The 72089-nt window shown below is 38.9% G+C and overlaps 3 protein-coding genes across 4 annotated transcripts; all 3 read left to right on the top strand.

The window, feature by feature from the left end:
* The first annotated feature begins 15873 nt into the window (after positions 1 to 15873).
* On the top strand, positions 15874 to 18324 carry PI3 (peptidase inhibitor 3). The gene is made up of 3 exons (XM_025399280.1): positions 15874 to 16792; positions 17643 to 17918; positions 18150 to 18324. The coding sequence occupies exons 1-2, from the start codon at positions 16714 to 16716 to the stop codon at positions 17915 to 17917; spliced, it is 354 nt and encodes a 117-aa protein (XP_025255065.1). The 5' UTR covers positions 15874 to 16713; the 3' UTR covers position 17918; positions 18150 to 18324.
* Positions 18325 to 43809: 25485 nt separating this feature from the next.
* On the top strand, positions 43810 to 46794 carry SEMG1 (semenogelin 1). Of its 2 annotated transcripts, XM_025398396.1 has the most exons (4): positions 43810 to 43975; positions 44219 to 44988; positions 45166 to 45752; positions 46627 to 46794. In XM_025398396.1, exons 1-3 carry the CDS (start codon positions 43828 to 43830, stop codon positions 45706 to 45708), a joined length of 1461 nt encoding a protein of 486 aa, XP_025254181.1. In that variant the 5' UTR covers positions 43810 to 43827; the 3' UTR covers positions 45709 to 45752; positions 46627 to 46794. The 2 variants fall into 2 exon arrangements, with proteins under 2 accessions (XP_025254181.1, XP_025254180.1); XM_025398395.1 differs by having other exon boundaries at positions 44219 to 45752.
* An 18395-nt stretch (positions 46795 to 65189) lies between these two features.
* Positions 65190 to 68769, top strand: LOC112632618 (semenogelin-2-like). The gene is made up of 4 exons (XM_025398394.1): positions 65190 to 65483; positions 65726 to 66648; positions 66829 to 67814; positions 68678 to 68769. The coding sequence occupies exons 1-3, from the start codon at positions 65336 to 65338 to the stop codon at positions 67768 to 67770; spliced, it is 2013 nt and encodes a 670-aa protein (XP_025254179.1). The 5' UTR covers positions 65190 to 65335; the 3' UTR covers positions 67771 to 67814; positions 68678 to 68769.
* The last annotated feature ends 3320 nt before the right edge of the window (positions 68770 to 72089 follow it).

The raw sequence follows: 72089 nt of genomic DNA, 5'->3' as shown, positions 1-72089 counted from the left end.
GCTCTGAGAGTCAATGAGGCTTTGTATTCCTGAGTTGCCCCAGACTACAGAAAACAAAGAAGTGGTTTTACAACACTTTCATTCCATAAGATATCTGTCTATAGCAGGGGGTGTTATGATCAGAGGGTGCAGCATCAGTGTGAACACAGCATTTCCCATGATCAGAGGGTGCAGCCTGAACATGAGCACAGCGTTTGCCACGGATTATCTCCCTGGCTTACTGCAAAGAGTTTTGGACCAAAATGCCCATGCTCAGCTTCAGCGTGAAGATAGATGAAACTGGAACACACATCAGCACCCCAATTCTTTCAGTTACATCTAGAGAGTTAGGCTTCTACCTTACCAGTCTCTGGGTACTGATAGAAGGAGGAGGCACATCCTAAGCTCTGTGGAGACATCCAAACAGAGCCAGCAGTCTGAACAAACACAAATATTTCAGAAGCATCTTAAAATCTCTGAGCAGGTGGATTGGTGGAATTCTTTTCCTACAAAAGTACAGTTTGACAGGACTGGAAGTTGTAGATGTCTTATCTAATATGCAGAAATCAACACAAAGAGTCAAGAAAGACAAAGAAACATGGGAATATATAAGAATAAAACAAAACAAAACAAACAAACACACAAATAAATAAATAAACCAAACAAAATCAGGAAGCCCACCCAAATGAAATGGGGATATATTATTTACCCAAAAGAGAATTAAAAAATAATGATTATAAAGATGCTCAGTGAGGTCAGAAGAGGAATACAAGAAGAAACTCAGAATTTCAACAAAGAGATAGTATAAAAAAGTAGCAAACAGAAATCATAGGTCTGAAGAATACTATAACTGAACTGAAATATTCAATAGAGATATTCAATAGCAGACTAAATAAAGGAGAAGGAAAAACCAGTGAATTAGAACATAGACCACTGGAAATCATCCAGTCTATGGCAGAAAAAAAAACCAAAAAACAAACAAACAAACAAAACAAGAGTGAAAAAGGGTGAAGGGAGCCTAAGTGACTTCCAGGACACTACCAAGAGGAAAAAGCTATGCACTATTGGCATGTCAGAAGTAGAGCAAGGAGAAAAGGGGACAGAAAACATATTTGAGGAAATGATGGCAAAAACTTCATAAGCCAAAGGAAAAAAAAAAAAAAAAAAAAAAAAGCCTGATCCTAGTAGTAAGCCTAAATGGCACCAATTAAGATGAATCCAAGGAGACTCAAACCAGGAAGCATTACAATCATATTGTCAAAAGTTTAAGACAAAAATGGAATGTTAAAAGCAGCAAAAGAGATACAATCATCATGTATAAGGGAACCCTCATAGACTAACAGCAGATTTCTCAGCAGAAAACTGGCATGCCAAAAAGAAGTCGAATGACATATTCAAGGTACTGAAAGAAAAAGATTGTCAACCAAGAATACAGTACCCAGAAGACCTATCTTACAAAACATGCTAAAGAGATTTTTCAAGCTGAACAAAAAGGATGCTGATAAGTATCATGAAATAAAATGAAAATATAAAACTCATTGGTAAAAGTAAGCACACTGTCAAATTGTAAACACTTTAATACTGTAATGGTGGTGGGCAAATAATTTATATCTCCAGTACAAAGATTAAAAGGAAAATATATTAAAAACAAATATAGATACTGTAATTTGTTGAGGGCTACAAATTATAAAAATATATAAATTGTGACTTCAAAAACATAAACATGGGGAGAGAGGGAGCAAAAACTAGAGGCTGTATATGTTATCAAAATAAAGTTGTTATCAATTTAAAATAGGCTGTAATAAGTATGTTTTATGCAAACATCAGAGCAACCCCAAGACACACCTTATAATAGCTGTAAAATAAATAAAAAGAAAAGATCCAAAGAATACCACTAGAGAAAGTCATCAAACCACAAAGGAAGAAAACAAGAGAGGAAGAAAGGAATGAAGGATCTACAACTGAACCAGAAGACAATTAACAAAATGGCAATAGTAACTCTTTACCTGTCAATAATTATTTTAAGTGTAAATGAATAAAATTATCCAGTTAAAAGCCATAGAGTGTATGAATGGATAAAACAAAGACTCAACTCTATGCTGCCTACAAAAGACTTATTTTACCTTAAGGGAGACTCATAGACTTAAGGTAACATCTTTTTATTATAAAACCTTGCAAGAAATCGGGTCTAGAAGAAATGTTCCTCAATGCAATAAAGGTCATACATGACAAGCCAGAGCTAAAATCAAGATGGTGAAAGGCTTTTCCACCAAGATCAGGAACAAGACAAGAATGCACTCTCCCACCACTTGTCAACATAGTATTGAAAGTCCTAGTCAGAGAAATTAGGGAACAGAAAAAATAAAAGGCATCCAAATAGGAAAGGATGAAGTGAAATAGTCTCTGTTTGCTAATGTCATTATCTTATATATAAAAAAAAATCCAAAAATACTACAAAAATCAGTTGGAACTGATAAATAAATCCAGTAATCTTGCAGGATACAAAATCAACCTACAAAATTCAGTAGTGTGTTAAAACACAGTTCAATGTTTAAAACTGTCTGAAAAAGAAATTTAAAAAACAATCCCTTTTATAAAAGCATGAATACTTAGGAGTAAATTTAACAAAAAATAAAACATCTGTATATTGAAAACTAGAAAACATTGATTAAAAAAACTGAAGATGACACAAGTATATGGAAACACATACCATATTCATTAATCAAAATAATTAAGTGTTAAAATATTCATACTTAAAGTGATCTACAGATGCAATGCTATCCCTATCAAAATTCATGTCATTCTTTACCAAAATAGAAAGTATGATCTTAAAATGTGAATGGAACTAAAGGAGCCCCCCAATAACAAAAAGAATCTTGAACAAGAAGAACAAAGCAGGAGGCATCACACTGCCAGATTTCAAAATATATTGCACAGCAATAGTAACCAAAACATCATAGTATTGGCATTAATAACAGACATTTTGGTTAATGAAATAGGATGAGGAATAACCCCACATATCTACAGTCAATTGATTTCTGACAAAGGTACCAATAACACACAATGAAGAAACGGGAGTCTCTTCAATAAATGGTGTTGGGAAAATGGAATATCTACATACAGAAGAGTGAAAATGGACTCTTATCTCACCCCTTCTACAAGCATCAATTTTAAATATATTACAAACCTAAATGTAAGACCTGAAACTATGAAACTATAAGAAGGGACAACTACTGCAAAAGAAAAACTCCATGACATTGATCTGAATGGAGATGTATTGAATATGATGCCAAAAACGCAGACAATGAAGACAAAGATACACAAAGGGTTTGTTTTTACAGAAAAGCTCTCAGTCTGTCACTCCCTTTCCTATGCTGGAGTGAAGTGGCATGCTTACAGCTCACTACAGTCTTGACCCCTGGGCCTGAGGGATTCTCCTGCCTCAGCCTCCCTAGTAGCTGGGATAATGTCTGGCTGAGTAAAAAAAAAAAAAAAAAAAAAAAATTAGTAGACAGAGAGTCTTGATATGGTGCCCAGGTTGCTCTCTAACTGTGAGTCCCCATCCCCTCACCCAGCCAATGACCAGTGCCTTGGCCTCCCAAAGCGTTGAAATTACAGGTATGAGCCACTGCTCTAAGTCAAGACTTAACTTTTTGATGTGCTGGTGGATTCAGTTTGCTAGTAATTATATTGAGGATTTTTGGGTATATGTTCATCAGGGATACTGGCTGGAAGTTTTCTTTTTCTACGTGTCTCTCCTAGATTTTGGTATCAGGATGGTGCTGGCTTCATAGAAAGAGATAGAGAAGAGTTGTCCTTGATTTTTTGGAATAGTTTCACTAGGATTGGCAGGACCTCTTCTTTGTACTTTTGGTATAATTTGGCTGTGAATCCATCTGGTCTAGGGCTTTCATTGGTAGGTAGAGTTTTTTTTTTTAAAAATTACTGATTCAATTTCAGAACGTCATTGGTCTATTTCAGTTTTCACTTTCTTCCTTATTCAATCTTGGGAGGTCGTTTGTTTCCAGAATTTTATCCATTTTCTCTAGATTCTCTAATTTATGTGCATGTGTTTATAATAGTCTTTGAGGATATTTTCTATTCTCATGGGATCAGTTTTAATATCATCTTTGTCATTTCTGATTGTGTTTCTTTGGATATTCTCTCTTTTTGTCTTTGGTAATCTAGCTAGTGGTCTATCAATGTAGTTTATTCTTTCAAAGAACCAACTTTTGGTTTTGTTGGCTTTTGTGTGAATTTTTACATCTTAATTTTATTCAGTTCTTCTTATTTTAGTTATTTCTTTTCTTCTACTAGCTTTGCATTTGGTTTGCTCTTGTTTTCCAAATTTCTTTCAGTGTAATTTTATATTGTTAATTTGAGGTCTTTCTAACTTTTTGGTGTAGGCCTTCAGTGCTATAAACTTGCCTCTTAACACTGCTTTAGCTGCATCCCAAATTACTTTAATAATGTTGTTTTTGTCTATTTTCATCAATTTCAAAGAATTTTTAAATTTCTCACTTAGTGTTGGGAAAATGGAATATCTACATACAGAAGAGTGAAAATGGGCTCTTATTTCACCCCTTATACAAGCATCAATTTTAAATGTATTACAAACCTAAATGTAAGACTTGAAATTGTAAAACTATAGTTTTATTCATTCAGGAGCAAGTTGTTTAATTTCTGTGTAATTATTGACGTCCTGACTGTGTAAAGTCTTACTATTTAGGAGCATGATATATGTTTATTCAAGCATTTTTAATGTAACTCCGAAAACAGGACATTGACCAGTAGACCTCACATGTTTTTTCTGGATATGATGGCAAAGGCCAGAAAGCGAAGGTGTGGGCTCCAGTGCTGCCTATTGCTCCAGAAGTACCACCTGTCTTGACCCAGGAGACTCCAGAAAGACTATTGCTTGTCCAGCTCAGTCCCATCGGTCACCTATTCACTCATCTCCCATTGCAGCTGCCTCTACTGCCAGTGTCCTAAGGATGAGGACCACCATTGGGACCAAGAAGCTGTTGGCTTTCACATTGTCAGTAAGGTGCTTGACAAAGAGCTGAGACCAAATCTGTCTTTACGCAGTCCCAGTTTGGCCTGGCTCCAGGGGTGGGTCTGGTACTTACAAGGAACAAGACATAGCTTTAGCTCTATCAGGAAATATCCACCCCTTTCTGGAGGGACCTGGAATCTTTACCCAAAAATTATTCATAGGGAGAAGTGACAGGCATTACATTACATCTTATCACCACTGATTGTCCCAAGAGCTTTTCTACTTTCTTGCAGAGAAGAAGTGCTGGCTCACTTCTCAGGCAACATTACAATCAAATTCTTAATGTTTTGAAACACTCTGAGACCCAAGAATAGAAGAGAGTTACCCAAGATCATTCAGCTACTTACTGGCAGATCCAGTCTTGATTGTAAAGCCAGGATGTTTCCTCATTACGCCCTAATCCTACAAACCCCACCCAGATCTACCCTATCATTTTACTCCTTCCAGTATCAAACTGGGCTTTTCTTTCCTTCTTCCCTGGTCTTGAGAAAAACTTTGTAAGGAAGTTTGTTTTAAAAGCTTAATGGCTAATCATTGTGAAACTCTAAGCACAAGAGAAAGAAAAAATGTACTAATGAGATTCAAAATATTTGGGAAGGCAAGACAAAGTATCAGTAAACTTCAAGATATGTCTGTTGAAATGATCCCATCTGCAGAACAAAGGAAAAAGGAAGAAAAAAGAATATGCCTAAGAATACTGTGGGACATCATCAAGCTTACCCACATAGGCATAATGGAAGTCCCAGAAAAAGAAAAAAATAAAGGGGAAGAAAAAATATTTGAAGTAATAATGGCAAAAGTCACATTCTTGATGAAATATGTGACTCTATATTCCCATGAATCTCAAAGAACTCCAAGCAGGATAAACTTAAAGAAACCTACATTTACTCATAGTATATCCAATTGTTGAAACTCAAAGACAAAGGGAGAACCTATAAAGCAGCAAGAGAGAAGTAACTCATTACATACAATAGATTCTTAAGATATTAGCTTCAGATTTCTTACCAGAAACCATGTTTGTCAGAAGGCAATTAGAAACCATTTTCAAAGTGCTGAAAGAAAAAACCTACCAGCCAAGAATTCTACATGTAGCATAATTATCCTTCAAAAATGAAGGAGAAATTAAGACATTCCTAGTATAAAAAAGTGAGAGTTTGTGGTTAGGAGACTTACTCTGTAAGAAATGCTAAAGGGAGTTCTTCAGGCCAAAATGAAAAGAAACTAGACATTATTCAAAGTCATACAAAGAAAGAAAGAACACTGGTAAAAGTAACTACACAGGTAAATATAGAAGCCAACATTATTGAATTACTTGTAACTTCCCACTTTTCTATAGGATTTAAAGGCAAATGCAAGAGAAAATTATTATAAAGCTCATTAATGGGTACATGATGTGACAATAAAAACATATAGAAGGTTATACTAATGTGTGAGTGAGCATGAATCCCACTGCCACTGCCTCAATGAGAATATTGGAATATTATAGCCAGAGGACTGGGAACACCTCAGCAATCCAGAGCAGCATGTTTCTAACTTTGAAGGGCCCAAGAATAAATCCAGGGGCCTGTTACCACCCCTACTCCAGAGTTAGAGCATGCAGTCCAGGGGTCCTGGACTGAGCCTTGGGCCTTAAAATCTTACAGAAATGAACCCAGTTGACTGAACTCAACTTATAGCAAAATCAACCACCCAATGGCATCAAAGAAGATAAAAGCAAACAAGACAAAACTAAACAAACAACTCATCCAAAGGACAGCAACTTTAAATGTTGAAGGAACATTGCCTGCAAAGATGAGAAAGAACCAATGCAAGAACTCTGGCAACTCAAAAGGTGGCAGTGTGTTTTTACCTCCAAATGACCACATTAGTTTTCCAGAAATGGTTCTTAACCAAGTTTAAATGGCTGAAATAGCAGAAATAGAATTCAGAATAGGGATAGGAATGAAGATCACTGAGATTCAGGACAAAGTAAAAACCCATTCCATGAAATCTTAGGAATACAATAAAATGATACAGGAAATAAAGATAAAATGGCAATTTCAAGAAAGAACAAAACTGATCTGATAGAACTGAAAACCTGACATCAAGGTTTCAGAATACAACTGCAAGTATTAACAGCAGAATCGACCAAGATGAGGAATCTCAGAGCTTAAGACCTCAAAGCTATTTTGGTTCTTCAAAATAACTCAATCAGACAAAAATAAAGAAAAAACAATTATGAAGAATGAGGAAAATCTCCAAGAAATATGGTAATATGTAAAGAGACCAAATCTGTGACTCACTGGTGTTCCCAAAAGAGAGGGAGAGAAAGTGAGGAACTTGGAAAACATATTTGAGCATATTACCCATGAAAATTTCCCCAACTTCACTAGAGAGGCCAACATTCAAATTCAGGACATGCAGAGAACCCCTGCAAAATATCATACTAGATGACCAACCCCAAGATGCATAATCATCAGATTCTCCAAGGTCAAAATAAAACAAAAAATGTTAAAGGCAGCTAGAAAGAAGAGGCAGATCACCTACAAACGGAAGCCCATCAGGCTAATAACAAACCTGTCAGCAGAAACCCTACAAGCCAGGAGAAATTGGGGGCCTATATTCAGCATTTTTAAAGAAAGAAATTCCAACTGAGAATTTAATATCCAGCCAAACTAAGCTTCATAAGACAAGGAGAAATACAATATTTTTCAAGGAAGGAAATGCAAAGAGAATTCATTACCACCAAACCTGCCTTACAAAAGGCCCTAAAGGGAGTGCTAAATATGGAAAGGAAAGACCATTACCAGCCACTAGAAAAACACACTTAAGTACATAAACCATTGACACTATAAAGCAACCACACAATCAAATTGTGTATTAACCGGGTAACAATACAATGGCAGGATCAAAACCACACCTATCTATATTAACCTTGAATGTAAAAAGGCTAAATGTCCCAATTAAAAGGCACAGAGTGGCAAGTTGGATAGAGAATCAAGACCCAACTGTGTGCTGTCTTCAAGAGTCCATCTGACATGCAATGACACCTATAGGCTCAAAGTAGAGGGATGCAGAAAAATCTACCAAACAGACACAACACAGAAAAAAGCAGGTGTTCCTATTCTAATTTCAGACAGAACAGACTTTAAACCAATAGAGATTAAAACACACACACACACACACACACACACACACACACAAAGAAGGGCATTCGAGAATGAAAGGCTTAATTCAGCATGAAGACCTAGCTATCCTAAATATGTATGCATCTAGCACAGGAGCACCCAGATTCCTAAGTCAAGCTCCTACAGACCTATGAAGAGACTTAGATAACCACACAATAATAGTGGGAGACTTTAACACTCCACTGACAGAATTAGACAGACCTCTGAGGCAGAAAAGTAACAAAGATATTTGGGACATGAACTCAACACTGAACCAAATGGACCTAACAGATATCTACAGAACTCCCCACCCAAAACCAACCTAATATACACTCTTCTCATTTGCACATGCCACATACTCTAAAATTGACCACACAATTTGACATAAAACAATCCTTAGCAAATTCAAAAACACCACATTCATACCAACCACATTCTTGGACCACAGCACAATAAAAATAGAAATCAATGCACAGAAAATTGCTCAAAACCATGCAATTACATGGAAATTAAACAACCAGTTTCTTAATGACTTCTCAGTAAATAATAAAATTAAGGCAGATATCAAGAAATTCTTTGAAACTAACGAGAAAAAAATATAGCATACTGAATCTGTGGGACTAGCCAAAGCAGTGTTTTTATTTATTTATTTTTACTATTATACTTTAAGTTCTAGGGTACATGTGCACAACATGCAGGTTTATTACATATGTATACATGTGCCATATTGCTGTGCTGCACCCATTAACTCGCCATTTACATTAGGTATATCTCCTAATGCTATCCCTCCCGCCTCCCCCAACCTGATGACAGGCCCCAGTGTGTGATGTTCCCCTTCCTGTAGTTGTTCAATTTCCACCATGAGTGAGAACATGCAGTGTTTGGTTTTGTGTCCTTGCGATAGTTTGCTGAGAATGATGGTTTCCAGCTTCATCCATGTCCCTACAAAGGACATGAACTCATCCTTTTTTATGGCTGCATAGTATTCCATGGTGTATACATGCCACATTTTCTTAATCCAGTCTATCATTGAGGGACGTTTGGGTTGGTTCCAAGTCTTTGCTATTGTGAATAGTGCCACAATAAACATACATGTGCATGTGTCTTTATAGCAGCATGATTTATAATCCTTTGGGTATATACCCAGTAATGGGATGGCTGGGCCAAATGGTATTTCTAGTTCTAGATCCAAAGCAGTGTTAAGAGAAAAGTTTATAACACTAAATGCCCACATTAAAAAGTTAGAAAGATCTCAAATTAACAACTTAAGATTACAACTAGAGGAACTAGAGAAACAAGAGTAAACCAACACTAAATCTAGCAGAAGACCAGAAGTAACCAAGTAAGAGCTGAACTGAAGGAAACTGAGACACAAAAAAATGCAAAAAATCAATGAATCCAGGAGCTGTTTCCTTAAAAGAATAAAGAAGATTGATATATCATTAGCTAGGGGGATAAAGGGAAAAAGAGAGAAGATCCAAGTAAACACAACCAGAAATCACAAAGATGATGTTATCACTAACCCCACAGAAATACAAACAACTCTCAGAAACTACTTGGAACATTCGGCGGACAAATTAGAAAACCTAAAGGAAATGGATAAAATTCTAGAACTGTGCAACCTCAAGATTGAATCAGAAATAAATTGAATCCCTAGACAGACCAATGAAGAGTTCAAAAATTGAATCAGTAATCAAAAGCCTACCAACAAGTAAAAGCTTAGGACCAAACAATTCACAGGGAAATTGTATAACATGTATAAAGAAGAGCTCATATCGCTCCTACTGAAACTATTCCAAAAAACTGGAGAGGAGGGACTCCTCCCCAACTCATTCTATTAGACATTATCCTGATACCGAAACCTGACAGAGACACAACACCAAAAACCTTCAGGCCAATGTCCTTGGCAAACACTGATGCAAAACTCCTTAACAAATTACTAGCAAATCAAATCCAACAACACGTCAAAAAGCGAATCCACCATGATCAAGTAAGCTTTAACTTTGGGATGCAAGGTTGGTTCAACACTTGTGAATTAATAATTGTGATTCACTACATATGCAGAACTAAAACCAAAACGTGATTATCACAACAGATGCAGAAAAGGTTTTGATAACATTCAATGTTCCTTCATGTTAAAAACCCTCAACAAACTAGGCATTGAAGGAACATACTTGAAAATAATGAGTCATTTCTGAAAACGCTACAGCCAAGATAATAGTAAATGGGCAAAAGCTGGAAGCATTTCCCTTGAAAAACAGAACAAGACAAGAATTCCCTCTCTCACCTCTCCTATTCAACATAGCACTGGAAGTCCTAGCTAGAGGAACCAGGAAAGAGAAAGAAATAAGAAGTTTCCAAATAGGAAGAGAGGAAGTTAAACTATCCCTGTTTGCAGGCAATATAATTCCATACCTAGAAAACCCCATAGTTTCTGTCTAAAAGCTCCTTGATCTGATAAACCACTTCAGCAAAGTTTCAGGATACAAAATTAATACACAAAAGTCAGCAGCATTCCTATACACCAACAAATCTAAGCTGAGATAAATCAGGCATGCAATCTCATTAACAATAGCCAAATAAGAAAAAAATTCCTAGGAATATAGCTAACCTAGGAGGTGAAACATCTCTACAACAAGAATTACAAATCATTGCTCAAAGAAATAACAGATGACACAAATAAATGGAAAAACATTCCTATGCTCATGGTTAGGAAGAATCAATACTGTTAAAATGGCCATACTGCCCAAAACAATTTACAGATACAATCCTATTCCTGTGAAACTACCAATGACATTCTTCACAAAAATAGAAAAAACGGCCGGGCGCGGTGGCTCACGCCTGTAATCCCAGCACTTTGGGAGGCCGAGGCGGGCGGATCACAAGGTCAGGAGATCGAGACCACGGTGAAACCTCGTCTCTACTAAAAATACAAAAAAATTAGCCGGGCGCGGTTGTGGGCGCCTGTAGTCCCAGCTACTCGGGAGGCTGAGGCAGGAGAATGGCGGGAACCCGGGAGGCGGAGCTTGCAGTGAGCTGAGATCCGGCCACTGCACTCCAGCCTGGGCGACAGAGCGAGACTCCGTCTCACAAAAAAAAAAAAAAAAAAAAAAAGAAAAAACTATTTTAAAATTTGTATGGAACCAAAAAAGAGCCTGAATAGCCGAGTCAATCCTAAGCTAAAAGAACATAGCAGGAGGCGACACGTTACTTGATTGCAAACTATACTTCAAGGCTACAAAACTGCATGGTACTGGTACAAAAACAGATACTTAGAACAATGGAACATTAGAGAGCCCAGAAATAATGCTGCAAACCTACAACTATCTAATCTTCAAAAAAATCAACAAAAAAGAAACAATGGGGGAAGGGACTTCCTATTCAATAAATGATTCTGGAATAACTGGCTAGCCATATGCAGAAGACTGAAACTGTACCCCTTCCTTAAACCATATACAAAAATCTACTCAAGATGGATTAAAGACTTAAATGTAAAACATAAGACTATAAAACCCTGGAAGATAACTTAGGAAATATCATTCTGATGTAGAACCATTTAAATATTTCATGATGAAGATGCCAAAAGCAATAGCAACAAAAACAAAACTTGACAAATAGAAGCTAGTTAAACTAAAAAGCTTCTGCACAGCAAAAGAAACTATCAGCACAGTAAACTGACAACCTACAGAACAGAAGAAAATATTTGTAAACTATGTGTCCAACAAAGGTCTAATGTCCAGAATCTATAAGGAACTTAAACAAGTTAACAAGCAAAAAACAGACAACACCATTAAAAAGTGGGCAAAGAACATGAACAGAAACTTCTCAAAAGAAAACATACATGTGGCCAACAAACATATGAAAAAATGCTCAACATCACCAATCATTAAAGAAATGAAAACCCAAACAGCAACTGAGATAGCATATCACACCAGTCATTATAACATAACATAAGCTATCAAGGTTGTAGAGAAAAGGGAACATTTATACACTGCTGGTGGGAATGTAAATTAGTTCAGCCACGGTGGAAAGCAGTATGGCAATTTCTCAAAGAACTTAAAACAGAATTATCATTCAACCCAAGATATTATATTAATGGTTGTATACCCAAAGGAATATAAATCATTCTATCATAAAGACACATGCATGCCGTATGTGCATCACAGCACTATTCACAATATCAAGACATAGAATCAACCTAATTGCTCATCAATGATAGACTGGATAAAGAAAATGTGGTACAAAAACACCATAGAATACTATGCAGTCATAAAAAAGAACAAGATCATGTTCTTTGCAGCAACATGGATGGAGCTGGAGGCCATTATCCTAAGTAAACTAACACAAGAACAGAAAAGCAAATACCACATTTTCTCACTTATAAATGAAAGTTGAACATTGAGTACATACGGACACAAACAAGGGAACATTGGCCACTAGGGCCTACTTGAGGGTAGAGAATGGGAGGAGGGTGAGGATCAAAAAACTAATCAGGTACTATGCTGATTACCTGGTGATGAAATACTTCTGCCCACGAACCCCCCATGACATGAAATTTACCTATACAACAAATCTGTACATGTACCCCTAAACCTAAAATAAAAGTTAAAAATAAAACCCCCAAATTAGACACACAGTCTGTTCATGAGGCTAGATGGAAACAGGCAATTTTATCCACTACGGGTGGGATTACAATATGGTACAACCCCTATCAAGGGAAATATGGCAATATTATCAAAATTTCAGATGCATTTCATCTTTGTACTAGCAAATATACTTCTGGGAATCTGGTTCACAAGAAAGAAAGCGAAGAAAGGTCACATGTGGTATAGTTTGTAATAGCAAAATATTGGAAACAACCTGTGAGGGTAGCAATGTGGGTTTATTGAAAGCTAAGGTAGTCTATAAATGATTTGCTCTGCAGCTTTCTCTCTCTCTTTCTCTCTCTCTCTCTCCCCCCCCCCCCGCCCAATCAATCCAAGAACTAGAACATTACTAATAACCAACAACTTAAATCAACCCGTGTCCTTCTCACCCATCCAGAATGTTTTCTTCTCTCATTTCCTGGGTTAGCCACTATCTTGTATGTCATGTTTATAGTTTTCTCATTTTTTGTGTATCCCTTTTTGAGCTTTGCTTCATGTATAAATATGCCTAGGCAATATATTTCCCAGTTTTCCTTCATTTTGAGTTTTATGACAAGTGTGTAATTCTAAATATTGTCACTGTGGACTTGTGTTGTTTATTCAACATTATTTTAATTATAGTCATATTGTGCATGGCTGTAATGCAGTTATTTTCACAGTTGTATACTACCTCCTGGCATTAATATGTCATGACATATTTATCCAGTATCTTAGTACTGGTAATATGGACTGTTTCCAGTATGTTGTTGTTAAAAACAGTACTTTTGTGAACATTATTGTGCATGTTTCTTGGTAAACATGTGGAAATATTTTCCTTAATTAAATCTTTAGGAGTGCAATTGCTGAATTATAGGTTGTGTACACATTCAATTTTACTAGCTGATGTCAAACTGTTTTCAAATAAGTTTCACCAATATAGACTCTCATTAGTAATGCATAAAAGTTTTTTCTCTACTACAAATCAATAAGAAAAGATAAACAACCCATTCAAATCTAAAATAAAAGTTGAAATTAAATAAATAAATAAATAAATAAAAGGTAATATACTTGAATTGGCACTTCACAAAAGAGGATAGCCAAATGGATAATAGAAATATTAAAAATGTACTGGTTGTGGTGGCTCATGCCTGTAATCCTAGCACTTTGGGAGGCCAAGGCAGGTGGATCATCTGAGGTCAGGAGTTTGAGACAAGCCTGACCAACACGGTGAAACTACAAAATACAAAAATTAGCTGGGCATGGTGGCGTGTGCCTGTAATCCCAGCTACTTGGGAGGCTGAGGCAAGAGAATCGCTTGAACTCGGGAGGCGGAGGTTGCAGTGAGCTGAGATTGTGCCATTGAACTCCAGCCTGGGTGACAAGAGCAAAATTCCATCTCAAAAAGAAAAAGAAAAAGAAATATTAAAAAGGGGTCAGCTTCACCAGTTATTAGGAAAGTGTAAATTCAAATCACAGGAAATCCCACAAGATGTGCACCTGAATGGCTAATGAAAAGGCAAATCATATCAAGCATTGGTAAGGTTATGGAGCAAATGGAATGCTCACACATTGCTGATAGCAGTGTAAATTGGTACAATGATATTGGAAAATTGATTGCGGTATTTATGACAGCTGGATGTATCTATACTCTGTGATCTGTACTCTGTGATCCAGCAATTCCATTCCTAACTATATATCCAAAATAAATGCATACCTATGTTCTCCAAAAGATATGTACAAGAATATTCATAGCAACACTATAATAGCTAAAACCTAGAAATATCCAATGTATATTGACAGTAGAATGAATATATAACATTTTTTGTATTTTTCATAGAATACTGTACAGCAGTGAAAATGATGAACTACAGGTGTGGGCTTCAAAACGGATGACTCTCAAAAATATAATGTTGAGCAACATAAGCAGGACATATGAACATTACACCTTAGATTTCATTTACATACAAATTGAAAAGTGTACTAAACTGAATATATATTTCAGAATACAGACAGAAGTGGCATAACTATAAAGGAAAGCAAGGGCTAATTACCACAAAATCTCAGAAAGCGGTTATTTTTGGGGAGGAAGGAGAATGAAGCAACTGAAGAGAGGCATGAAGCATAGATATAGCAAATATTCTCCTCCTTTACCTGGCAGCTCATTTTCATGTCATTCTTTAAATAGTATAGGTATTTTCTCTGCACTTTTTATTTGTTTGTGTGGCTTATTGTACAATGAGCTTTTGTATGAAGTAGTCAAAAGACTTCAACAATCTGACATTTGCTTGTATCTCACTCAATTTCAGGCTTGGTGGGCATGAGGTCAGAGTCGAAAGAGACAAGGGGTGGGGATTTAACTGGCTGGATTACTGTCCAATAATTAGTTTGTTACCTTCCCTGCCTTAACTCCACCTCAACTCAGTGACTTTCTTTCTTTTTTTTTTTCTTTCTTTTTTTTTAATTATTATTATACTTTAAGTTCTAGGGTACATGTGCATAATGTGCAGGTTTGTTACATATGTATACTTGTGCCATGTTGCTGTGCTGCACCCATCAACTCGTCAGCACTCATCAACTCGTCATTTACATCAGGCATTCTTAACTCAGATTCTGTCCCTGACCATACCCAACTTCAGGATATTCGTTTCTATTACTCAGAACTTTTGGTAGCAATGACAGAATAGTAAGTCAGACTAGCTGAAGCAGAGGGCTAATTTATTGCCTTATAACCCAAACATGAGAAGGGTGTGTGAAGAACTGCTCTCAAGGTAAAGGAGGGAAGGCTGGCTGTGTCATCTGAATCTTCTCTCACCATCACTTCTCTCCTTGTCTCAGTGTACTAGGGTTGTTTTTCTCAGACAGTTGATCTCCACCCCCAGACTTAGATCACTGCTTCTGGAATTCGGTGGTTCATATAGATCACCTTTGCCAAAAGAAGGGACCCCCTTTTTCTCCTTTTATTACCCATTCAAACAAAAGATTTTAATAGAGCAGACCAAGTCTCACACACCACACACACACACACACACACACACACACACACACACACACACCTACCTGTGGTCAGGGGTCAGGCTTTCATGATTAGCAGTCCCCCTTAGACTCACAAGTTGATGGTTCAAAGAGACAACAATTCTTCACAAGAAACAAGGTGCTGTTCAAAGAAGTGGGGAGGCATGCTGGACACACACACTGTAGATGTCCAATGTATACATGATTTGTGTTTTCTACTCTTTTCTGATTATTTTCTCCCTACCACTGTGATTTTAAGGGCATCATCCCTCTTCAGACCTAGAATTACACCTTTCAATTACTTTTTTGATGCATCTGAAAGGTCGTCTCTGAAATAGCAAGGTGCAATAATTAGTCATTATATATTCAAGGCAAATTTGTCTTACAGAGTTTTTTGCAGGACCAGGGAAGAAGGAAGGAAAAGCCCAGTTTGATGCTGGGAGTGGTGAAATGATAAAGTAGATCTGGGTGGGGTTTGCAGCACCAGAGCATAATGGGGAAACACCTTGATTTTACAATCAAGACCGGATCTACCAGTGACTTGCTGAATAACCTTCGGTGATTCCTTTCTCTTCTTGGGCCTCACTGTATTTCAAAGCATGAAGAATTTCATTGTAATGTTACCTAACAAGTGAGCCAGCACTTCTACTCCGTGAGAAAGTAGGAGAACTCTTGGGACAGTCAGAGATGATGCGATGTAATGTCCATTAGTTCTCCCTGTGAATAATCCTTGGGAAAGTCCCCAGGTCCCTCCCAGAATGGGGTGGATATTTCCCAATAAAGCTAAGGAAATGTCCCTTGTGAATACCACAGACCCACCCCTGGAGCCAGGCCAAGCTGGACTGCATAAAGATTGGTATGGCCTTAGCTCTTAGCCAAACACCTTCCTGACACCATGAGGGCCAGCAGCTTCTTGATCGTGGTGGTGTTCCTCATTGCTGGGATGCTGGTTGTAGAGGCAGGTATCACGGGAGGTGAGTGAACAGGTGGCCTGCTGGGCTGGGTTGGACTGAGGGGAGGCCCTCTGGGACACCCTGGGCCAGGACAGGGAGCACTTATGAAGCAGTAGGCAGCACTGGAGCCCAGATTTCGGCTTTCTGGCCTTTGCCATCATATCCAGAAAAAAGCAGAACTTTGGCTGGCGGACTCCGCATGCTTTCCACCCCAGTGGAGAGATCAGGACTGTTGGTGGAAGTAATGTTGGTATGTGGCCTTGGCCTCAGATGTCAATACCTGCACAGAATGTGCAAAAAAAAAATGAACTCCAGGATTTTAAACCTTGGGTGTGGACACTGTCCCTTCTTTCTCTGCCCCATGATAGCACCAGAGTAATCTGTACTCTAAAAGGAGGTTAAGAAACAACAAGGCTTCAGGAATCATGTCGTTTGAGGACTCCCATTTTATAAGGAGGGAACCAAAATGTAGAAATGAATGAGCAATTGCCAAGGTAATTCCCAGAGCCAGGATGGGGCTCAAGTCTCCTGGTATGTGGCTCGGGGTACTTTCCTATTCCAATGTGCTTCCTAAGAAATGACAACGTGTTCTGTTCACTGCTGGTTGTCACCCCAGTCTGACCATGGCTTCTAAGAGACTTGGAGTGGAGGAAGGGGGAAGAAACAAACACCCAAGGGAATGCTGATCCTGTAGACTCCCCAAAAAAGGGAAGAGCCTTCCAAGAGTGTCGCTCCCCCAGGTGTACCTTCCCTACTCAGGTCATGGTTTGAGGATGCTGCGGTAAGCAGTGGATGGACCCAGGACAAAGACATGGTAGCTGAAGCAGGGGCTTACTGGATATAAATGTGGGCTCGTTTCTTCTTTTAACAGTTCCTATTAAAGGTCAAGACACTGTCAAAGGCCGTGTTCCGTTCAATGGACAAGATCCCGTTAAAGGACAAGTTTCAGTTAAAGGTCAAGATAGGGTCAAAGGGCAAGGGCCAGTCAAAGGTCCCGTCTCCACTAAGCCTGGCTCCTGCCCCAATATCTTGATCCGGTGTGCCATGTTGAATCCCCCTAACCGCTGCTTGAAAGATACTGACTGCCCAGGAATCAAGAAGTGCTGTGAAGGCTCTTGCGGGATGGCCTGTATGGTTCCCCAGTGAGGTGAGCACTAGCTGGAGGAAGAGGAGACCCCTGAAGACACAAAAGAAGGCTGAGTGGTGGGGAACCATCCCAGGTTGGTGGGAGGGAGGTTGTGGCAGGTGACAGAAAAACTGGGAGACTGAGGGGTCTGAGAGGCTATAACCAGTACCGAGAAGGATGATCTGGCCTCCTCACTGTGTCTGAGTGCTTCGATGTGCTGACTCTCACGTCTGATTCTCTTCTCTTCCACAGATGGAGCCTGTCCTTGCTGCACCTGTGCCATACCCAGAGCTACAGGCCCCATCTGATCCTAGGTCCCTGCTGCCCTTCCCCTTCCCACACTGTCCATTCTTCCTCCCATACAGGATGACCACGCCTGGAGCTGCCTGTCTCATCCACTTTCCAATAAAGAGTCCCTTCTGCTCCACTTGTTTCTGGTTCCTATGATTTCTGGGCTCCTGGACGCTTTGGGGAAATGGGTGTAGAACTGGGACCTCTTCTGTCCAGTGAGGAGGGGAAAGGGTCCCGTGGTGAAAGAGAGCAGGGTGCGGGGAGGAAACAGCAGGCCCGTCGCTAGGGGTTCATATTACCAATCCAGTAATCAGCCCCAGCGCTGCCATCTCCTTTTCACCAGAAAATGGAAATCTGGAAATCTTGCCTTTGGCCAAGGAACAGGAAAAACACAAAACACAAAAAATAAATAAACGTTACATAAACCATAAGGAGGTCTTTTGTTTCCCAATCCACCATCAGTCCTGACCTGGCTACTGTCGGCCTTGCCAGTGTGACCAGCTAACCCTTGTGGCTGAACCTACAGCTCCCCACTTCCTTCTCATTAACGTTTCCCAGGGATCTATATTTTTTCAAGACAACATAGAAAGGATGATGTTACAGATGCTGTGAAATTCCTGCTCTTTAGAACTTCACTGGTTCATGCCTGAGATTCCTCCATGATGTAGCATTCCTTTAGGTTAAGCAATATCCTCTTCCAGATTTCTGTTTTAAGATGTGAATGAGGGCCCGGCGTGGTGGCTCACGCCTTTAATCCCGGCACTTTGGGAGGCTGAGGCGGGTGGATCATGAGGTCAGGAGATCAAGACCATCCTGGCTAACATGGTGAAACCCCATCTCTACTAAAAATACAAAAAATTAGCCGGGCGTGGTGGCGGGCGCCTGTAGTCCCAGCTACTCGGGAGGCTGAGGCAGGAGAATGGCGTGAACCCAGAAGGCAGAGCTTGCAGTGAGCCGAGATCGCACCACTGCGCTCCAGCCTGTGCAACAAAGTGAGACTCTGTCTCACAAAAAAAAAAAAAAAAAAAAAAGATGTGAATGAGGAGGATACACTAAGTCATTCATACTATGGTGTCAGAGATTTCGGTGAATTGCATTCTCTGGAGACATACACATTGTGGGCAGGGCAGACTTGAGTAGTGGAGAAAGGGGCAGGAATGTGAGCAACCTCATGGCTCTCCTGTTGACCCACTTGTCCCACTGCCATTGCACAAGGAAACTCTCAGAGAAGGCCACAGCCCCCAGGCAGGCAGCAGCCTGGGTGAAGCGGAATGAGCACAGGCTTGAGAGTCAGGTGATCTGAGCACTGGCTTTGCCTTCCTATGTATTGGGCGACCTCTGGCAAATGTATGTCCCCCTTCCAAGCCTCAGAGGTCTATTTCAGTTAAGGGGGTAAGGTGTAATTATTCTGCAAAGGAAGGTCTAATCCTGCCATTCTGGGATCTGAAACAGCTCTTCTTTGTGTGTTGGGTTCCTGCTCTGAGAAGACATGGGGAGCAGAGGCTTGGGATGAGACAACGTGGATCCTTGCACCACTTTGCCCCATCCATGAGCATCTGAGCCATGATTTTTCTCTATCGTTCAGGGGCTAGTCTGAACAACAGTAGGGCTTTGATACTAGGGTATCTTGGAGCACAGGTGAGAGCAGTATCCAAACTTCTGGCTTGACAAATACTAAATACATCATTGGAGGAAATAATGGTTTCTGTTTTTTAATATTTACTCTATTTCCTATACCGGGTAGATTACATGTATTGTCACTTATTTTTCATAAGTCCTTTTCAGATAGCCATTATACATATTTTATTTTCTAATTTTGTAAAAAGATTGAAGCTAAGAGAGATTAAGTAACCATTAAAAGCCACAAGGTTAGTGATAGTAAATATTTTTATTATGTGCTAGCAACAATCAGTTAGACATGCTGCATTTTCTATTGTTAATATCAACAAAATCACACCATTGCTATAAATAAACTTAACAAGAGAGAGGCAGAGCTCTAGAAAAGAAATCTATATAACTTTTCATAGGCATATAAAAAGACTTGAATATACACATACCACAATACATGAATGGGGAGACTACGTGGTGAAGATGTCACTATTTACTCAATATTTAATATTTATTTAATTTATCCCTAAGGTGTATTACACTCAAAATCCATTTTTAATATGGTGTTCTTATGGAAGTTAAGGGAACTTGAAACCATACTTAAATTTACAGGGAAGCATAAATTCTTGTGAATAGGCATAGATGTTTACAAATGAAGATTAACCCTAGGGCACTGGAACCTCCTAGACTTAAAAAAAAAGTTTTGCAAAGTAACAATAATCAATATGTTGTTTTTGTTAGGATAGTCAGGTTGAGAAATCAATAGAAAACAAAAGAAAACCCAGAATCAGGCCTCGTTATATCTAATTCAGGTAAAGATCAATGTCAAGTTCCAAAACAACGAAGAAAACTTGGATTTTTTAAGAAACAAGATGCAGACGGTAGGTTCACTATTTACAAAAACAAAAGAACTAACTCTTGTCTGAATTCAGGTGAAGATTAAGCCACTGAGAGAGAAAAATGGAAAGGCTGCAAAAAGACACTTTCTTTTCCCTCAGGAAGCAGTCCAGGATGACAGTCTATGCCTAGTAAGGTAGCTGAGCAACTCAAGACCTCACAGAGACCAGTGGTTTCTTCATCCAAGATTTGCTGTGGAACAGAGACTGATATTCCTTTCATGTTCACTCAGGCAGGGACGTATCGCCCAGGAAGACCCTGCCAATTACTATAGTCCTCTGACTGCAGTAGGAGAGAGTGGAGCTGATACTGGGCCCCTCAGGATCTGCTGTGGGGCAGTGGCTGGAGAGCCCAGTCTCATTGACTTAGAAGGAGTGCACATCTTCCAGCAAGTTCCTGCAGAGACGCGATAGTTTCCTGATTGCAGCAGAAGGAGCTGAAGCTGGGAATGTCCCCCCCCCCCCCCAACCCTTTTGGGATCTGCTGTGGGCTGGAGGCTGGAGAGTCCATCTTGTTGGCCAAGATAAGTACGTATCTCCCTGCAAGTCTCAGCACCGAAAGGATAGTTCAATTACAGCAGGAAGCATCAGAGCTGAGACTTGATCCCATCTCAACCCACTGTGCAACAGAGGTTGGCAAGCCTGTCAGGGAGGCTTAGACTCTTAGGCTATGAGACGTGTGTGAGTCTCCCTCTGGGTTGCTGTGTGAGCAGCTTTGAGCTGGGACCTCAGCTGATGGGGGCCGGAGCTGAATCACAAGGCAGCTTTCAGGTTCACTGCCCAGTCAGTGAGCAGAAGGGCCTTTCTGCCAAAGCCCTAGTGTGTGTGATTCATTCTGGACCCCACAGCAGGTGGGTGTGATTGCAGGCTCAAGGCCAAATGTAACCAAACTCCTGAATGACTGGGCCATTTCTGGGATTAAACTCTGGAGCCAGCTCAGCGGATCAGCCACGTGGTTGTTGGTCTGTACTCTCAATATGACCCTCCAAGGTCTTGGTCTCCACCAGAGTTTCACAAACTTCCCCCTGAATCCAGATCCAGAGGCTCCCAGAGAGACTTTGGACTGTGGAGGAGTGTAGGATTCTTGTCATTCTGGTGGGACATGAGCAGGTGCCTTCTATTTCACCATCTCGGTTACGTCATTCCTTCCTCAGCAGTTTTTTCGGTCGATTTTGCAAAGCTTTAAGTTTTACAGTGGGGCTGGAAAGGGCAGGAGAGTGTGAGTCCCAGCCCTGGGATTTGTTGTTTCCTCCCTTTTCACTGACAGGTATTTTGTATTTTTGGCATTCTTTGTTTTCAAGTTATATTGAGGGTGTGGTTTTGTTTAGAAATTTCTTAGTGGTAGTGTTATTTTATACCTCTTGGGGAGGAGATTGTGGAAGTTACTCATTCTTCCTCTTCTGCCTTCTATTGTCTTCAACTACCCCCCAAAAATTCCCTGGAAACTACTCTCTGAAAGAAGTTGGAGAAAAATTATTAATGCACTTGAAGGAGATAAAGAAAAAAGAAAGCACGAGTGATGTCTTGGGTGAGTTGAAAAGAAGCTATTTTTCTTGCTTCCATTTCATTGCTTCCCTCTGCAATAATTCTGGATGTGATCCATGCATCGGATGTGTCCTCTAGACACAAACCAGATTTCAAAAGCAGAAATGGGGTACTAGTTCTCCCAACTTCCCAAGGAATGAGAGGTGCTGTTACTAGGCAAGACGGTCTTGTCCAAGGAGTGCTGGAACCAGACAAGGGCTTGGAGACTCACGACCTCAAAGAGAGGTATAAGGCCCTAACATGTTTCACTTTGCTGCCTCTGCATGGCCTCCCTAGAGATATTGACACTTGATGAACAAAACTTAAATGGCATAAGGGACAACAAAATGACTGTGGGAAGGGAAGATGTCATTTCCCTCCTTACTTTATCCAGCTTGCACAGACCCCTGAAGGGAGAAATGCATTTCCTAATTTCACTCAGTTAGTCAAGCCCAGAAAAGAGCTGGTTCTCTGATTCCCAGACATGGGTTCGTTATACAATTGTCTGAAAATAGCTGACTTGATCAAATTGTTTCAAATGTGATTTCTATGATTCCAATTGATGCCTCAGTATTTGTCTCCTAATACTTGGAGTCTTCCATTGTTTTCCAATTGTTTGCTCTTTTTTCTACTAGGTGTCCATAATATTTCAATTGATTTGTAAGAGTGATTCTTATACACAGAAAAGCCACCCTTTGCTCTCATACATTTAAATTTATTTTTCTGGTTAGTTGTTAACCATTGTTTTAGCTAGATTATATATTTTAACCTTACAAAGTTTTTCAATTTCTGTAAAGTCAAATTTTTAAAATATTCTTACAAAAATATTCTCCAGTTGAGTATTTTACCAGAAAAATACAAATTCGCCAGACTTCGAGGGTAGCAAGAGTTATGGTGTCCTTGTGAATGTAAATCTCCCAAGGTATTCTTACAAAGCTATATCACTACACAGAAGAATGAGAAAACCTCAGAAATATCATTTCTTCAACAAAATCTGAAGTCAGAGACAGTAAAAACTTCAAATTATACAGAAAGAACATCTGATTTTCAAAGGAGAGCTCTCTTGAACTTTTGCCTCCGCCTTTTTCAGAGGAAACAGTGGGGTCCAGAAATAAGTGTGCAAAGAATGAAAGAGCCTATGATTGAAATAAACTCATTCCCAGAAGGAAGATGTCCACATATGAAAACACAGGGAAAGAGTCCTGGAGGCTCAGAGCATTTGCTAGACTTTCTGTGTGCCGGCGCACAGTCCTTGCTGCTGTTAACACTTTACTAGGGTGCATTTGTCACAAGGAATGAACCAGTATTGCTACATTATTATTAACTAAAGTCCAGACTTTGTTCATATTGCCTTTGCTGTTACCAGGGTTCTTTTTGTTTCAGGATCCCATCCAGGACAATGTGGATTATAATTAGTGGTCATGTCTTCTTAGGCTCCTCTTGGTTGTGACAATTGCACACATTTTCCTTGTTTTTGCAGACCTTGACAGTTTCGAGGAGTACTGCTTAAGTATTTTATAGAATGTCCTTCATCTGAAATTTGGCTGATGTTTTTCTCATTATACTGGGATTGTGGTTTTTTGGAGGAAAACATCAGAGGTAAAGTGCCCTTCTTATCACGTAATATCCAGGGTACTGACTTCAACATGACTTACTATTGATGATGTTGACCTAGATGGCCAGGCTGAGGCAGTGTTCATCAAGTTTCTACACTGAAATTCAACTTTTCCCCCTATCCTTCCATGCTATACTCTTTGAAAGGAAGTCACTGTACAACCATACATAAGATATTCCTTAAAGGGGAAGTATCTAAATAAATAGTTTGGAATTATACTATAAGAATGATAGATAACTATAAATATTATTCTATAATAATTACAGATAGAATATAATAATCTATAAATATCTGATGTCAGATATTTGCTTATTATCCCTCATTTATTTACTTGTTTATATTAGCGTGGACTCATAGATATTTATTACATCATTGGTTATAACTTGTTTTGTTGCTGAAACAGTAAGAAGGACACTGAACATTAAAAGCCACAATTATCAGTAAAGATATTAGTTATAAGCATGTAAGCACTATATAGCACAAAAAACACTTTTATAAAGAAGAAAATATGGGATACACCAAGGAGATATAGATAAAAACACACTAACAGTAGGAGAATTGAACACACTGTATTGGTACAAAACAAACCAAGTGGACAAAAAAGTAAACAAGGATACAGAGGACACACCCAGGCCTTAAATACTTGTATCAACAAAAATGAAACAATAAATGTAAATAAATCAAAATTTCAACAAAAAAAGAAAAAGAATAAGGTCAAAAAAGCAATGATAAAGATAAAAGCAAATGTTTGAGGTCAAGAAGAGACAAACATTAGCTCTAGTTAATAGATTTAAATATTGATTTTGAAAACATTACAAAACAGGCAAATCATTTGCTACTATAGTCAAGATGAAAAGGAGTGAAGCACAGCTGAATAAAATCAAGTATAACGGAGGGAATCACCACTGAAAGAGGGAAAAAAGAAAGCCTTGAGACTCCTTTGTAGACCAGGTTCCCTTCTCACCTCCTGGCTGCTGTCCTGACCCCCAAGGTCCTGAGGATGAGGAGGCTGGGCAAGGGACAAGGCCGCTGGTTGTCATCTCTCTGGGCATTGGGTAAGGGCTGAGAAACCTCCTATTCTGTATCTTCCCTAACATACAGCAGAGGCTGTGAATTTCAAGGATCATGGTGAATAATGTGTTAGCTTTACTAAGCAGGGCTCCAAACAAACATCATGATAATTAAAGCACAGACTTTCTAAGTAGCATGTCTGCTTAGCCAAAAGAAGAGATTTATTCTAAAGTTTTAGCAGGATATCCTGTCCTGAGTAGGGCATAGTTACGCCCAGGAATGAGAATGTGAGTCCTACCACCAGGTAAGCCACTGACTTCAGCACTGATGGTAGCTGAAGGTGGGGTACTTTAAAATGGAAATACAGGAGAGCGATGATGAGAACCAATCGCCACCCACACAACAACTGCAGAGGCCACGGCTATTGTGTACCCCTTCCCTTCCACCTTCTTATGGTTTATCGCAGAGGGAGAGCCCAGCAGAGCCTGGAAGAACCTTCCCAATGTGTGTGGAGCCCGGATCCCAGCAGTGCCAGGGGTGCACTGTGGCTGACAGAGAGTTACTGCTTGGATCCCCCTTCAAGGAGCACCTTGTTGCCCAGCTGCGTGGAGTGTGGTTGGCTAATTGCTGCCAGCCACTGCTCGACCTCAGGGACAACCTCAGTGTTTGAGCTGAGATCACACAGAACCAGGGACCTCCAGCCAAAGGCAAAGTAAGGCTATAGTATGAGATTCTACCCTTCATGCCCAATGTTGAACTCCTCTTATAAAAAATTCTTGCTCCAGAGCTTCCTGTTGGGCTGACAGAGATGTTGTCAGGACAGCTTGGCAATGGTGTCCTTTGCCTAATCCTGCTTCCTCGCCTTTACTTTCACAGGTGTGACCTCACAAGGCAACTTGCATTCTTAACTCTGTCTCAGCCCCTGAGAACCCTGAACTTGCTGAATAACCCAACCTTCAAAACACGGTTCACAGAATTCTGAGAAGCCTGAAGATTCAGGATCAAGACCATTGTAAGATATAAGAGTGTCTGGGTAGAATGACAACAGCCAGAACCACATCTCAACAATTGTGTGATGTATACACAGCTGCTGCAGTCCTGGACACTCATTCCTGCCACCCATGACTCTGGAATTGGGTATTGTTGTGAACAAGAAAACTACTTTGTTCTGGGAAAGAATGCCCCTTCATCCTTGCTTCTTTGAGTCACTCAATGGAGATCTAAGGTGACATATGGGAGCATTACATTTGCTGAGCATGTTAGTGCAGCCCTAGGCCTCAGGAGGGAAGGAAAGTGCCCCCTGGTTTGTTCTGTTTTTTCAGTAGGAGCCTAGCTCTGTCACTCAGCAAGTCTCAAAGATAGCCTTAAATAGGGAGATCCCACAACATAACAAGGGAGTTCCACATAGTGGACAGTCAAAAGCGTGGACGTATCTCCCATACCGTGGATCTTTCTAGGGTTCCAAACTCCCCTTGAAACGTACACGTTGGCAGGTATAAAGTGAACCCCACAAATGTTCACCTCTGGAAATAGAAGGGACGCTCCCTAATCACCATGGAAATATTCCTAAGAATGTGCCTTTTCTTATTGGGCAGAAGTCCAGCTATCTTTTTTTAAATCAGTTTCTTCAATGGCAGTAATTTATTTCACAAGGTCACCTTTAATGGGCCTGACCCATTTTTCTGCCTATATTTTAATCACAGGCTGCATCTTCAGCTTCTCCAGTTATCTAGAGGATAAACTAGATGATACTTTATCCTCCCAGCCTACTGTTTAGTGGTTTTATGGGCACACTCATTCCTCAACAATACCGGTCCCGCAGTCTTTTTCTCTCCAGTCGCAACAGACCATGCCACTGCTGCCTCCAGGCATGACAACACCATGTCTGGCCACCAACATTGACAAATTGGACACCACTTCCACTCTGCTCCCTGGAAATAGATGCTGTAGCCATTTATGCCACTGCTGCCGAAGTAAACTCTCACCACCTCCAGGTCTGCTTTTTTCTATCACCAATTCTCAGTCCATTGCAGTATGTACCTCCGACTGTCTGAACCAGTGCATGTGCACATGTGGAGGCTGCCAAGAAGTCAGAGAAACAGGCATATGGACTTTGCAGCTTTTGCTGGGAATGGTGCTTGTATGCTTAGAGGCTAAGACATGAAAGTTGTCCACATCACCATTCTCATCACATCGTGAGCACTGGAGCACCTCCTATGCCCCTCCTTTCCTTCACTCTGTGTTCTAGCCCCAGCTTATGACCTACAGTTTTAATCAACTGGAAAAAGGAAATGGAGATTGGCGATAGTAGGGACTCCACCACCTCTTGGCTGGATTATCTAACCCACTTACTTCCTTGAAAAGGCATTTACAATTCTGGATGCAATCATGAGGGGAGATCAAGAATGATGAGAAAGATGAGAAGTTCAGGGGCTGCATGATATTACTGAAATTACACAGAGACTCTAAAATGGTGAATCACTGCCCAGAATTTGCACTGCAGTCAGAAAAGATATGGTCATCCTGGGACAGCTCCACTGCTACCGTGTTCCTCCTAGAGGCATAATGTTCTCTAACAAAGCTGTTTTTGCTGAGACTGGAAAGGCTGATAACATATTTGCAGACTCTGTGTGCTCCATGGGGGTTGAAAGCAGGGATCACTAATGATAAGTTTTGAACAACCTTCTTAGGCCTTCCTTGTCCAGTACCTCCTGGGATGGGGACACTCTGTTCTAGCCAGCCATGTGTATCTGTCTCTTGGAGCGCAGAGTGATAAGCATCATGCACAAGTACCAAGTGCTTCTCAGCTTGTAACAGATTCCAACTTTTCTTGAATTTGAAATTGGAAAGTCCCTTTGAAATATCCAGACAAAACCCCCCGTTTTGTGGATGGGAGAACTGGAATCCAGGGATCCATCAAAGTTTACTCTAGAAATCAGGGGCAGAACTGGGGCTGGGAACTATCTATTCTAATCTGATGTCATTCCCTTTGGTAGAATGTTGAAAAAGCAGGAGGATTCATTAGCCTTTCAAAAAAGACTAGTTGAGGGGTTAATTTGCCAAGAAGCACAGTGACAATAGGAATTCCAGGGAAATAGAATGATCCAAGCCAAAGTGTGGAATCAAAGAAAAATATAGATTTGAGGAGATCCCAAAGAAGTCAGCAACTCAACTGTAAAGTGACACTCCACAATATGCTAATTCTGCCACCATCCAGGTCTTCTGCATCACCTTGGTGTTCTCACTTGCAGTGTGCCCACTGCATGAGCTTTCTGCTATTCTACTGCACATTCACAGCTCACTTGGAAGAAACTTTAGTAAGATTCTTGAAATCTTTCTCACAGCAAGAAGAGTCCTAAGAGACCAAGCTACTCCTTTTATAATAATTGAGACACAGACCGCTGGCAAATGAAATTTGCCCCAAATTTGGAAGACCATCTTACAGGAAAGACAACAAAAGATTCATGTGTTTGTTTTAAGTTGGTGTGATTTTATTTAATTATGGATGTGGTTTTATTTATTTTCAAATATGTAGTAGCTACTTGCATTACTTTTTAATAAACCATATGTTCATAGTCTATGTTTATTTTTCTATTAGAAGATCTATTTTCCTTATTGTGTTTTAAAAATTCTTTCAATATATTATAGAATATCTCTATTCCCACCGTATATGTTTATACATTTTTTAAATTTCTGTTTTTTTCCTGTATGCATGATTTTCCCTGTAAAACTTTTTATTCACTTGTAGTTAATGATATTAATTTACTTCAGAAAATCATTCACATGTAAATATTCTACCAAACTTGTCTCATGTTCACTTTGAATGCTTTCATAGTTCGATCTTTATGTTTAAATCCTTGACCACCTAAAATGTACTTTAAAATAATGGGTGGGGTGGAAATCCAGTTTTTACTCCTTAAATTGCTGGCAATCAGTCTAAACATCATTTGCTGAATTACTAACATTTCTTAAGTGATGTGGAATTCTGCCCTTATCATTTGTAAAATTCTCAAAGGCATTGAGTTTATCTTTTATTCCATTGAGATGTGTGCATTTTCTCACCATTACTGTATGTTCTAATCACGTTGACATATTTTTGTGATAATTATGGTGGAATTAAAATTTGTCATGGGTAACTCTCCCATGACAATTTATCATCAATATTTTCCTGGAAAACCTCAAATGTTTACTTTATCAGTTGGTATGTTCAATTTCATTAATCATTAGATTTTTATCTCATGGGCTAACTTACTCTTCTTTGTTTACCACTAAAACCCACGAAAATCTCCTTTTTTTTTTTTTTTTTGTTGAGACAGAATCTCACTCTGTCACCAGGCCAGGCTGGAGTGCAGTGGTGCAATCTTGGCTCACTGCAACCTCTGCCTCCTGGGTTCAAGTGATTCTTCTGCCTCAGCCTCCTGAGTAGCTGGGACTATAGGCGTGCACCACCACACCCAGCTAATTTTTGTATTTTTAGGAGAGACGGGGTTTCACCATGTTGGCCAGGATGATCTCGATCTCTTGAACTCATGATCCACCCGCCTTGGCCTCCCAAAGTGATGGGATTACAGGCATGAGCCACCACACCCAGCCTCCATTGTTTTTAAGAGCACTATTAGGCTGGATATTCCTTATACTCTGTTCCTAATACTGTCAGTTCCTTCGGGAGGACTTTGGAGCTCTCTGTTCTTATAGCCTGCCTCTCACTTTTGGAAAATCACTGAGTTCTTTCTAAGGAGCTGTTTTGGAAAGAATGGTTCACTTTTCTCAGAGCGACAGCCCTGCTTTACCAAGTGGGTTCTGGCCATGAGCAGTAGTATCCTCTGATGTTGTTGGCAGGCATTCACTGGCATGAAAACTCTGCCCAGCAAATGAGCTGTGCCGAGGGCTATGGGGGTCTCAACATTCTTGACCTACAATGCCTGGGGTAGAACCTCTTCACTACAAGTAGTGTTGGGTGGAAGAATGGAACTCTGTACCTCTTCATCACACTGGAATCTCTGCAATACAACCTTGGAATGGATTTGAGAGATGCTGGCAACCTTTTGCCTCTGGTGAGATATTATAACCCTTTAAAGGGAAGTGAGAGGAAAGAGGTTCTCCCATTTCTTGGCTAGATGTGCCCTGAGTGAAACTTCCCTCATATTGAGCTAGGATATAGAAAGTATAGAGTGGGTTATGACTCAAATGTTGTAGACACTCTGTGTTCCTCCAAGGTTTAGTAGAGTTTTAAAAATAAATGTACGTACTTAAGACAATTCCCAGAGACTTCAAGTGGCTGTTTTAAAAAATAACTTTTATCAGGTATGATTGTTTGGTTTGAGGGTATTTCCATGGATCTCCTCACACTGCTATTCCAGAGCAGAAGTCACCAGGTCACTCAACTCTTAGTATTATCTACTGGAAACTGGCTAAGACAGTATTTATGTGCTTCTCTCACAACAACAGAAAGTTAACTACATGACACAATGGATATGGCAGTTGGCTTGACTGCAGTAATCATTTAACTATGTATATGTATATCAAAACATCATATTGTATACCTTAAATGTGTACAATACAAATAAAATCTGAAAGAAATAAAATAAAAATAACTTTCACCAGCTGTGGTTGTTGGTTTGGAGTCATCCAAGGAACTCTTCACACTATTCCCTAGCAAGACTTGCCCAATTACTTTCTTCTTAATTACAAAGAAGTCTATTTGGCTCTGTGAAAATGAAAAGTGTCTGACTGGTTCACAAAACCACTAGGAAACCCAGAAATTCAAGTTAAAAGAAAAGGCAAAAACAAGGAAGTCATTGAATGCAGAATCGCAGTCAAAATTAGTCAGATATTGGCCTTTGTGGAGCTCATTGGTGCCACTTCGGAGTAGATGGAGGTTACATGTCTCTCAGCCAATATGCCAAAGCCAGATGCTCTTCAATGCATGGGCCATCATTTCCATTTCTCTTCTGATAAGTCCAATATAGCTGCCATTGCTGTAACTGCCCCAGGAGTGAATCTTGACTTCCTACTATCACTAGCTCCCAAGTACAGTCCAGAGTTTGTGCATCTGATGATCTGAACCCAGCATGTGCTCACATTAGGTTGTCTCTCAGTGGAGTCAGGGAAAACAAGTGTCCAGACTTTCCTTTCTGTTATAAAAAGTGGCAGAGCCTCCGGGTTCCAGGACTCATATGGTGGTTAATTCCTCCAAAATAGGAATGACATTCTTATGCTTAGAAGCCAAGAAATGAGAACTGTCTACAACACCCACACTCATTACATCTTGAGTTCTGGAGCAAAGAACACTTTGTATTTTCTTCTTGCAGATTATATTCTATGTAGCCCCATCTGTGCTACCAACCTTCTGTAGGATCTTGGACAATCACTGTCAGCTTCTGATGCTCAGAATACCTGCTAGAAAAAAAATAAAAAATAAACAAAATTAAGAAGGGCTTTGAGGTCAGTGGGCCCTCTGTGCATTCATGACTATGATATTCCTTGATTATACAGACACTTATGCCTCATTCAGGCAACTGTGGATTCTTTGTTGAGGAGAAATGAAGAAGGGAAAGAAAGATGAAGGGTTCTGGGACTGCAAAAAGTGTTTTAAATTGCCCAGAGAAAGCAGTTGCAGTATTATGTGAGATTTGTGAGTAGAGAAGCCAGAAAGTATTATTTTAGGAATAACTCAACTGATACCACCCTCCAACAAATACCTGTCCTCTGGCAGCACAGAGCTTCACTGAACCAAGGAGCCCAGATAGCATCTCTCCAGGCTCCGGATGCACTCCAGGGGTAGAGCAGTGAACGTCACAGATGACCTCAGGTACACTGGAGTCACTCTCCAGGGCTTTGCAGACTCAATTCTAGCCAGCGATGTGTGTCTGTCCCTAGGATCACAGAGTGCCCAGGAGTCAGGCCAAGCCAGGCCCTGAATTCTTTCCAGCCTGTAATAAATGTCCTGAGTCACAATCTTCCATTGAATTTGGAGTCAAAATACCTGCTGACATATAGAAAACTGCCCTCATCTAATGAAGGGGAATATTGCTTAGGATTGAGGAGTAAAGCTGAAAATGAAAAAGATCAGTCCTGATTTCAAGTCATTTTTCTTTCCACAGGATATAGACTAAGTCAGGAAGATGCAGGGGTCTTTCTCATAAAACCATTGTTCCATCAGCTTGGCCTGACGCTGGGTGAAAGGGGTAGGGTTATAATAGAAATTTTGGACCAACAGAACAATATAAGCCAAAGTGTGGAATTACAGTAAACATATTAATTTCAGTATTATTTATGACTGCAAAATGTTGGAAACAAACAAAATACCCATACAGAAAAGAGTGGTTGTATAAATGATAGTACAACTGTAAAATGAAGTACTATGCAGCTATTCAAAGGAATATGGAAGATGTCCATGAACTGAGGTATGTACACTGTGGAATGATAAATTTAAAGTGTCTTGTAACAATGAATGCAAAATAAGAAAATATCCATTTACTTACTCATTGCAGGAAAAAAAAAAAAAAGGAAAAGCCCAGAGACCAATGAGAGTGGTCACCTGTAGGATGTGGTCAGGAATTGGTAGGAAGGAAAGAGGGAATGGAGATGGATATCTGATTCTTCTCTGAATATACCTTTATGCACAGATCCTTCTGTGGAGACATATGAAAATTTCACATACTCGGATAAATAAATAAACCAATAAACCCCATAGGATTGGGAGATAATTTGTAATCAAATACAAACTATTTGTTTGACAAACCAACCAACAAACAAATAAACCATAGATATGAGAGGTCCATGAAGATTAAAGAAACTTCCATTTGTGGAACCATTATAAAACTTAATGAAGATGAATAAACACTCATTACAGAATATCAAATCAGCCATTATCATGAGGTTTTCTGTACCCCTTTGGTGTCCCCAAGCACAGTGATCCCAACCTCATGTGCTTTGTGTTGTGCTCTTGCAAATTCTCTCTTCACCAGGCAGAGGGCTTTGCTTAATCTACTAGTCCTCGCCACAGCAAGGACTTCAAGAGACTACATAGGCCCATTTTCTCATCTTACAATAACCAGAACTGAGGCCAGAGATAGAAGGAACTTGCCAAGAACCATTACTGGGAAATCAGCCTCATAAGTGAAAAGACAAATTTTACTTTATTTAACTTGCAGTCTTTGAACTATGAATGCAGCTATAATTGTTTTCATACATGCATTAACTGTTTGTGTTATAATTTCTCTAAGTACCTGGTGGAGCTCATATTTTACATTCTTTATTAGATGATTTGCTCTTCTTTATTATAATGAAGAAATTTTTTCAATATGCTATGAAATTCACCCTTTATCTGATATATGTTTATTAATGTTTTCCATTTTCTGTTCATCACTTTTTCTTTATCTATGGCTGGTTTTGCCTCATAATTTAAACATTTTTATATAGTTTTAAATTTTTTTTCGATTTTTATTTTAGATGGGAGGGTACATGTTCAGGCTTGTTACATGGGCTTATTGTGTGATGCTAAGGTTTGGGGTACAGATCCCATCACCCAGGTAGCGAGCGTAGTATCCAATAGATAGTTTTTCAAACCATGCCCACTTCCCTTTCTCCTCCTTCTAGTAGTCTACAGTATCTGTTGTTCCCATGTTTATGTCAGTGTGTGTTCAATGTTTAGCTCCTACTTATAAGTGAGAACATGTGGTATTTGGTTTTCTGTTCCTGCATTAATTTGCTTAGGAAAATGACCTCCAGCTGCATCCATGTTGCTGCAAAGGATAGGATTTCATTCTTTTTATGGCTGTGTAGTATTCTATGGCATATACATGTTATATTTTCTTTATCTAATCCACCATTTATGGGCACCTAGGTTGATTCCATATCTTTGCTATTGTGCATAGGAAAGCAATGAACATAAGTGCAGGTGTCCTTTTTGTAGAGTGATTTATTTTCCTTTTGGTGTATACACAGTAGTGGAATTGCTGGGTCAAATCGTGGCTCTGTTTTAACTTCTTTGAGAAATCTCCAAACTGCTTTCTACAGTGGGGCTGAATTAATTTACATACCAACCAACCAAAGTGGAAACAAGATATAAGCATTCTCTTTTCTCCACAGCCTACAGCATCTGTTGTTTTTTAACTTTGAAATTACAGCCATTCTGGCGATCATTAAAAAGGCAGGAAACAACAGGTGCTGGAGAGGATGTGGAGAAATAGGAAAACTTTTACACTGTTGGTGGGACTGTAAACTAGTTCAACCATTGTGGAAGACAGTGTGGCAATTCCTCAAGGATCTAGATCTAGAAATACCATTTGACCCAGCCATCCTGTTACTGGGTATATACCCAAAGGATTATAAATCATGCTGCTATAAAGACACATGCACACGTGTGTTTATTGCAGCACTATTCACAATAGCAAAGACTTGGAACTAACCCAAATGTCCATCAATTATAGACTGGATTAAGAAAATGTGGCACATATACACCATGGAATACTATGCAGCCATAAAAAAGGATGAGTTCATGTCCTTTGTAGGGACATGGATGAAGCTGGAAACCATCATTCGGAGCAAACTATCTCAAGAACAGAAAACCAAACACCGCATGTTCTCACTCATAGGTGGGAATTGAACAATGAGAACACTGGGACACAGGGTGGGGAACACCACACACTGGGGCCTGTCGTGGGGTTGGGGGAGGGGGGAGGGATAGCATTAGGAGATATACCTAATGTAAATGACGAGTTAATGGGTGGAGCACACCAACATGGCACATGTATACATATGTAACAAACCTGCATGTTGTGCATATGTACCCTAGAACTTAAAGTATAATTTTTAAAAAAAAAGGAAAAAAAGAAATTACAGCCATTCTGCAACAGTCCCCTCTGGAACATCAACCCAGTGGCCTGAGAACTGTTCCTGTCCCCCAGCACCCACAGGGGCTGCTGCTTTCCCTGAATGTGAAGACTCAGAGTGCAAATCTGCCTGACCCAGCCCCCACCTGGCTTTGTTCTGCCACCTGCCCTGGTAGCTTAACACAAAAAACAGAAACTCTTGGAAGCTCTATGGCCCCACCTATTGCCTAAGAAACCAGAGGGCAACCTAAAGCAAGCAAAAATCCCACTGCTACTACCATAGCTGGTGCTCTTTTGCAAGCACTACCTCCTGGCTGGAGGCCGACCAATACAGTCCATTACAGCATCTCCCGGTAGAATAACACTGCACCTAGGAAGGAGAAAATGGCTGAGCAATCTCAACTATCACCACTGCCTGTACCCCTCTGACTAACCAGGTCCTGATTCTGTCCAGGTGACCAGTTCAGTACTACTATAACCAGTGTTCAAGAAAACCAATACACGAAGGCTGTCAATAACCAAGGAATCTCATAGAGTCTGCATCACTCCCCTACTACCCCCATGACTGGTGTGGCTACCCACTGCTGGGAGACTTGAGGACAGGCCACATCACCAGATCTCTTGCAGACATTCCCCAGCACAGGCCTGGAGTGTGGCAACTTCACTGGGCAGCTAGATCCAGAGGAACATTTGCGAATTCTCAGTGCCCTACTCTAAAACATTTGCTGCTATAGTGGCATGACTTTTTTAGGGGTGAACTTGCAGGGTTATTTCTCAGGTCGGGGTTGTGTGCATGCACTTGGTGGATCAGCCATGGTGGTCTGGCTCACTGACATTGGAACCAGGGTGCCCTGATGCCGACAGGGAGGTCATGTCTGTCAGGAGCAGCCTACTGGGTTGTTTCTCAGGCCCAAGACATGGGCACAAGGCTGCTTGGGTAGCCTAGTGGCATGTCTGCTGGAGGAGTGAACGGGGCTGCTTCTTTGGCCTTTGACACAGCTGCATGGCTGCTTGGCTAGTCTTTGGGCTTTTCTGTGAGGGGTGGCACAAGAAGTGGTTCTGTTGGCCAAGGGTCCAAGCATGGGGCTTCTTGTTAGGCCTTGGGGCGTGCCCACCAAGGCAGACTGTGGAGTTCTTTCTCAGTGATGAGACAAAGGCCCATAGCTGCTTGGCTGGCCTGGGCATGTCCACCAGGGACATGGGCTCTTTGCTACTTGGGCAGTCTGGGGTCATACCCACTAAGGGTAGTTTGTGGGACTGTTTCTCAGGCCCTTATTTAAAAGATAGGGTTCATTGGGCAAGCCATGGATGTATCTGTGGAGGGCAAAGGTGCTGCAGGGCTATTTCTCAGGTATTGAGTGAGGCCCATATCAGCTGCTTGGAGCTCAGGGACCCCTCCTGCTTAGTAGAGGATATGTGGCAGTTTGGCTAGTTCAAGGACAGATTTACTCGGTGTGACTGGACGATTATTCCCCAGCTGAAATGCAGTGGCATAAGTTGGTTTCCCTTCCGTGCCAGAACAGAGTCACAGCCAATCCTGGGCTCAAACTCTGCACAGCTGGGGTTGTGGAGTTCAGCCACTATGTGACCTTGGCGTAATGAAGAGGGAAGCCAAATGCTGGAGAAGTGTGGTTGTCAGAAGTTCCAGAGGAGGCTACACTCCAGAGGGGGTTCTGTTGTCAAGACGGGACTGTGCTGCTGCAGCTTGGCCCAAGTGGGTGAGTGGGATGTGGGTAGCGCACACCTTGTGCCCCTAATGCAGGGCAATACAGCTGTGTGAATTCCCAGCAGCTCTCCAAACTGGGCTCAGGACTTTAAAGGACTGTGGGATTCTCCTCTTGTAAGGACAGTACATGTTTGCAGTCGCAAGGTGACTGGTGGGGACCTTCTCCTTAGATTTTCCCTGCAACAGGAAGACCCTCTTGACTCCAGACAGATCTGATCCGGGTGGAGGGAGACAGGACTGCAGAATTCAGATGCCTCTGAACTGCCCTCCTGAACTAATCACCACAGGTTCATCTCCACTCCCCCAGGCACTCCAGTACTCTGCCTTTGACACTCCAACCAAATCTTAGCTGTTTGTTACCTTGACCCTTTCTTCTAGTGGGGATGAGCACCATGGGTCTCTAGTTAGCCATCTTGCTGACTGCCAAATTTTCTATTTCTTCATAGTTAAATCTTGATAGCTTATATGGGTCTAGGGATTTATTCGCTTCTTCTAGGTTATCTAATTGTTGGTATATAGTTGTTCATGACTCTCTAACAATCTTTGTATTTCTCTGGTATCAGTTGTAATGTCTCCTTTTTCATCTCTGATTTTATTTAACCAAGTCTTCGAGTCTTCTTTTTTTTTGTTTTACTTAGTCTAGCTAAAAGTTTGGTGATTTTGTTTGTCGTTTCCAAAAACCAACTCTTTGTTTTATTGATCTTTTGTATTGTGTTTCTAGTCTCCATTTTTATTATTTCTACTATATCCGTATGATTTCTTTCCTTCTAGTGTTATTATGATTAGTTTTCTCTTTTGTTTTTCTTATTCCTTGTGGCGCCACATTAGGTTGTTTATTTGAGATCTTCTTTCTTTTTTGTATAGGCACTTATTTCTGTAACTTTCTGTCTTAGAACTATGTTTACTATATCTCATAGCCTTTGATACATTGTGTTTCTACTTTAGCTTGTCTCAAAGAAATTTTCATTTCCTTTTTAATTTCTTCTTTGACCAGTTTGTTGTTCAGGAGCATGTAGTTTAATTTCCATGTATTTGTGTATTTTCCAAAGTTCCTTCTTTAATTAATTTCCAGTTTGATAGTAATGTGGTCAGAAAAGATACTTGATATGGTTTCAGTCTTCATAAATATGTTAAGACTTGTTTTGTGGCCTAACATATAATAATCTATTTTGAAGAATATTTCATGTGCAGTTGAGAAGAACATATGTTCTGCAGTTGTTTAATATACTTTTCTGTATATGCCCTTAAAGTCTATCTAGTCTAGAGTGCAGCTTATATCTCATATTTCTTTGCAGATTTTCTGTCTGGGTGATCTGTCCATTGCTATTACACTGTCTTGAAATCCTCTAATGATATAGTTTGGATATCTGTCCCCTCCAAATCTCATGTTAAAATGTGACCATCAGTGTTGGAAGTGCAGCCCAATGTGAGGTGTTTGGGTTATGGGGCTAGATCCCTCATGAATGGCCTGGTGCTATCCCTGCAGTAATGAGGGAGTTCTCACTCTGTTAGTTCACATGAGGACTGGCTGTTTAAAAGACCCTGGCATCTTTCTTGCTCCCTCTCTCACCATGTGATACACTGGCTCCCCTTCCCTTCCATCACGATTAAATATTTTGTGTGGCATCACCAGAAACTGAGCAGGTGCTGGCATCAGGTATCTTAGCCTGCAGAACTTTGAGCCAAACAAACCTCTTTTCTGTATACATTATCTAGTCTCAGGTATTCTTTTATAGTAACGCAAAATGGCCTAAAACACCTACTATTATTGCATGCAGTTGATCTCTCTTCAGAATATTTGCTTTATATCTTTAGGTGCTTGGATTTGGGGTGCATATGTACTTACAATTTCTGTATTATCTTGCTGAATTGACCTCTTCAGCATTATATAATGATCTTTATGTCTTTTTACATTTTGACTTAAAGTCTATTTGATCTAAGTATTGTTACTCCTGCTCTCTTTTGGTTTCTGCTTATGTGGAATGTTTTTTCCATCCATTATCTTTCAGTCTATGTGTGTAATTACCAGTATGGTTGCCTCTTTTAGGAAGCCTATTGATGGGTCTTATTTTTTTTCCCATTCATCCAACCTAGGCATTTGATTAGTGAATTTATTTACCTTCAAGATAATTATTCATAGGTAAGGACTTACTACTACCACAATTTCAAGATAATTATTCATAGGTAAGGACTTACCACTACCACTTTTGTTTTCTAGTTGTTTTGGTGATTCACTTTCTTTCTTTCTTTCCTTCCTTCCTTCCTTCCTTCCTTCCTTCCTTCCTTCCTTCCTTCNACCACAATTTCAAGATAATTATTCATAGGTAAGGACTTACCACTACCACTTTTGTTTTCTAGTTGTTTTGGTGATTCACTTTCTTTCTTTCTTTCCTTCCTTCCTTCCTTCCTTCCTTCCTTCCTTCCTTCCTTCCTTCCTTCTTTTCTTTCTTCTTTCTTTCTTTCTTTCTTTTCTTTCTTTCTTTCTTTCTTTCTTTCTTTCTTTCTTTCTTTCTTTCTTTCTTTCTTTCTTTCTTTCTTTTTCTTTCTTTTCCTTCCTTCCTTCCTTCCTTCCTTCCTTCCTTCCTTCCTTCCTTCCTTCCTTCTCTCTCTCTCTTATTGCCTTCCACTATGATTAAGTTAGTTTCTCTAGTAGTATATTTTGATACTTATTTTTTATTTTTAGGGCATCTATTAAAAATATTGTCTTTGTGGCTAACATGAGGCCTTTAAAAAACATCCTGTAGCTATCACAAGTGATTTTAACATGATAATAACTTGTTTGATTACAAAACATAAAACTATACTTTACCACCACTTCCCTCCCCACATTTTGATATTCGCATGTCACAATTAACAGCTTTTATACGCCATATGCATTCACAATTTATTGTAGCTACTATTAATTTCAACAGTTTTATCTTTTAACCTTCATACTAAAGATAGAAGTGATTTATACATCACCATTATAGTATCACAGTATTCTGAATTTGATTGTGTAATTACTTTTATTAGTGAGTTCTATACTTTTAGATTATTTTATATTACTCATTAGCATCCTTTTCTTTCACCTTAAAGAACTCCTTTAGCATTTCTTATAAAATTAGGTCTGATGGTGACATACCTCCTCACCTTTTCACGTCTGGGAAAGTTTTCATTTCTCTGTCATTTCTGAAGAACAGCTTTGTTGAGTATAGTATGCTTGGATGGTTTTCTTTTTTTTTATTCCTTTGATAATATTATTCCACTCTCCTCTAATCTTTAATGTTCCCCTTGAGAAATATTATTTGATTGCAGCACTATTCATACTAGCAAAAACATGGAATCAACTTAGGTGCCCATCAATGCTGGACTGGATAAAGAAAATGTGGTGTATATACACCATGGAATACTACACAGTCATAATAAATAAATAAAATCATATATTTGCAACAACATGGATGCAGTGGGAGGCCATTATCCTAAGTGGATTAATGCAGGAAGAGAAAACTATATACCACATGTTTTCAGTTATAGAGGGGAGCTAAATGTCAGATACTCATGAACATAAAGATGGAAATAATAGGCATTGAAGACTACTAGAGGAGAGAAGAAGGGAGGGAAAGGGGACAAAGGTTGAAAAACTAAATGTTGGGTATTAGGCTCAGTATCAGAATGACAGGAAAATTCATACCCTAAGCTTCAGCATCATGCAATATACCCACGTAACAAACTTGCACACTTGCCCCCGAATGTAAAATGACAGTTGAAAAAGAAAAAAAAGGTCTGATGTGAAGTGTATTGGAACTGTTTTGTATTTTATTTGCTTCTTTTCTTTTGCTGCTTCAGGATCATTTCTTTGTCTTTGATCTTTCACAATTTGATTATTATATGTCTAGTCTTTTTTGAATTGAATGTGATTGGTGACTGTTGACATCCTGAACTTTGACTACATATATATATATATATAAAATATGCATATATGTATATATATGGGTATATATATAAAATATGCATATATATGTGTGTGTGTGTGTATATATATATATGAACTCTTCAGATTTGGAAAGTTTTCTGTTATTACTTATTTAATAAGCTTTCTTTACTTTTCCATTTATATTTCTGTAACTTCTCTTGAATACCAGTAAATTGTCCCTTTGCTCACTTAATGCTATTCCATACATCTCATAAGTTTCCTTCATTCTATTCTTTCTTCTTTTTTCCTTTTCTGAGTATATATTGTCAAGTAACCTGTATTCAAGCTCACAGATTATTCCTTTTGCTTGATCATTTCTGGTGTTAATGCACTCTATTGCAGTTTTCATTTTATTCATTGCATTCTTCATCTCCCATATTAACATTAGATATTTTGTTATCATTTTTGCCCTTTGTTACATCTCTCTTTCTGGTCGCTTATTGTTTTCATCATTTCATTTAATTATTTATCTGTATTGTATCAAAGTTCTTTGAGCTCCATTAGAACAGCCATTTTAAATTCTTTTTCAGGCAGGTCATACATCTCCATGTCTTTGGGCCAATCAATGGTATCTTATTTTGTTCATTTGGTACCTTATTTTGTTAATTTGGTGTTATCAGTTTTCCCCAATTGTTCTTGATCCTTGTGATTGTGCATTGATGTCTGCACATTGAAGAAGAAGGTACTTACTGAATTGCAGGTAGGTACTTGAATGCAGATATTGAATTTAAGGTAGCTACTTACTCCAAGTTGGCTTTGTCTGAGAATGTCCCTCAACTCTGTCCAGAAATTCTAGGCAGATCATCAGTTCTGGGTTTGTAAGTCTGTGACTGTTTCAGTCACTGCAGCACAAGGAGATGTCATAAACCCAGGACCACCATGGCCAGTTCTGCACCAGGCCCTAACCCATGGCTGCAGAGGCTGGCACAATGATGGACTGCATTCCCAACTCCTCCTCACTGATACCTGCCTATCTATGTTGGTTATTCATAATCCAAGGCTGCTGTAGTTGGCTGCCAGTGGTGCAGGTAAGAATACAAGTCTATCTCACAGGAACTATGTGTTCCTCTCTGCTGCTGGGGCCGGTCTTGCTGCTTAGGCCACAGGTACTCACCCAGAGTCACCATGGGTGTCCTCCCAGTGCTGAATTTTACTATTATGTGACTAGTATTGGGTTCTATGAAAAAGTCCAAGCCTTACTTCATTCCCTTCCCCCGAAAGAAAGTAGCTCTCTCTGCACTGTGCTGCTTGTGATTGGGTTAGGGGTGATGCAGGAAACGAAATTGTCTTTCATATCCTCTTCAATGTGTATTTTTAATTATTATGCTATAATCAGGTTCTGTAATATCTCATCTGGCCTGTTTAGCTTTGGAGAAAGTATTATCACATGTGGATAATTATTAAATTTCATGTTTTGGAGGGTATAATCTCTGGGGAGTCCTACTCTACCAGGTTTTTCTGCCCATTTCCCCAAAATAACTATATTGGAATATTTTCTAAGTTGTAAAGTGATTTCCCATAGAATTGAGCAAAATACATTTAAATCCTCCTGTTTTCTTCTTTTCCTATGAGTACAAAACTTTCTGATTTTTGTGCCAGTTTAGTGCACTTTAATATTTTTGCTTTTTTAAAAATTTGTCCAACAGGGCAAATCATTTGATCACTTAATCTTTTCCCCATCATGATTCCATATCTAAGATGTATGCATAACCATACCATTTTTATGCTTTCCAAATCACTGATTTCTGATTTCAACTTTATCAATACATTCCTTTATCATTTGAAAATTGTTTTTTCCACATTTCATTGAATTCAATTCTAATATGAATATAATAATCACATATTATGCTTGGATTGCATTTTCCTGCTTTGTTTTTGCAAATATTGCGCTCCTTTGTTTTATCTGCATCTTTTGGACACTAGATGAGATGAAAGTTTTGTTCTTGATCCATAAGTAAAGCTAATATTTCAGACTCTATTTTGTATCAGTAAGCTTGGAACAGAACAGTTTCTGGTATTTTCTTAAGGGAAGTGTGAGGAAGATTACAGTGGTTAGCAGACACAGTAATCAATTTTAGTTCAGGACAATAACACCCTACTCTGTTGGAGTTTCTGCAATAAGGAACTACTTACTGCCCTTGAGGCAAACAGATAAATTTGGTAAGATCTCAGAGTGGTTCATAGAGAAACCATGCAGCTCACATGATTTATGTTTGATAGCATAGTGCTTTTTTCTGTGGTTGGCCTTTCCCTTTACCCCTTCCGTAAAGCATTGCCTACAGGAAGGTTAAAATTTTAAGCTAGAATAATTGAAAATAAGTTTTCAAGCTATCCTTTCCCCAGAAGTACCCTCCAAGGTGTTTTGAATGTACACAGGAACACTGTTGGGATGCTTTCTTCTTTCTTCCCCTGTGATCTGCTTATAACAAAGTCTATGACTCAAAGTAAAGAAAGTTTCTTTAAACTTTTCAGGATGTCATCACAATTGGAAAAAATCTTTGCTTCTACCAAAGGTGGGAATTTTAGCTTCATGTCCACTCACAATACATTATTCAATTCATTGATGGTGGCAAATATTTCTCACAGCCTGTGTGGGGATTTAGCTGTTTATTACTGAAGTAGAAACTTCTTTTAACTAAAAAAAAAAAAATTCTGCTATTTAGGTAGATTTCATGAAAAGAACCCAATTTAGAAACCAGCATTTTTACTTTTTTTCCAACAGTTGTTCCTATCACCAGGAAAACATGTTAAAATTCTCTCATCCTTTGAAAACATATCTGGAGCTTACCTCCCCCTCCAGATAGAGCCTCAGCTCTCATTCCACCATGAATTCAGACTTCCTGAGAAGGTTGCAGCTGGTCTCAATCCTTCAACTGACAACCCAACATAATTGTATTCATCTCTCATTAAAGTTACTAGCAACAACTAAGAAAAACTTTGGATACATGTCAGTCTTTACTGTGTTGAACTTGACAGACATATTTGACATTGGCGTGCCCCATTTACTTGTTTAAAATTTCTTTCTTTGGATTCCATAATGTTTCCTTATCTTCTATGTCATTGGACTTCTATGATTGCTCACTCTTAGGTAAAATAGATCGTGTCTCAAGATCATTTTTAAAACAAAAGGAAGTATGGCGTTCTATCTAAAATAGAATATTTAATTTATTACATCATGAAGGCAAACTCACATTTAGAATATAAAGGCATTCTCAGAAACCAATTACTTTTGTAGCCTGAAGCTAATCTCTTTCCTACTTTCGTCTAAAATTCCGTAAAATGCAAGTGATCTGGCATGATGATCAACAAGGACTGATAAAAATTTGCTGAGGCTTCCAGAAGAAGGAAAATGCCTTTGACATTATGTTGCTGGGGACATTGACTTTGTCCCACACTCAGCAGGGGTGAGGAAGTTGGCATTTACTGATAAACTAAGAAAAGGCAGTGCCTTTTGTAATTTAAGCTCCACCCATGGCACCTTCACTCAAGGAAGATATAAATGACAAGGTCCACTCAGCTCTCAGACAAGGCTTTCCAAGCAAGATGAAGCCCAACATCATCTTCGCACTTTCCCTGCTCCTCATCTTGGAGAGGCAAGCAGCTGTGATGGGACAAAAAGGTGAGTGGAGAGGGTAAGCCTTGGGGAAAGCTGCTCAGACAGAATAGCCTCTTAGATTATTTGGAGTGCAAACAGTAACCTGTTTGGGCACAGATTCTTCTTGTTGAAGAGAATTGATTTTCTCCACCCAAAGCTTCAGCTTTTCTAGAAACATCAATAATTTGTTGGGAAAAGGTGGGAGGTAAGAGTTGCAAGGGAGCTTTGGAGATAATGAAAGCATACACTTCTATTATCAATTACCAGGTGGATCAAAAGGCCAGTTACCAAGTGGATCTTCCCAATTTCCACAAAGACAAAAGGGCCAGCACTATTCTGGACAAAAAGACAAACAACATACTGAATCCAAAGGCAGTTTTTCTATTCAACACACATATCATGTAGATGACAATGATCATGACCGGACCCGAAAAAGTCAGCAATATTATTCAGATGCCCAACATAAAACGACAAAATCAGAACAACACCTACGTGGAAGTCAAGAACTGCTCAATTATAAACTAGAAGGCAGAGACAGTGCTAAATCAAAAGGTCATTTTCATGTGATAGTTATACATCATAAAGGAGGCCAAGCTCATCATGGGACACAAGATCCTTCTCAAGATCAGGGGAATAGCCCATCTGGAAAGGGAATATCCAGTCAATATTCAAACACAGAAGAAAGGCTACGGGTTCGTGGACTAAGTAAAGAACAAGCTTCAGCCTCTGGTGCACAAAAAGGTAGAACACAAGGTGGATCCCAAACCAATTATGTTCTCCAAACTGAAGAGCTAGTAGCTAACAAACAACAACGTGAGACTCAAAATTCTCATCGAAATAAAGGGCATTACCAAAATGTGGTTGATGTGAGAGAGGAACATTCAAGTAAACTACAAACTTCACTCCGTCCTGCACATCAACACAAACTCCAACATGGATACAAAGACATTTTTACTACCCAAGATGAGCTCCTAGTATATAACAAGAATCAACACCAGACAAAAAATCTCAATCAAGATCAAGAGCATGGCCGGAAGGCACATAAAATATACCAACCTTCAAGTACAGAAGAAAGACGACTCCACTATGGAGAAAATGGTGTCCAGAAAGATGTATCCCAAAGCAGTATTTGTAGGCAAACTGAAGAGAAACCACGTGGCAAGTCTCAAAAACAGACAACAATTCCCAGTCAAGAGCAAGAGCATAGCCAAAAGGCAAATAAAATATCATACCAATCTTCAAGTACAGAAGAAAGACGACTCCACTATGGAGAAAATGGTGTCCAGAAAGATGTATCCCAAAGCAGTAGCTATAGCCAAACCGAAGAGAAAGCACATGGCAAGTCTCAAAAACAGATAACTATTCCCAGTCAAGAACAAGAGCATAGCCAAAAGGCAAATAAAATATCATACCAATCTTCAAGTACAGAAGAAAGACGACTCCACTATGGAGAAAAAGGTGTTCAGAAAGATGTATCCCAAAGCAGTATTTATAGCCAAACTGAAAACCTAATAGCAGGCAAATCTCAAATCCAGGCACCAAATCCTAAGCAACAGTCACGGCATGGTGAAAATGCAAACGGAGAGTCTCGCCAATCTACAAATAGAGAACAAGACCTACTCAGTCATGAACAAAAAGTCAGGCACCAACATGGATCTCATGGGGCACTGGATCTTGTAATTTTAGAGCATGAAGGTGACGGTAATCATCATTTGGTACAACGTCATAACTACGACAGAAATCCATTATCTACATAAACCTACCATTCAGTAACCATGTGAAAGGATGGATCAATATCAAGGTAATTTTTTTTTTTTTTAGCAAATAGAGGAGATACCTCTCCCAATGTTTAGAATTGTTGGGGACTCTCCAGGACTTTTGTAGGATTGATAACCATTGTTCACACCAATAGAAGTGCTGTATAACAAGCGTTAGGAAGATGAGCCTCACAATTCCCTGGTGAGGAGAGGGTCTGGTAGTGGCACAGAAGGATGTTTGGCCTATCATGAGGTCCTAGAATTCCTATCCTTAATTGAATATTCTTCAATAATTTTTTTGTGTGTATGCCTACCTCCTAAAGGTTTTTTGAACCTGTACTGACTACATATGCGTATTTATAAGTTTATGGTATACTCTTGTCAGTTCTTATACTTTAGGTTAGTAAACCTCAATTTATTTCCTATAGAGTATAAAGGATTATAGCAGTTAATATTTTCTTTCTGCGCACCAATGAATGTTCTTGCATCCCTGTTAGGGTTCATCTATGCTCCTTCAGAGACGACAAGCCCAAAGACTAGCAGTCCTCCCTCTCAGAATACAGGAAAGAGATAAGTAGAAAGATCCCTGTTCATGTTGTGAAAGAGGAGATGGAAAGGGAGACACAAGAGATGGTGAGGGATCTCATGGGCCAATTAGATGTTTGCAACATCAGGAGAAGAAAATTGAAGCCCTGAGAGGGGTAATGGTGCTTCCCTGCCTCTTTGCAATAAGTAACACTGTACTTGAAGAGAGGGCAAGCAGCAGAAACAGTGGCCCCGGCTGGCAACTAGTGGCCTGGTATCCTAGTAATAGAGGGCTGGTACAATTGGAGCTGAAGGGGACAGGGGGCCCAGCTACCATCCCCACCCTTCACTTTTTACTGTACTCACATCATTGATTCTCTTCTTTCTCTCTAGGTATCACTTGACCTCAGTGAATTCTGTGATGTTTCTGGGATGCACACTCCCATGTAGTTTCAGATTCTTGGTCCATGGATGACACCACCTGCCCGTGCTTCCTTGAATTAGGCTTTCTCAACCTGAAGCCCCTTCAAACTTCCAATAAAGAGATCATTTTCTGCTTCATCTGCTTTTGACTCCTGTTTTCTCTGGATTCCTAGTTGCTCAAGGGGTTGAGGGCATTTCTAATATAAATGGTTTTGAAAGAAAATAAAGGGATATTTTTGAAGCACTAGGGAGAATAGTAATCAAAGCCACATTTCTAGATGTATTGATAGAAACCAACACTAAAAATAGGGTGCTGTTAGTCTGCCAGTCACATGTCTACCACCTGAGGCCAACACTAAAGGCTCTCATGACCCTGGTACTAATCAGACCCCAGGAACTAAAAATATCCAAGAAAGACAAGAGGAAATGTATTGCAACAGGCCCTGGGAAAGTCTCTGATCTGCTGGTGATCAATTCCACAGTAGCACATCCCTTCACTTAGCTTAAGAATGTCTTACCCCTACAGCATCCATTGAGATGCAATTACACCAAAGGTGATATGTTAAATCTGCACAACTTCAGTAACAGCAAGTGGGTTAAAATGTCACCTGTGGATGGAAAGACCAGAGCACCAGTCAAAGAAATATTGAGGCAGGTGGTGTCTTCATAATGGAAATTCTGCTGCCTATACTGTCTTTTCCCCCTCTATTTTAAAAAAGTTTCCAGAGAAAGCCAAACCTCCAGGAGAAGAGGCCAACATAGGGGAGTGAGAAAATCACAAGACTAAGAATAAGAGATTTGGATTCTAGTTCCAAGTCTGCCACAATAACCTGTATATCTTTACCTAAATCTGTTCTTTCCTGCAAGCTTAAGTCCCACATCTGCAACATGGAAAAGTTTGACACAGCAATCTTCATAGTACTTACTGACTCAATATTGTAGACGAAAGAAAGAAAGAAAGAAAGAAAGAAAGAAAGAAAGAAAGAAAGAAAGAAAGAAAGAAAGAAAGAAAAGAAAGAAAGGAAGGAAAGGAGAGAGAGAAAAGAAAAGAAAGAAAGGAGAGAGAGAAAAGAAAGAAAGAAAGAGAAAGAAAGAAAGAGAGAGGAAAGAAGGAAGGAAGGAAAAGAAAGGAAAGAGGGAAGGAAGGAAGGAAGAAAAGGAAGGAAGGAAGGAAAGAAGAAAGGAAGCAAAAAGAAAGAAAGGAGGTCAGTAAGATCTTAAAGATGGTGTCTAATGAGGCCCATTGCTGCAGTAAATTTGGTAGGGCCAGAATAGGTCAGATGGATATGAATGCTTCAGAACGACACAGGCCTACTTGGAGCAGATATTGGCACTGTTGCCCACCCTCAAAATCATGGATCATATAGGCCCAGAGTTGGGTTAGCCTGGGCCCCACATACCAACAACCAAGGAGCCATAAGTTTATAAAGAGCCATGACGTCTTCCAGGACAAGTGAATCATTCCCTAAGCTAGCCAACAGGTTGAAAGTCAGAGGGTCAGCTTCATCAAAAGAGCCAAAAGAGTAGGTGTAGCTATGATTGTCCATCACCACAGCCAGGCATCCAGTTATGTGTGTATTAAGTCATAAAATCTACCAAGTATGTCATTGTTAAGGATTAGTATAGATCAGCCAAGAAATATGTATATGGGTGTGCTGTGGGCCCACAGGTACCCATCTCCACTTCTCACACACATGCAGCACACGCATACACAGCTGAATGGCCCCTGTGCTGCAATAGCTTGGTGAAGAAGAAATTGTAGAGAATTAGCAATTGCTTACCATAAATTTTCCTTTTAGTTCTACTTCTTTGGCTGTATGACTCTGGCAAAGCATTTGTTGTTGTTTTGTTTGTCTCATATGTACAATAAAAGTACTGTTTCCTGATGGAAGAAAGAGAAAGAAGAAAGAAAGACAGAATGAAAGAAAGAACGAATGAAAGAAAGAGAGAAAGAGAGAGAGAAAGAGAGGGAGGAAGGGAGGGAGGGAGGAAGGAAGGAAGGCAGAAAGGGAGGAAGGAAGGAAGGAGAAAGAAGAAAAGAAAGAGAAAGAAAGGAAAGAAAGGAGAGAGAAGAAAGAAAGAAAGAGAAAGAAAAAGAAAGAGAAAGAGAGAGAAAGAAAGAAAAAGAGAAGGAAAGAAAGAAAGAAAGAAAGAAAGAAAGAAAAAGAAAGAAAGAAAGAAAGAAAGAAAGAAAGAAAGAAAGAAAGAAAGAGAAAAAGAGAGAGAAAGAGAGAGAGAAAGAAAGAGTCTCCATCAGGTCTTAATGTCTTCATGTCGCCTGTAGGTGTGTGATTAGAGACTTTGTCATAGTGGCATGAGAACTCTGTCTCTCTTCACCGCTACCTTTCCAAGAGAATAGAGACCTTGTGCTCAGTCACCTGGTTTATTTTCCCAGCCCAGCAGTTAGAAAGGAGAGGTTATAATGGGCTTAGGGGCCTTAGCATCAGGGAAGCTAGAAATACCTGCTACAGTCTGCTGAACAGATTCTCTCCTCTATGTATGGACAGAAATACATTAAACAGTTTCCCTCACATGTTGCTGATTGCATGGGGGAGGGAAAAATAAACTGACATGTAAACAAGCAAAAGAGCCAGAGTCATAAATGCTGTGTGCTGTGGTACAATTAGCATGAACTTTGGTTCCCACCACTTGCATAGTCTTGGGTCACAGGATCTCTGATACTGACCTCCTGCCTCTTAATGAGGGGATATAATAACCATCGCATAAAGATGCTTAGATGTGTTCAGTGAGATGATCACAGCCAAAGTGCTCAGGGAAAAGTGCCAGAATGACAACAAATTTGGAAATAATAATAACAAAACAATCTTTTCTTATATGTTCTTTGAAATAGAGGTAAAACTCATATAAAGAAATGCACAGATCTTATATATCTGTTTGAATGAGATTGACAAACACATACACATGGTTGCCCAACACCTAGATGAGCATATAGAACATTCATCTTGCCTTATGCCCCTTTCAAATTCACTCGAAGCCCTTCAGGCGCAAATCTTATACTGACATAGAAACTAATAACTTGCTTGTTTTTAATCCTTACATAATGAAATCATATGATAACATTACCTTTTGTGTCTGACTGTTATTCAATGTTTGAGATTCATTGTTTTTGTATGTATCAGCAGTTCATTCTTTGTATTGTTGAATAATATTACATTGTTTGAGTCTCCATATTTGTTCTTCCATTTATCTGCTGGTACATGAACATTTGGTGTTCCCAACTGAGCGATAGTGAATTAAGATATCACATAAATCCCTGTACAAGACACAATAACATGTATTTTTAATTATCTGTGGTAAATACCTAGGAGTGAAATTTTTTCCCAGTGCGTGGTTTGGGTTTGTTTTTTTTTTTTCTTTTTCATTTTCTTACCGATGGTGTATTCAGAGGAGTAGAAGTTTTAAAGTGTGACAGAATCAAATATATCTATTTTCCCTTTTAAATTGGATATTACTGTGTCTAAGAACTTTTGCCCTTTCCAAACCTGCAAAAATGTTCTGTTTGTGATATCTTTCCCTAGAAGCTGCATAGGTTTAGCATCTATGTTAAGGTTTATGGTTCCAATTGATTAATATTTGCATTCCATGCAAGGTACAGATCAAGGTTCCTTTCTTCCAAGATGCTCTTGTTGTTACTAATTATTGATAATGCTGCTATGGACATTCATGTGCAAATTTTTGTGTGAATACATTTTCAGTTCTCTTTGGTATTATCATGGAAGTGGAATTTTGGGGTCACATGGCAACACTGTTTAACTCTTGAAGAAACTGACACACTGTTTTCTACAATGACTCTACCATTTTATAGTCCCACCAGCAATGTCTGAATGTTGCTGTTTCTCCACATCCTCATCAATACTTGCTATTGCGTGTTTTTTAAGATTATAGTTATTGCAAAAGGTGTGAAGTGGTATCATGTTGTGGTTTTGATTTGTATTTTTCCTGAGGACTAATGAAATTGCACATCATTTCTTTTTTTTTTTTTTTTTTGAGACAGAATCTTGCTCTGTCATTCTGGCTGGAGTGCAATGGCACGATCTCGGCTCACTGCAACCTCCGCCTCCTGGGTTCGAGCAATTCTCCTGCCTCAGTCTCCCGAGTAGCTGAGATTACAGTCATGCACCACCATGCCTGGCTAATTTTTGTATTTTTAGTAGAGACGGGGTTTCACCATGTTGGGCAGGCTGCTCTCGAACTCCTGACCTCAAGTGATCCACCTGCCTCAGCCTCCCAAAATGCTGGGATTACAGGCATGAGCCACTGCTCCTGGCTAGCAATGTGTTGTTGATCTCAAGAGATTATATTAAAATAATTGTAAGCATTTAAAAATTATTTTAATGATCTAATTTAATTATTAGTCAATAGCTATTCTGGGTGTCTTGTATTTACACATGAATTTTAGGATTAACATGTCAATTTCTGCAAAAAGTCATCTGGAATTTTATAAGAATTCTATTGAATTTATAGATCAAATATGGAAAACAGCCAGCCTAGTAATATCAAGTCTTCGATTCACAAACAAGGAATGGCTCTCTCTGTCTTTTTTTTTAAATGTTTTTGAACAATGATTTGTTGTTTTTCAGTGTACAGGTGTTGCCATTTTTTTGCTTAAGTGAACTACTATGTGTTTCATTCTTCTGAGGCTATTGTAAATGGGTTTTTTCATAATGCACATGCAATTTCATATGCTTAATACATTGACATTATGTCTTCCACCTTCCACCTTCCTGAATTCATTTATTAGCTCTAATAATATTTTGGGGTGGTATGTATTCTTAAGGGTTTTCTTTATATACCATCAGGTCAATGAGTATTTTATGTATGGCAAGTCTAATGGTGATGAACTTGAAGTATTTATATATCTGGGAGTATCTTAATTTTTCCCTGACTTTAAAGATAGATTTGCCACGATATAGAATTCTTGCTGGACAAATATTTCTTTCACCACTTTTGGCATATTCTCTCACTATCTTCTGGCTTGAATGGTTTTCATGAGAAGTAATCTGCTAAGCTTATTGATTAGTCATCTTTGTCATTGATATTTTGATTATAAATTGTCTAGGTGTGGATCTCTTAGATTTTTTCTTACTTGGCATTCATTGAGCTTCTTAGATGTGGAGATTAATAGTGTTAAGCAAAATCAAAATGTTTTTAGCCATTATATCTTCAAATGTCCTGTGCCATTCTCTCTTTCTTCTGAAATCCCCATTATGCATACGTTTTTACACTAGATTATGCTCCATAAGTCTTTGAAACTCTGTTCATTTTTTTCTTTTTTTCTTTTTTTTTACTGTTCCTCAGAGTGTATAATCTCAACTGATCTATACTTACGTCGGGTTTTTCTTCTGTCCATTCCTACCTGCTGGTGAGCCCCTCTGGTGAATTTCTATCTCAGCGATTGTACTTTACAACTTCATCACTTATCTTGAATTATTTCAGTATTGTGAGATATGATTTTCATACATTTCTTTAGTCTTTTTGTCCATGATTTCCTTTAGTTTATTGAGTATACTAGCTGATGTCTTTGTCCACTAGGCCATTGTCTGGGGCTCCTAGAGGAACATTTTTTTTTTTTTTTGGAGACAGAATCTTGCACTGTCGCCCAGGCTGGAGTGCAGTGGCGCGATCTTGGCTCACTGCAAGCTCTGCCTCCCGGGTTCAAGCCATTCTCTTGCCTCAGCCGCCTGACTAACTGGGACTACAGGCACCTGCCACCATGCCCGGATAATTGTTTGTATTTTTAGTAGACACAGGGTTCACCATGTTAGCCAGGATGGTCTCATCTCCTGACCTCGTGATCCACCCGCCTCGGCCTCCCAAAGTGCTGGGATTACAGGTGTGAGCCACTGCGCCCAGCCTTAAAGGAATATTTCTATTTATTGTTTTCCCTCTTTTCTGTATATGGGCAATATTTCCTGTTTCTTTGCATGTCTCATAATTTTTAAATAAAACTGGACTTTTTACCTAATATAATTTGCAGCTTTGGAAACAGATTATCTCTTCACCATTTGTTTGTGAGGTTTTCATTGCTGATTACTCACTTGGTAACCTTCTTGGACTAATTTTGTGAAGTCTACATTACGTGTCATGTGCAGCCACTAAAGTCTTTGTTTTGTTAGCTTACTAGTCAGGTAATGAGTGGACAGCAGTGATCTTAAATTATGTAATTCACCTGGACTTTTCCAAGGGGTTGTGTGTGTATATGATGAGGCATATATTCATTGTTGCAGCAAGCAGTTTACAACTCTACTTTGGACTTCACTTCCTACTCACACAGAGCATAGAATTCAGCCAGAGGTAACTATTAGGGCATTCTTAGGCCTTTCCTGAGCATGTCCACAGCACTGGGGAAAACATACAATGCTACACATGGGTATAGCCGTTTAAATTCCCAAAAGTAACACAAAGAGTTTCAAGACACACTGGACACCTCATTTCCTACGTTTTCAGTTTTTGTTTTTTGGTCATGCTCTTTTTAGCTCTAGTTAGTCTTGCGTCTGAAGTAGCTATGAGGTCAAAAAACTTCCCCAGAATGAAATCATGTCCTTTACAGCAACATGGATAGAACTGGAGGCCATTATTTTCAGTGAAAGAACTCAGAAACAGAAAGTCAAAAACTGCGTGTTCTCACTTATAAGTGGTAACTAAATAATGTCTACACATGGACATAGAGTGTGCTATAATAGATACTGATGACTTGGAAGGGTGAGAGGGTGGATGACAGAGGGATGAAGAATTACTTAATAAGTACAATGTACATTATTCAAGTGATGGTTTCACTAAAACACCAGACTTCACTACTATATAATATATCCATTAACAAAACTGTACTTGTACCAATTACATTTATACACATAAAATAATTGCCTCTGGGATAGCATTGGCCACACAGACCACACTCTGAGTTACATGAGATAAATGTATGTTTTAAGAAAAAAAGCTTTTTAAAAGAGTTGGCACATGGGTAAATTTGTGATAATTTCCTAGGGATGAAGATTTTGAAGGCAGAAAGAGGAAATCCTTCTCTCCTTCAGTGACTGCTAGGCTGCTGGTTTTCACAACTATTGCAGTGCAAGACTACTGACTTTCCAGGATACCACACAGCTGGACAAAAATATGGGAAAAGAACAAGTTACACATCACAAAACTGTCTCTTTTCGCTGAGCTTCACTTGTTATTCTTAATAAAACACTCCTTGAATTGTTGTAAGCCTTGGGTTGAATTCCTTTTAAATTTGTATAAATTTAAGGGGTACAAGTACAGTTTTGTGGCATTGATACATTGCACAGTGGTGAAGTATGGGCTTTTAGTGTAACCACCTTCCAAATAATGTACAAAGAACTCAGTAATTTCTCACTCCTTTCCTTCCTCCCATCCTTCCATGATTCTGAGTCTCCAGTGTCTATTAGTTCACACTCTGTGTCCATATTACTTAGCTCTCACTTGTAAGTGAGAATATGTAGTACTTGACTTTCTGTTTCTGAGTGGTTTACTTAAGATAATGGCCTCCAGTTCCATCTATGTTGCTGTAAAAGAAATGACTTCATTCTTACTTAGGGCTAAACAGTATTCCATATATATATTCCATATATATTCCATATATATATTCATCTACATATTCCATATCTATATAATCCATACATATTCCATATATCTATATTCCATATCTGTATTCCATATCTATATTCCATATATATTCTCCATATATATTCCATAAATACATTCCATATATATTCATATACATATTCCATATATAGATATTCAATATGTATATTCCATATACCTATTCAATATGTATATTCCATATATACATTCCATATAGGTATTCCATATGTATTCCATATATATATTCCATATACATATATTCCATATATATATATATATATATATAAAAAACCATTTTCTTTATCCAGTCCTCTGCTGATGGACACTTAGGTTAATTACATCTCTTTGCTATTGTGAACACTGCTGCAATAATCACGTAAGTGCAGGTATCTATTTGATATAATAATTTATTTCACTTTGGGTAAATACCTAGTATTGAGACTGCTGAATCAAATGGTAGTGCTATTTTTAGTTCTTCGAGAAATCACCAAATTGTTTTCCATTGAGCTTATACTAATGTACATTCCCTCCAACAATGTATAAGCATTCTTTTTTCTTTGCATCCTCACAACATCTTGTTATTTTGTTACTTTTTAATAATAGCCATTCTGACTAGTGTAAGATGATATCTTCTTGTGGTTTTAATTTGCATTTTTCTGATGATTAGTGATGTTGAGCATTATTTCAGATGCTTGTTGGCCATCTGTATGTCTTCTTTTGAAAAATGTATATTCATGTCCATTGCCCAGTTTTTAAGGAAATATTTGATTTTTGTTGTTGGTGAGTTTTTTGCATACACTATAAATTCTGATATCAGTCCTCTGTTGGAGGTAGAGTTTACAAATATTTTCTCCCGCCCTTCAGGTTGTCTGTTTACTTGTTGATTGTTTCTTTTGCTGTAAAGAAGATTTTTAGTTTAATTAAGTCCCATTTGTCTATTTTTGGTCTTGTTTCTTGTGCTTATGAGGTACGAACTCTTAGCCTAGACCAATGCCGAGATTTTACTTAAGTTTTCTTCTAGGATTTTTATAGTTTCAGGTCTTACATTTAAGTCTGTAATCCATCTTGAGTTGACGTTTGTATATGGATAGAGACAGGGGTCCAATTTCATTATTCCACATATGGCAATTTAGTTTTCCTAGCACCATTTAATGAAAAGGATGTCCTTCCCCACGTGTCCATTTTAATTGACTTTGTCAAAGATCAGTTGGCTGTAGATATATGACTTTATTTCTGGATTCTCTATTCTGTTCTACTGATCTATGTGTCTCTTTGTATACCAGAACCATGATATTTTGGTTACTATACCCTTGTAGTATAATTTGAGGTCTGGTAAGGTGATGTCTCCAGTTTTGTTATTTTTGCTTAGGAGTGCTTTGACAATTTAGGCTCTTTTTTGGTTCCATATACATTTTAGGATTTTTTTTTTTTTTTTTTCTGATTCTGTGAGGAATGACATTTGATAGACGTTGCAATGGATCCGGAGATTGCTTTGGGCAGTATTGGCATTTTGACAATATTAATTCTTCCAGTCCTTGAGCATAGGATGTTTTTCCATTTCATTGGGTCATCTACAGTTTCATTCATGAGTGTTTTGTAGTTTTCCTTACAGAAATCTTTCACTGCAGGATGAAAGATTTTTCTTTTTTTTTCTTTTTTTTTCTTTTTATAGCTCCAGTAAATGGTATTGATTTGATTGAGAAAGGCTGATTATGGCAATATTTGTGAGTACAGGTTGAGAATCCCTAATCCAAAAAATTCAGATCCAAAATATTCCAAAATCCTAAAATTTTTGAGGGTTAACATGAAGTCACAAGTAGGAAATACTGTCCCGACTGCATGTGACGGGTCACTCTTAGAATGCAGTCTCAAAACAATAAAAATGACATTGCTGAACCTGCAGAAAAAGTGCCTATAGATGACATAGTGAAAATATATGATGGGTTTATTAGCAGCATGCATTTATAAGAAAACAAGAAATCGGCCGGGCGCGGTGTCTCACGCCCGTAATCCCAGCACTTTGGGAGGCCGAGGCGGGCGGATCAAGGGTCAGGAGATCGAGACCATCCTGGCTAACACGGTGAAACCCTGTCTGTACTAAAAAATACAAAAAAATTAGCCGGGCGTGGTGGCGGGCGCCTGTAATCCCAGCTACTGAGGAGGCTGGGGCAGGAGAATGGTATGAATCTGGGAGGCGGAGCTTGCAGTGAGCCGAGATTGCGCCACTGCACTCCAGCCTGGGCGACAGAGCGAGACTCTGTCAAAAAAAACAAAAAACAAAAAACAAAAAACAAAAAAACAAAACAAAAACAAAAACAAAAAACAAGAAATCATGTCATTTTAAATATTAAAGCAGAGACTTCTAAGAAAAAAACGACTGTTAATGAGACAGATGACACTGCTAAAAAATCATTTTAAAAAAATATCCGGTGCAATGCCTCCTTATCCCTAGAGGACTCACTTCCTAGTCCCTCAATTGCTTCTGATATCTCTTTTAACCTAAAAAAAGAAAAAAAAGACAGAGTACAATAACCTTTTAAAATATGACACAGGGTATTTATCTAAAAAAAAAAAAAAAAAAAACCCACAACCAATATTAAACTCAATGCTAAAAAGCTAAAAGTTTTTCCTTAAGATCAGAAACAAGACAGACAGGGATGCAGCTATTGCCATTTCTATTCACATTGTACTTGGAGTTTTAGCCATAGAAAGCAAGCAAGGAAAAGAAATGAAAGGCATCCAAATTTAAAAAATGGGGGGGTGGGGGGTGGGTCAAAAACAAAATTAAAATGCAAGTTAAAAAATTATTCGAACTGAATGACAATAACGATAGAACCGATCAAAACCTCTGGGATACAGCAAAGACAGTGCTAAGAGGAAAGTCCATAGCCCTAAATGCCTACATCAAAAAGTCTGAAAGAGCACAAATAGACAATCTAAGGTCAAGAACAAGTCAAACCTAAACCCAGCAGAAGAAAGGAAATAACCAAGATCAGAGCAGAACTAAATGAAATTGACACAAACAAACAAACAAAAAACAGTAACAAAGATAAATGAAACAAAATGCTGGTTCTTTGAAAAGATAAGTAAGATTGATAGATCATTAGCAAGATTAAGAAAGAAAAGAAGAGAGAAAATCCAAATAACTTCACTGAGAAATGAAACAGGAGATATTACAACTGACACCACTGAAATACAGAAGATCATTCAAGGTTATTATAAACACCTTTAAGCACATAAACTGGAAAACCTAGAAGAGATGGATAAATTCCTGGAAAAAATACAACCCTCCTAGCTTAAATCAGAAAGAATTAGATACCCTGAACAGACCAATAACAAGCAGCCAGATTGATAGGGTAATTTAAAAATTACCAACAAAAAAAGTTCAGGACCAGACAGATTCACAGCAGAATTCTACCAGACATTCAAAGAAGAACTGGTACCAATCCTTTTGACACTATTCCACAAGATAGAGAAAGAAAGAACCCACCCTAATTCATTCTATGAAGCCAGCATCAGCCTAATACCAAAACCAGGAAAGAACACAACCAAAAAAGAAAACTACAGACCGATATCTTTGATGAACATAGATGCTAAAACCCTTAACAAAATACTAGCTAACTGAATCCAATAACATATCAAAAAGATAATCCACCATGATCAAGTGAGTTTCATACCAGCGATGCAGGGATGGTTTAACATAAGCAAGTCAATAAATGTGATTCACCACATAAGCGGAATCAAAAACAAAAATCACATGATCATCTCAACAGATGCAGAAAAAGCATTCGACAAAATCCAGCATCCCTTTATGATCAAAACTCTCAGTAAAATCGGCATACAAGGGTCATACCTTAATGTAATAAAAGCTGTCTATGACAAACCCACAGCCAACATAATACTGAATGGGGAAAAGTTGAAGGCATTCACCCTGAAAATGGGAACAAGACAAAGATGCCCACTCTTACCACTCCTCTTTAACGCAGTACTGGAAGTCTTAGCCAGAGCAATCCGACAAGAGAAAGAGATAAAAGGCATCCAAACTGGTAAAGAGGGAGTCAAACTGTTCCTGTTTGCTGATGATATGACTTTTTACCTTGAAAACCCTAAGGACTCCTCCAGAAAGCCCCTAGAACTGATAAAGGAATTCAGCGAAGTTTCCAGATACAAGATTAATGTATTCAAACTAGTAGCTCTTCTATACACCAACAGTGACCAAGCAGAGAATCAATTTAAGAACTCAACCCCTTTTACAATAGCTGCAAAAATAAAATAAAATAAAATACTTAGGAGTACACCTGACAAAGGAGTTGAAAGGCCTCTACAAGGAAAACTACAAAGCACTGCTTAAAAAAATCATAGACAACACAAACAAATGCAAAACACATCCCATGCTCATGGATGAGTACAATTAATATTGTGAAAATGACCATACTGACAAAAGCAATCTACAAATTCAAGGTAATCTCCATCAAAATACTACCATCATTCTTCACAGATTTAGAAAAAACAATTCTAAAATTCACATGGAACCAAAAAAGAGCCCACATAGCCAAAGCAAGACTAAGCAAAAAGAACAAATCTGGAGGCATCACACTACCTTATTTCAAACTATACTATAAGGCCATAGTCACCCAAACAGTGTGGCACTGGTATAAAAATAGGCACATAGACCAATTGAACAGAATAGAGAACCCAGAAATAAACCCAAATGCTTATAGCTAACTGATCTTTGGCAAAGCAAATGAAAACATAAAGTGGGGAAAAACAACTCCCTTTTCAACAAACGGTGCTGGGATAATTGGCTAGCCACATGTAGGAGAATGAAACGAGATCCTCATTCTCACACTTTATACAAAAATCAACTCAAGACAGATTAAAGACTTAAACCTAAGACCTGAAACTATAAAAATTCTAGAAGATAACATTGGAAAAATCCTTCTAAACATTGGCTTAGGCAAGGATTTCATGACCAAAAGGCAAAAAGCAATTGCAATAAAAACGAAGATAAATAGCTGGGACCTAATTAAACTAAAGGACTTTTGCATGGCAAAAGGAACAGTCAGTAGAGTAAATGGACAACCCACAGAGTGGGAGAAAGTCTTCACATTCTATACATCTGACAAAGGACTAATATCCAGAATCTACAACGAACTCAAACAAATCAGTAAGAAAAAACAATCATTCCCATCAAAAAGTAGGCTAAGGACATGAACAGACAATCCTTAAAAGAATATATACAAATGGCCAACAAACATATGAAAAAATGCTCAACATCACTAATGATCAGGGAAATGCAAATCAAAACCACAATGCAATACCACCTTACTCCTACAAGAATGGCCATAATCGAAGAATCGAAAAACTGTAGATGTTGATGTGGATGTGGCGATCAGGGAACACTTCTACACTGCTGGTGGGAATGTAAACTAGTACAGCTGCTATGGAAAACAGTGTGGAGATTCCTTAAATAACTAAAAGTAGAACTACCATTTGATCCAGCAATCCCACTACTGGGTAACTACCTAGAGGAAAAGAAGTTATTATTCAAAAAAGATACTTCACATGCATGTTTATAGCAGCACAATTCACAATAGCAAAATCCTGGAACCAACCCAAATGCCTATCAATCAATGAGTAGATAAAGAAACTCTGATATATATATATATATACACACACACATATATATATCTCAGAGTTATATGTATACGTATATATATGTGTATGTGTATATATGTATAAAATCTTTGTCTTTGACTTTAGCAGTGCAATTAAAATGTGACTTGGAGAGAATCTGTTTTATCTACGTATATATTCATAGAATATATATATATGGGCAACATGTATCATAGAATTATATATATCTTTCTTTGTCTTTGTCTTTGACTTTAGCAATGCAATTAAAATGGAGAGAACCTATTTTATATATATATATTTTATATATGTATATATAAACATTATATATGTTTATATTTATATATCATATATATGAATATATATATTCACAGAATATATATGGGCAGCACATATCATAGAATATATATATATATATATCTCGTGTTGCCCATATATGTATATATGATGGACTACTACTCAGCCATAGAAAGGAATGAATTAACAGCTATTTCAATGATCTGGATGAGATTAGAGATTATTATTCCAAGTGAAGTAACTCAGGAATGGAAAATTAAACATCGTATGTTCTCATTGATATGTGGGAGCTAACCTATGAGGACACAAAGGAATAAGAATGATACAGTGGACTTTGGGGACTTGGGGGGAAGAGTGGGAGGGGGGGCGAGGGAAAAAAGACAACTAATATGGTGCAGTGTATACTGCTCGAGTGATGGGTGCACCAGGTTCTCACAAATCTCCACTAAAGAACTTAACTCATACAACCAAATATCACCTGTACCCCAACAACTTACAGAAAAATAAAATTAAAAAAATAAAGGAACAGGGAAACTACCTTCACTAGCAGACAATACATATGCAAAAATTTCCAAAGCATCAACTAAGAAACCATGGGACCTAATAAACGAAATCACCAATGTTGCTGAATCCATGATTAAAAGATAACAATCGGTTGTATTTCTATACATTGATAATGAAAAATTCGAAATTAAAATTCAGTAAACAATTCTATTTAGAATGTCATAAAAAACAAAATGCTTAGAAATATAAATTACCCATGACATGTAAGTCTTATACACTAAAGGCTACAAAACATTTTCCCAAGAAAGTAAAGACCTAAATAAATGGATATAGATCCTGTATTTGTGAAATGGGGGACTTAATATTGTTAAGATGGCATGCTACCCAAAGTGATCATCAAATCACTGCAATTCTCTTTTTTTTTTTTTTTTTTTTTTTGAGACGGAGTCTTGCTCTGTCGCCCAGGCTGGAGTGCAGTGGCACGATCTCAGCTCACTGCAACCTCCGCCTCCCAGGTTCAAGCGATTCTCCTGTCTCAGCCTCCCGAGTAGCTGGCATTACAGGCGCACACTGCCATGCCCAGCTAATTTTTTGTATTTTACTAGAGAAGGGGTTTCACCGTGTTGCCCAAGTTGGTCTCGAACTTCTGAGCTCAGGCAATCCACCTGCCTCGGCCTCCCAAAGTGCTAGGATTACAGCCACTGCACCAGGCCCAAATCAATGCAATTCTCATAAAAAATTTTATGGCTTTCTTGTAGAAATGGAAAAGCGGGTTCTAACATTCATTTGGAATTTCAAGGGATCCCAAATAGCCATACAATCTTGACTAAGAAGAACACAGTTGGAAGACTCACACTTCACAAATACTGTCTTATAACCCATTATTTAAACTGATAACAACTTAACACTGCTTCCATAAACAAACGAACAAGAAAGAAAACTAATAAAGACTCTCTACTTTAACTTCATTCGTGCCACTTTTTAACTTATAATTGCTGTGCTTTCTCTCACCCCGTGCACAGAAATGCTCTGTGCCCTATACCTGCAACCGGGAGATGAAGGAGGGGTGGCATCATGATACAAGTGTTTTTCCTACCCCTTCAGTGCCTCTTTCAGTGACATAAAGTTAAAATCAGTCACTGTGAGTGCTCACCTGATTTTTCGGTTCTTATAAAGGTGCTCTTTCTCTGCAGATACTTGTTAAATTGGCGACCTTGTTGGGGGCGGAGGGGATCATTGGAGCCTTGTATTCCACCATCTTGTTCTGCCACCCTCCTCCCTTAATTTTTGTTCTCTCTGAATGATTTTATTTCTCCTTCATTTCTGAAGGATATCTTTGCTGAGTGTGATGTTCCTGGCTGGTAATTTTTTTCTTTTGGTAATTTGAGTATATTATACCATTCTTTCCTGGCCTGTAAGGTTTCTGCTGAGAAATTCTGTTAGTCAAATGGGAATTACCATATATGTGACTTGACATTTTTATCTTGCTGCTTTTAAAAATCTTTGTCTTTGACTTTTAGCAATGCAATTAAAATGTGCCTTGGAGAGAACCTGTTTAGGTTGAATTATTTCGGGTTCTTATAGCTTCCTGGACCTGGATTTCTATCTCTCTCCCAAGATGCAAGAACTTTTCTGCTATTATTTTATGCATCTGATGGAAAAGTTGCCTCTTCCAATTTTATGGAGTAGATTTCATAAGTGAAAGCTTATTTTTATGAATGGATCTTTAGATATTAGTTCATTTGGGTTTGTTGGGTTTTGTTGTAGGTGTATGTAGCAGTATTATTTCCACATAGTTTCTTCACCTATAATCCACACTTGTGCCAATTGAGAGTTTCTCAGCGCCCTAGTTGAGAGAGTATGCTGCTACAGTGGCATGGCTTTGCCAGTGCTGTGGTTCCAGTGCTAATTCTCAGGTCAGGGGTGTGTGCATCCACGTGGTAGGTGATTCAATTAAGGTATGACTCAATGGCGTTGGGGCCAGAGTGCTGTTATCCTGGCTGGAAGTATGGGCGCATGTTTATTCAGTCAGTGTGCGTGACTACAGGCGAGGGGTGGCCTGTGAAGCTGTTTCTTGGTCTCAGGACATGGAAGTACAGAAGCTCAACTGGTCTGAAGACATGTCTACCAGGGTCAGTCTACTGGGCTTTTTCTCAGGCCCAAGATGTGGGTGTAAGGCTGATTGGATGGCCTATAAGAGGAAGGGGGTAAGAGAGGAAAGAGGGCTGTTTCTCAGGCACTTGACACAGCTGAATGGCTGCGTGGCTAGGCTTTGAGCATTTCTGTAAGGGGTGGCCCAAGAAGACATTTTGTAGGCTTAGGGTGCAGGCACGGAGCTTCTTGGTTGTCCTTCAGGTGTGACCACAAGAGGCAGTCTGTGAGACTGTTTCTCAGACCTGGGACATGACCACATAGCTGCTCAGCTGGCTTGGGTATGCCCACTAGGGGTGGCCCATGGGCTGTTTCTCAGGTTTGGGAAATGGGCTTTTGGCAGTTGGGCCAGCATGGTGTCATGTCCAGCACGGGAGCTTGTGAGTCTGTTTCTCAAGCTCTTATTGGGAGCACAGGGCCACTGGGCAGGCCACGGATGTGTCTGTGGAGGGAGAGGGTGTTACAGGGCTATTTCTCAGGTACTCAGTGTGGACATATAGCCACTCTGCTGCCACAGGGGCATATAAGTTGTGTCAAGTTCAGTGGCCTCTCTCCTACTTGGTGAACTTTAAAATATTCGACTATTTTTTCCTTGTTTTTTAATCATTTGATATTTTCCCAATCATGATACCACATCTAAGATGTATGCAGCACTATACCATGTTTCTGCTTTCCAAATTACCGATTTCTGCTTTCATCTTTATCAATAGATTTATTTTTTATTTTGAAATGCTTTTTTTTCAAATTTCATTAAACCCAATCATGATATGAGTATCATAATCACATGTTATGCCCGGTTTGCATTTTCCTACTTTGTTTTTGCATATCTTGTGCACATTTGTTTTATCTGTATCTTTTGGACACTAGATTAGTTGAAAGTTTTGTTTTTGATCCATAAGTAAGATTAATATTTCAGACTCTACTTTGTTCTGGTAATCTTGCAACAGAACAGTTCCTGGTATTTCCTTAAGGGAAGTGTAAGGAAGATTATAGTGATTAGCAGGTACAGCAGTAAATTTGTGTCCAGGAAAACTTTACTCTTCTCTTTTGGGGTCCCTGCCATAAGCAAATACTTACTGCCCTTAGGGCAAACAGATAAAACTGGTAAGATCTCAGAGTGGCTCATAGAGAAACCATGTAGCTCACATGCTTTGTGTTTGATGGCATAGTATTTTTCTCTATGGCTGGCCTTTCCCTTCTCCCCTTCCATATAGCATTGCTTACAGGAAGGTTAGGATTTTAAGAGAGAATAATTGAAAATAAGTTTTCAAGCCATCCTTTCTCCAGAACTACCCTCCACAGTGTTCTGAATGCATACAGGGTCACTGTTCAAATGTTGCTGCTTCTCCTGTGGTCTGCTCATAACAAGTACTTTTTCAGTCAAAGTAAAAAAACCTTCCTTGGATTTTTCAGGAAGTTTTCACAATTGCAAAAAACAAAACAAAACAACACACCACAACAAAACAAAAGCAAAAAAATCCTACGCTTCCACCCAAGGTAAAAATTTTAGCTTTAGCTCCACTCTCAATACATTATTTAATCCATTGAAGGTAGCAAATATTTCTCACAGTCTGTTGGAGGGTGCAGCAGTTTGTTACAGAAGTATGAAATGATTTTATTTAAAAAATATATTTTGCCGTTTAGGTAGATATCATCAAATAATCCAATTTGGAAACCAACATTCTTACTTCTTTTTCCAACAGTTGTTCCTATCATCATAAAAACATGTTAAATTTTTCTCATCCTTTCAAAAAATCTCTGAAGCTTGCCTCACCCTCCAGATACAGCCTCAACTGTCATTCTACCATGAAATCAGACTTCTTGAGATGGTTTCAGCTGGACTCCATCCTTCAACTGACAACTCAACACAAGCGTATTCATCTCTCGTTAACATTACTAGCAGTGAGTGACATTAGAAAGCTTTTGACACATGTCAGTCTTTATTGTGATGAACTTCACAGATACATTTGACATTGGTGTGCCTCATTTATTTGTTGAAACTTTTTTTCTTTGCCTTCCATAAAGTTTCTTTCTCTTCTGTGTCATTCTACTTCTATGACTGCTCCTTTTCAAGTAAAACAGAATATATCTCAGGATTATTTTAAAACAAGATGAAGTACAGAGTTATACCTAAATTGAGTATTTAAGTGATGGCATCAGAAAGGTAACCCATTTAGAATATGAAGGCATAGTCAGCCACCAGTTACTTTTGTAACCTGAAGCTAGTCTCCTTCCTACTCCGGACTGAATGTCTTCTGTGTAATGCAAGCGATCTGGCTTGATGATATACAAGGACCGATAAAATTTTGCTGGGGATTCTGGAAGCAAAAAAAAATTGCCTTTGACATTATGTCCCCATGCTAAGTCCCTGGGGACTTTGACATTATCCCCCACTGAGCAGTGGCGAGGAAGTGGGCATTTACTAATAAGCTATGAAAGGGCAGTGCCTTTTGACATTTCAGCTCCACCCATGGCACACCCACTCAAGGAACATATAAATGAAGAGATCCATTCAGTTCTCAGACAAGATTTTTCAAGCAAGATGAAGTCCATCATCCTCTTTGTCCTTTCCCTGCTCCTTATCTTGGAGAAGCAAGCAGCTGTGATGGGACAAAAAGGTGAGTGGAGAGGGTAAGCCTTGGGAAAGCTACTCAGAAAGAATGGCCTCTAAGGGTATTCAGGGTGCAAACAGTAACCTGTTCAGGCACAGATTCTTCTCCTTGATGAGAATTGATTTTTCTCCACCCAACGCTGTAGGCTTTTGGAAATATCAGTAATTTGTTGGGAAAAGGTGGGAGGTAAGAGTTGCAAGAGAGCTTTGGAGATAATGAATGCATATATTTCTATTATTAATTACCAGGTGGATCAAAAGGCCAATTATCAAGTGGATCTTCCCGATTTCCACATAGACATAGGAGCCAGCACTATTCTGGACAAAAAGACAAACAACATACTGAATCCAAAGGCAGTTTTTCTATTCAACACACATATCATGTAGATGCCAATGATCATGACCGGACCCGAAAAAGTCAGCAATATTATTTGAATGCCCAACATAAAACGACAAAATCAGAACAACATCTAGGTAGAAGTCAAAGACTGCTCAATTATAAACAAAAAGGCAGAGGCCGTGTTAAACCAAAACGTCATTTTCATCTGATAGTTATACATCGTAAAGGAGGCCAAGTTCATCATGGGACACAAAATCCTTCTCAAGATCAGGGGAATAGCCCATCTGGAAAGGGAATATTCCGTCAATATTCAAACACAGAAGAAAGGCTATGGTTTCGTGGACTAAGTAAAGAACAAGCTTCAGCCTCTGGTGCACAAAAAGGTAGAACACAAGGTGGATCCCAAACCAATTATGTTCTCCAAACTGAAGAGCTAGTAGCTAACAAACAACAAAACAAACAACAACGTGAGACTCAAAATTCTCATCGAAATAAAGGGCATTACCAAAATGTGTTTGAAGTGAGAGAGGAACATTCAAGTAAACTACAAACTTCACTCCGTCCTGCACATCAACACAGACTCCAACATGGATACAAAGACATTTTTACTACCCAAGATGAGCTCCTAGTATATAACAAGAATCAACACCAGACAAAAAATCTCAATCAAGATCAAGAGCATGGCCGGAAGGTACATAAAGGATCATACCAATCTTCAAGCACAGAAGAAAGACAACCTAACCATGAAGAAAAGAGTGTACAGAAAGATGTACCCAAAGGCAGTATTTCTATCCAAACTGAAGAGAAAATATATGGCAAGTCTCAAAACCAGGTAACAATTCCTAGTCAAGATCAAGAGCATGGCCATAAGGAAAATAAAATATCATGCCAATCTTCAAGTACAAAAGAAAGACGACTCAACAGTGGAGAAAAGGGCATACAGAGAGGTGTACCCAAAGGCAGCACTTCTATCCAAACTGAAGAGAAAATATATGGCAAGTCTCAAAACCAGGTAACAATTCCTAGTCAAGATCAAGAGCATGGCCATAAGGAAAATAAAATATCATACCAATCTTCAAGTACAGAAGAAAGACAACTCAACTGTGGAGAAAAGGGCATACAGAAAGGTGTATCCAAAGGCGGTATTTCCATCCAAACTGAAGAGCAAATACATGGCGAGTCTCAAAACCAGGTAACAATTTCTAATCAAGATCAAAAGCATGGCCATAAGGAAAATAAAATATCATACCAATCTTCAAGTACAGAAGAAAGACAACTCAACCGTGGAGAAAAGGGCATACAGAAAGGTGTATCCAAAGGCAGTACTTCTATCCAAACTGAAGAGAAAATACATGGCAAGTCTCAAAATCAGGCAACAACTCCTAGTCAAGATCAAGAGCATGGCCATAAGGAATATAAAATATCATACCAATCTTCACGTACAGAAGAAAGACGACTCAACAGTGGAGAAAAGGGCATACAGAAAGGTGTATCCAAAGGCAGTATTTCTATCCAAACTGAAGAGAAAATATATGGCAAGTCTCAAAACCAGGTAACAATTCCTAGTCAAGATCAAGAGCATGGCCATAAGGAAAATAAAATAGCATACCAATCTTCAAGTACAGAAGAAAGACAACTCAACTATGGAGGAAAGAGCATACAGAAAGGTGTATCCCAAAGCAGTCTTTCTTCCCAAACTGAAAAGCTAGTAGAAGGCAAGTCTCAAATCCAGACACCAAATCCTAATCAAGATCAATGGTCTGGCCAAAATGCAAAAGGAAATTCTGGTAAATCTGCAGATAGAGAACAAGACCTACTCAGTCATGAACAAGAAGGCAGATACCAACAGGAATTCAGTGGGGCACATAATACTGTAAATATAGAGCACGAAGTTGCCTATGATGATCTTTTGACACAACAATATAATGAAGACAGAAATCCAATATCTACATAGCCCTATTGCTTAGAAACCAGTTGAAAAGCTGGACCAATAACAAGGTAAGTTTTCTTTTCTTACCAAGTAGGAGAGGTGCCTGTCCCAAAGTTGGGGACTCTCCAGGAACATGGTAGGACTGATAACCATTATTCACATCAATAGAAGTGCTGTATTACAAGTGGTGGGAAGATGAACACCATTTCCTGGTGAGTAGAGGACGTGGTAGTGGCAGGGAAGGATGCTTGGACTATCACTGGGTCCTAGAATTCCTATTCTTAACTGAGTATTCTTCAACAATATTTTTATACATGCCTACCTGCTAAAGGTTTTTTTGAACATGCACTGACTATATATGCATATTTATGAGTTTATGGTATACTCTTGTCAATTCTTATACTTTAGATTAGTAAACCTCAAATTCTTTCTCATATAGTATGAAATACTACAGCAGTTAACATTTTCTTTCTGCATGTACATGAATGTTCTTGCATCCCTGTTAGAGTTCATCTGTGCTCCTTCAGAGACCACAAGCCCAAAGACTAGCAGTCCACTCACTCCGAAAATAGGAAAGATATGAGTAGAAAGCAGGATTCCTGTTCAGGTTGTAAAAAAGGAAGTGTAAAGGGAGGTGCAGGAGATGGTGAGAGATCTCAGGTGCTAATTGGACACTTGCAATGTCAGGAGAGGAAAATTTTAACCTGGATTGGGGAAATGGTTCTTCCATGCCCCTTTGCAATAAGTAACACTACCTGAAGAGAGGGTAAGCAGCAGAAGCAATGGTCCCAGCTGATAACTAGTGACCTGGTGTCCTAATGATCAGGGGGCTGGTGCAGTTGGTGCTAAAGGGGACAGGGGTCCCAGCTCTCCCATCCTCACCCCCACTCTCCACTATTCTCACATATCTGGTTGTCTTTTCTCTCTCTAGGTGTCACCTGACCTCAGTGAAGTCTTTGATGTTTCTGAAATGCAGACTCCCATGTGGTCCCAGATCCTTGGCCCGTGAATGACACCACCTTCAAATTTCCAATAAAGGGATCATTTTCTGCTTTATCTGCTTTTGGCTCCAGTGATCTCTGAATTCCTAGTAGCTCAAGGGGCTGAGGGCATTTCTGATAAAAATGGTTTTGGAAGAAAAGAATGGGATATTTTTGAAGTATTAGGGAAAATAGTAATCAAAGCCACATTTCTAGATGTATTGATAGAAATCCAACACTAAAAACAAGATGCTACTACTCTGCCAGGCACACATTTACCTCCTGATGCCAATCCTAAAGTCTCTCGTGACCTCTGTACTAATAGGACCCCAGGATCTAACAGTCCCCCAGAAAGAACAGAGAAAATGTATTGCAACAAGCCCTAGGAAAGTCCCTGATCTACTAGTGCCATGAGTATTCCCCAAGTCCACAGCAGCACATCCCTTCACTTAGCTTAAGAATTGTCCTACTCCTACAGCATACATTTAGATACAATTACACCAAAGAGTGGTATGTCAAGTCTCCACCACTTCAGCAAGAGTGAGTGGATTTAAAAATGTCATCTGTGGATGGAAAGATCAGAGGACCAGGCCAGAGTCTTGGGGCAGGTGGTGTGTTAATAATATAAATTCTACTCCTTTTATGCCCTTTCACCCTCTATTCTAAAGATGCTTCCAGGGAAAGCCAAACATCCAGGAGAAGAAGCCAGCATAGAGGAATAAGAAAAATCACTAGCCTGGGAATAAGAGATCTGGATTCCTTTCTAGCTCTGTTTTAAGAACTAGTACATCTTTAATTAAATCTTTTCTTTCCTGCAAGTTTAAGTCCCACATCTGCACATGAAAAACTTTGACACAGTTAACTTCATAGTACATGCTGACTAAATATTGTAGAGCTTCCTTAAAAAGAAAGAGAGAGAGAGAGATGGAGGCAGAGGGAGAAGAGAGAAAGAGAGAAGACAAAGAGAGAGAAAGAAAGGAAAGAAAGAGAGACAGAGAAAGAAAGAAAAGAAAGAAAGAGAGAGAGAAAGAAAGAAGCAAGAAAGAGAAAGAAAGAAAGAAAGAAAGAAAGAAAGAAAGAAGGAAAGAAAGAAAGAAAGAGAAAGAAAGAAAAAGGAATGAAGGAAAAAGGAAGGAAGGAAAAAGAAAGGAAGGAAAAGAAAGGAAAGGAAGAAAGAAGAAGAAAGAAAGAGAGAGAGAAAGAAAAGAAAGAAAGGAAGAAAGAAAGAAAAAGAAAGGAAGGAAGGAAGGAAGGAAGGAAGGAAGGAAGGAAGGAAGGAAGGATCTTCTCTATGAGGTCTCATATTGCTTGTAGATGTGTGATAAGAGACTTGGTCATAGTGTTATGAGAATCCTGTCTCTCTTCACTGCATCCTTCCCAAAAACACAAAGGCCCTGTGTTCAGCCACCTGCCTTATTTTACCAGCCCACCAGTTAAAGAGGAGAAGCTGTGTTGGGCTTAGGGGCCTTAGCATCAGGGAAGCTACAATTACCTGCTACAGTCTACTGAACAGACTCTCTTCTCTATATGTGGAGAGACATACATTCAACAGTTTCCCTGACATGTTGCTGATTGTGCAGGGAGGGAAACCTAAATTAGCATGCAAATAACCAAGACAGCCAGAGTCATAAATGCTGTGTGCTGTGTTACAATTAGCTTGAACTGTGGATCCCACCGCTTGCATAGTCTGGGAAAGTGGGGTCTCTGATGTAGAGTTCCTTCATCTTAATATGGGGATAACAATAACCATCTCACAGAGGTGCTTAGAGATATTGAGTGAGATGATCTCAACCCCAGTGCTCAAAAAAAAAGTGCCAGGACAACAAATTTGGAAGTAATAATAATAAAATAATTTTTTATTATGCCTTCTTTGAAAGAGAGGTAAAATACATATAAAGAAAAGCACAGATCTTGTGTATTTACTTGAATGAGATTTGACAAACACATACATGTGATTGCACAACACATAGATGAACATATGGAACACTCATCTTGCCTTATGCTCCTTTCAAATTCAGTCCCAGTTCTTCAGGGGAAAATATTATACTGACTTCTAGAAACTCATAACTCACTGTTTTTAATTCTTATATAATGAAATTATGTAATAACATTACCTTTTGTGTATCACTGTTATTCAGTGTTGGGATTCATTCTGTTTTATTGTATCACAGTTCATTCATTTTATTGCTGAATAGCATTCCATTGTTTGATTCTCCACATTTGTTTTCTATTTATCTGCTGATAAACATTTGGTGTTCCCAGTTTGGGTCATTGTGAATCAGGATATCACATAAGTTCTTGTACAAGGCACAGTAATATATATTTTTAAATATCTGTGGTAAATAACTAGGAGTAGAATTTTCTCCCAGTGTGTGGCTTGTTTTGTTTTGTTTTGTTTTTCTCAATGATGATGTATTCGGAAGAGCTAAAGTTTTAAAATGTGATGAAATCAAACATATTCATTTTCCTTTTAATATGAATATTATGGTATCTAAGAACTTTTGCCTTCCCCAAGGCTGCAAAAATGTTCTGTCTGTGATGTCCTTCCCTAGAAGCTTCATAGGTTTAGCATCTATACTAAGGTTTATGGTCCAACTTGATTAATATTTGCATTCGACTCAAGGTGCAGCTCCAGATTCCTTTTTCCCAGATGCTCTTGTTTTTATTAATTATTAATAATGCTGCTATGGGCACTCATGTGTAAATATTTGCATGAATACATTTTCAGTTCTCGGGTATAATTATGGAAGTGGAATTTTTGTATCTGGTGTGCTATAAGGTTCTAACTATATTCTTTTGCATGTGGATATCCAGTTTTCCCAGTATGATTTGTTGAAAAGACGACTTTTTCTGCTGAATGGTTTTCTCCCCTTGTTGGAGATAAGTGAATTGGCAATGTAACGGTTGATTTTTGGACTCTTAATTCTATTCCTTTGATATATGTGTCTACGCTTATGCTAGTACCACATTGTCTTGACGTTGTAGCTTTGTAGTAAGTGTTGAAATAGGAAAGTATGAGTCTTCTAAATTTACACTCTTTTTCAAGATTGTGGCAGCTATTCTGGATCCTTGCATTTACACATGAACTTTAGGATTAACATGTCAATTTCTACAAAAAGTCATCTGGAATTTTATAAGAATTCCATTTAGTTTTCAGATAAAATATGGAAAATTGTCTGCCTAACAATATTAAGTCTTCAATCCACAAACATGAAATGGCTGTCTATTTTTATGTCTTCTTTAATTTCTTTGATCATGATTTGTTGTTTTCATGTAGAAGTCTTGCCATTATTTTCTTAAATAAATTCCTAAGTGTTTCATTCTTTTTGATGCTATTGTAAATGGATTTTTTTCATGATGCAA

Source organism: Theropithecus gelada, chromosome 10 (assembly GCF_003255815.1).
Source record: "Theropithecus gelada isolate Dixy chromosome 10, Tgel_1.0, whole genome shotgun sequence".
Lineage (NCBI taxonomy): Eukaryota > Metazoa > Chordata > Mammalia > Primates > Cercopithecidae > Theropithecus > Theropithecus gelada.
This window is presented reverse-complemented; position numbering and strand designations above follow the sequence as displayed.

Bases quoted from the DNA above. Each gene is read 5' to 3' on its own strand.
- PI3 (XM_025399280.1), top strand. From the start codon at position 16,714: ATGAGGGCCAGCAGCTTCTTGATCGTGGTGGTGTTCCTCATTGCTGGG. The intron at 16,793-17,642 runs GTGAGTGAACAG...TTCTTTTAACAG, and splicing joins AGAGGCAGGTATCACGGGAG to TTCCTATTAAAGGTCAAGAC.
- SEMG1 (XM_025398395.1), top strand. From the start codon at position 43,828: ATGGCACCTTCACTCAAGGAAGATATAAATGACAAGGTCCACTCAGCT. The intron at 43,976-44,218 runs GTGAGTGGAGAG...ATCAATTACCAG, and splicing joins AGCTGTGATGGGACAAAAAG to GTGGATCAAAAGGCCAGTTA.
- LOC112632618 (XM_025398394.1), top strand. From the start codon at position 65,336: ATGGCACACCCACTCAAGGAACATATAAATGAAGAGATCCATTCAGTT. The intron at 65,484-65,725 runs GTGAGTGGAGAG...ATTAATTACCAG, and splicing joins AGCTGTGATGGGACAAAAAG to GTGGATCAAAAGGCCAATTA. The intron at 66,649-66,828 runs GTAACAATTCCT...TCTCAAAACCAG, and splicing joins ATGGCAAGTCTCAAAACCAG to GTAACAATTCCTAGTCAAGA.